General features: G+C 34.2%; 4 protein-coding genes and 2 non-coding genes across 7 annotated transcripts; 5 read left to right on the forward strand and 1 right to left on the reverse strand.

Annotated features, from left to right (window-relative positions):
• Positions 1–904: 904 nt before the first annotated feature.
• LOC128294772 (small nucleolar RNA R71) lies at positions 905–1,011 on the reverse strand. The gene has a single exon (XR_008285079.1). It is a non-coding gene; the product is annotated as a small nucleolar RNA R71 (small nucleolar RNA).
• A 20,651-nt stretch (positions 1,012–21,662) lies between these two features.
• LOC128294433 (small nucleolar RNA R71) lies at positions 21,663–21,769 on the forward strand. The gene has a single exon (XR_008284744.1). It is a non-coding gene; the product is annotated as a small nucleolar RNA R71 (small nucleolar RNA).
• Positions 21,770–32,419: 10,650 nt separating this feature from the next.
• On the forward strand, positions 32,420–36,291 carry LOC108484631 (uncharacterized). Its single transcript, XM_017788487.2, has 6 exons — positions 32,420–33,170; positions 33,262–33,385; positions 33,504–33,630; positions 34,729–34,765; positions 34,854–35,106; positions 35,995–36,291. Exons 1-6 carry the CDS (start codon positions 32,907–32,909, stop codon positions 36,066–36,068), a joined length of 879 nt encoding a protein of 292 aa, XP_017643976.1. The 5' UTR covers positions 32,420–32,906; the 3' UTR covers positions 36,069–36,291.
• A 1,601-nt stretch (positions 36,292–37,892) lies between these two features.
• Positions 37,893–38,982, forward strand: LOC128293710 (protein TRANSPARENT TESTA 1-like). The gene is made up of 2 exons (XM_053029219.1): positions 37,893–38,413; positions 38,506–38,982. Exons 1-2 carry the CDS (start codon positions 37,901–37,903, stop codon positions 38,929–38,931), a joined length of 939 nt encoding a protein of 312 aa, XP_052885179.1. The 5' UTR covers positions 37,893–37,900; the 3' UTR covers positions 38,932–38,982.
• A 920-nt stretch (positions 38,983–39,902) lies between these two features.
• On the forward strand, positions 39,903–40,927 carry LOC108485820 (protein TRANSPARENT TESTA 1-like). The gene is made up of 2 exons (XM_017789670.2): positions 39,903–40,259; positions 40,352–40,927. Exons 1-2 carry the CDS (start codon positions 39,960–39,962, stop codon positions 40,775–40,777), a joined length of 726 nt encoding a protein of 241 aa, XP_017645159.2. The 5' UTR covers positions 39,903–39,959; the 3' UTR covers positions 40,778–40,927.
• Positions 40,928–56,627: 15,700 nt separating this feature from the next.
• LOC108486624 (uncharacterized) lies at positions 56,628–59,891 on the forward strand. 2 transcript variants are annotated; one of them, XM_017790771.2, is made up of 2 exons: positions 56,628–57,956; positions 58,814–59,480. In XM_017790771.2, the coding sequence occupies exons 1-2, from the start codon at positions 56,788–56,790 to the stop codon at positions 58,923–58,925; spliced, it is 1,281 nt and encodes a 426-aa protein (XP_017646260.1). In that variant the 5' UTR covers positions 56,628–56,787; the 3' UTR covers positions 58,926–59,480. The 2 variants fall into 2 exon arrangements, with proteins under 2 accessions (XP_017646260.1, XP_017646261.1); XM_017790772.2 differs by lacking the exon at positions 58,814–59,480 and adding an exon at positions 59,571–59,891 and having other exon boundaries at positions 56,630–57,956.
• Positions 59,892–60,948: the final 1,057 nt, after the last annotated feature.

Raw genomic sequence — 60,948 nt, forward strand, 5'->3', positions numbered from 1 at the left:
ATATGCTTTTGATTTTGTATAAGTGTGTAAGAGATTAAGGTTGACCAAAGCTTGGAAAATAGCCTAGGTATATTCCACACAGGCAGAGACATGACCATGTGTCTTAGCCGTGTATGGAACACGACTTTGGGACGCGGGCGTGTGGAGCCTTAAAGCATGAAATTTCCAAGATTTTCGTAAGTTCTCGGTTTAGTCCCAAACCCTTTTTAAAGTATGTTTTGGGCTTCGTAGACTCAAATAAGGGACTATGTGTAAGTGAATGAACGTTTTGAAATATGAATGAAATTTTATGGCCCGTATTTTAGTTTAATGTTTGTATGTTTGTCCAGTAACGCCTCGTACCTTATCCCGACCTAGGGTACGGGTAAGGGGTGTTACATACAGCTTACAAAAACAGAAGAGAAATAAGGCGAAGTCTACAGTACATAGAGGAAGAGCAAGAGGACATTACAATTTTACTGAAGAGATGACCGATAATCAGAATAATCTGCTACCTCTTGTAGTTGCCGCAGGTCCTCTTAATCAGAATCCTGCTCCTCGTACTATGTATGATTATACTAAGCCTACTTTAGCAGGAACTGAATTGAGTATTGTTCGACCTGCTGTTGCTACAAATAATTTTGAACTAAAACCTAACACTATTCAAATGATACAACAGTTTGTTTAGTTTGATGGTTTGCATGACAAGGATCCAAACACTCATTTAGCCAATTTTCTGGAATTCTGCGACACCTTTAAGATCAATGGCATTTCTGATGATGCTATTCGCCTTCGGTTGTTTCCCTTTTCATTAAGGAATAAGGCTAAACAATAGTTAAACTCGTTACCACGAGGGTTTATCACTACTTGGGAACAAATGACCGAAAAATTTTTACTCAAATATTTTTCGCTGGCTAAAACGGCTAAATTGAGGAATGGTATCTCTTATTTTGTCTAGATGGATTTAGAAACACTATATGATGCATGAGAGAGATATAAGGATTTATTGAGAAGGTGCCCTCACCATGGGTTGCCTTTATGGCTACAGGTTCAAACTTTCCACAATGGTTTGAACCCTTCAACTAGACAGATGATCAATACAGAGGCCGGTGGAACCATAAATAACAAAACACCTGAGGAGGCTTATGAGTTCATTGAAGAGATGTCACTGAATAATTATCAGTGGCAAGTTATGAGAACAAAACCAACGAAATCAGCCGGTGTTTTCAGCCTAGATGCAGTCACCATGTTATCAAACTGGGTAGAACTCTTAAATAAAAAGATTGATGATCTATGTGGTTCGACGCAAGTACATCCGATGATGCAGTGTGACACGAGTGGAGGTGGAATGGGCAATTCAGAATATTTACCCTTCGGTCCCAGCATGGAGAACGAGCGAATAAATTACATGGGTAATAATCATTGACCTCAAAATAATCCTTATAGTAATACTTACAAAGCAGTATGGAAGAACCACCCAAACTTCTCATAGGGAGGCCAAGAAAATCAGAGACCACCACCCCCTCCAGGCTTCCAACAACAACCTTACCAGCAAGAGAAAAAGCCGAACCTTGAAGAGATGATGACGAAGTTTATTTCAGCGGCAGAAACCCATTTTTAAAACACTGAAACTGCACTTAAAAATCAACAAGCATCGATTCAAGGGCTCGATTCTGGACAGCTGGTTAAGATGATTTTAGAGAGACTACAAGGGAGCCTGCCTAGTAACACCGTGTAATATCCCGAATTAGGGCCTAATCGAAATAGTGGTTTCGTGACCACAAATTTGAGATAAAAATAATTATTTTATGATAATTTTGAGGTCTATGATATGATTTCATGATTGTGTGAAAATTTCGTGAAGAAATTCTATGCATAAAGTGCTTAATTTGAAGTTAGGGACTAAATTGAATAAGCTGCAAAACTTGCATTCTAGAAGTTTCTAGTATGAAATTGCTTTGAAATATTAATTAGGAGGTCTTAAATAGAAATTTGACCAATTTCAAAGTTTATGGACAAATATTGGACATGAATGGAAATTTTGGAAATTTTAGTAGTAAGGGCATTTTGGTCATTTAGGGGTAAAATGAATTAAAATACAAAATTAAAAGCCAATTTTGCTCATCTTCTTCACTATGGACGTGTATACCAAGGGAGACTCCATGGCTAGGGTTTCCAAGCTTCCAAGCTCGATTGTAAGTCCGTTCTAGCCTCGTTTTTAATGATTTTACGCTTTTAGAGTTCCTAGAACTTGATTTAGCTTATGCTAGCAATAATTCAACCTAGGGTTCATATTTGGAAAAATACCCATAGGTGAAATTTGTGTATTTTGGTGTTTTATGATAGAATATGAGGTTTTAAATTATGTTAGACAACTTGTGCTACTCGGTTTTAAGTGAAAACAGGCAAAAGGGCTTAATCGGTAAAAATACCTAATAGTCATAAGTACATGTTAGAGTGAGAATTTGATGTTTCCATAGAAGGGAAAAATGATCAGCATGTCATAAAACATAAGAAAATAGGATGAAGTTTAATTTCCGAACCTTGAAGCAAAAGTGCAAATATGCAAAAGTTTAGGGGTCAAAATAAAAATTTTAAAAAATATGATTTTTGGACCCGTATGAATAGTGTGAGTAATTATTAGGCTAAATACGATATTATAGATGAAGGAATTCGAGATTCGGGCTTAAATCGGGAAAATACAAGGTTATGGACTAAAATGGTAAATTGCTGTTTCTGGATTGAGGTAAGTTCGTATGATAATAAGAATGCAATGTTATGTTTGAATTATATTTCTTACTATTATATGATTTAATATATTGGAAAAGTTGATGGAATGGTGTTTATGATGTGGAAATATGACATGAAAGAATGTTACATGCAATGCAAGAAAATGATGATTCATGACAAGTGATATATGAAATATGTGATATATGTTATGTAAATTCTTAAAAGCTGATTTGATATTTGAGTTGTGCCTTCTTATACTATGAATGGACAATTGGTACTATGGATAGTGAGATTGACACTTTGAGTAAATTCATACATAAATAATTTATCGATTCTTTTTATGTTATTATATTTTGATATCATATGAAATGTGGCTGCCTATCAAATGATTATTTGATGTAAACTATGAATTTAAATTGATTACAGACAATTTAGTAAAATGTTGAAAACTGAGGAATTTCCCGATTGAACCTTCGAAATAAAAACGATACGAATGATCTATTGTGAGGTCGCATGTGTAGTACTAAGTGCAGGCTACTATGCGTACCCAAAAACTGTGATCACGTGTGTAGTACTAAGTGCAGGCTACTACGTGTATTAGATGGTGAGGTTACGTGTGTAGTACTAAGTACAGGCTACTACGTGTACCAGACTGTTGGTCGCATGTGTAGTACTAAGTGCAAGCTACTATGCGTACCAGATAGCTTCGGGTACAAGTGTAGAAATGGGAAAATGTGTAGGCAATTGTGTATCTGTTATTATTCTGATGAGTTGAACGAGAAATTGATTAAATGAAAATACATGTGAAAGTGATTATGTGATGAACAAGTGCAAGTATATGTTTATTTGAATTTATGAGCAATATGCTCAATATTTGAGCGAACCTCGGTAAAATGGAATGGATTAAGTGAAATTGTGTAAAAGTGAACTTTAGTAGTAAAACAAGATTAGACAAAGAAGAAGGCATGACTTTGAAAATTCACCAAAAATTGTGTAAGTTGAATTAAATTTAAAAAAATTATGGAAAGAAAGCTTCTATTTTCACATGAAAGAAACAAGGGAAGCAAAAGAATTCTATATTGTGTGATATTTGAATTCTTGTGAAACAGGGTCTGAATGAATTCGAGATCCCCTGTCCTGACTTTAGAAATTCACCATAAATTTTAAAAAAAGTATTTAGAGTCATACCTTACATGCATGGATTCCTTATTGAATCTAATTTTAAGGGAAACAAATGGAATGGTCGTTGGAATTCTGTACAGGGAGAAATTTGGTTCGTAGTGCATGTGGGTCGAGTAGTCATACCACGAAATAGGGAGAATTTAACTAATAAACTGTACTAAATGGCCTGACCAAAAATTCTAGAAAAAATTTAGTAAGTATACATATGAGTCTAGTTTCATAAAAATTTACGAATTTTATTTGAGTTTTTAACTTGAGATATGATTTTTTAACACCGTGACTCCGTAAAACAAATCATCCGAATATGTGTAATTGTACAATTATAGTGTTTTATCTTGAAAAGCATGGTAGTAATTGCTTATTATTTTCATATGAACTTACTAAGCGTAAAGCTTACCCATCCTCTCCATTTCTTTAGTGTTGGCAGGTGTTTCGTGGTTGGAGATCGCTGAGGCAAAATCACACTATCAAACTATCATTTTGGGAAAATTAATTCAAATATTAGAAATATCAAGTGAGTGGCATGTATAGGAAGTTGGTTTGTGATATGTATTTTATTATGATTTTGACCATACGTATCGACCGCATTGAGTTATCGTATAAAATCATGAGATGTGGTCCTTATCCATTATGGTTTATAAGTTTAATTAATCGTGCCATGTCCTATGTTTTGATGTAATGATATAGTTAACTTTGTTTGTTATGCATGTGTTCAAAAAGTTTTGAATTAAATGAAATTTTATGGCCCGGTTTTCGTCTATGTGTATTGTTAAGTCTGGTAATGCCTCGTAATCTGTTTCGGCCTTGGATACGGGTAAGGGGTGTTACACACCAAACCCAACCCAAAAGAGCATGTGAAAGCAGTTACCCTAAGGAGTGGGAAAGTGTAAACTTAATCTGAAAAGAAGCTGCCACAAGAAGCTGATAGGAAAGAAGGTGAGGAGGTAAAACCAAAAATCAGTGAAAAATCGATACTGAGGGAATGTAAACCACCAATCTCATATCCAGCAAAGTTGAAGAAAAACCGCATTGATGTAAAATTCGGTAAATTTCTTGAACTTTTTAAACAGTTACATATTAACTTACCTTTCGTTGAAGCTATCTTGCAGATGCCTACATATGTAAAATTTTTGAAGAAGTTTCTAACAAATAAAAGGAAGTTTGAAGAGTTGTCTACAGTAGAACTCAACGAGGAGTGTTTGGCCATACTCCAAAATAAATTGCCAACCAAACTGAAAGATCCAGGAAGTTTTACTATTCCCTACTTTATTGGTAATTTAAATGTTGAGAAGACACTAGCTGATTTAGGCGCTAACATTGATTTGATGCCTTACAAAATGTTCAAGCAACTTGGCCTTGGGGAACCAAAACCTACTAAGATGAGTATTCAACTAGCTGATAGATCTATTAAATATCCTAGGGGTATTAGTGAAGATGTACTAGTAAAAGTAGATAAATTTATATTTCCTGTTGATTTTGTTGTGCTTGGCATGGATGAGGATGTTGAGGTGCTTTTAATTTTAGGTCGCCCATTTTTAGCCACTGCTAGGGCTGTTATTGATGTAGGTGACGGTAAACTTGTACTTAGGGTAGGTGACGAAGAGATTATTTTCAAAATTTATGATGCCATGAGATTTTCTAGAGAACAAGATGACTCCTGCTATTTAATTGATTCTTTTGATCATGCTACTCAAGATTCGTTACAGAAAATCATTCATAAGGACACGTTGGAACTGTGTCTTGTACAAGGAGAAGAGGTAAATGATGATGATTCTGTGTTAGGTAAGACAAAAGCTGAATTAAATTCTAATGAGTCTTCACTGCGACAGAAGAATTATGAGGGTATTGAGGTAAACAATGAATTGAGATTAAAACCCTCTGTTGAAGAACCTCCTAAATTGGAATTCAAGCAACTACCAAATCACCTAGAATATGCGTTTCTTGGAAATAATTCAACATTACCAGTAATTATTGCTTTAGATTTACAGCCAGCCAAAAAGGACGAGTTACTTCAAGTATTGAAGGAGCATAAATGAGCTATAGCCTAGAAAAATTCTGACATAAGAGGGATCAGTCCTTCTTTTTGCACACATAAAATTTTAATGGAAGATGAATTTAAACCTTGTGTACAAGCTCAAAGACGACTGAATCCTAACATGAAAAAAGTCGTAAAAGCTAAGATAATTAAACTTCTAGATGCTGAAGTTATTTATCCTACTTTTGACAGTTCTTGGGTGGGTCCTGTGTAGGTTGTCCTTAAGAAAGGAGGCATGACTGTTGTGGCTAATGAGAAGAATGAATTGATCCCAACATGCATAGTCACGGGATGGAAAGTTTACATTGACTATAGGAAATTGAACGATGCCACGAGAAAAGAACACTTTCTCTTACCATTCATTGATCAGATGTTAGAAAGATTATCTGGGCATATGTATTATTGCTTCCTAGATGGACTCTCTGGTTACTTCCAAATCTCAATAGCTCTTGAGGACCTAGAGAAAACGACATTTACATGACCATATGGTACGTTTGCTTATCAAAAAATGCCTTTTGGATTATGTAATACTCTTGCTACTTTTCAGCGATGCATGTTGGCCAGTTTTGATGAACTCGTAGAAGAAATTATGGAGGTATTTATGGATGACTTCTCGGTATTTGGTAACTCTTTCCATCTTTGCCTCAAACATTTAAAACGATTTCTAATGAGATGTGAGAAAACAAACCTTGTACTGAATTGGGAAAAATGTCACTTCATGGTTCGTGAAGGAATTGTGTTAGGCCACAAAATTTCTAGTAAAGGAATCGAGGTTGACAAAGCGAAAATTGAAACAATTGAGAAATTACCTCCCCTAGTTCAATTAAGGCTATTCGAAGCTTTTTAGGACATGCTAGACTTTATAGAAGATTTATTAAGGATTTTTCTAAAATAGCTAAGCCTTTAACGAATTTCCTAAAAAAAGATGTGCCTTTCGATTTCAATCAGGAATGTTTAGAAGCATTTAATACTCTTAAGTATAAATTAATTAATGCTCCAAAAGTAGTTGCACCTGATTGGAATTCACCCTTTGAACTAATGTGTGATGCGAGTGATTTTGCAGTAGGTGTGGTTCTTGGACAGCAAAAAGACAAGCATTTTCAACTGATTTATTATTCTAGCAAGACATTGACAGCTGTACAAGAAAATTATACGACGACTAAGGAAGAATTGTTGCCTGTGGTTTTTGCATTCCTTAAATTTAGACCATATTTAATATTATCTAAAGTTGTCGTTTACACTGACCAGTCAGCTCTTCGATATCTCTTTTTTAAATCAGATGCAAAACCTTGACTAATAAGATGGATATTATTGTTGCAAGAATTCGATTTAAAAATTCAAGATAAAAAGGAAGCAGAAAATCTTGCAGCAGATCACCTGTCCAGATTAGAAAACCTACATCTTAAGAAGCTTGATGAACATGAGATAAATGACTCATTCCTTGAAGAACAACTCTTTGCTATATCTAACACTGAGGTACCTTGGTTTGCAGACATTGCAAATTATTTAGTTGTTAACGGTACACCAAAAAGGTTAACACATCAGCAAAAGAAGCGATTCTTTATTGATGTTAAAAACTACATTTAGGAAGATCTTTTTCTTTTCCGTATATGTACAGATCAAGTCATTAGAAGATGCGTTACAAAGTCAGAACCGACTGGAGGACATTACAATGGGACTAGGACCGTACATAAAGTACTTGAATCAGGTTTTTATTGGCCCACACTATTCAAAGACGCCAACATGTATGTTACTTCTTGTGATAAATGCCAACAAACAAGTAATATCTCCAAACATAACGAAATGCCTCAAACGTATATACTTTCGTGTGAAATATTTGATGTATGGGGTATTGATTTTATGGGTCCATTCCCTAGCTCATTTGGGAATAAATATATCTTAGTAGCCGTTGATTATATTTCCAAATGGGTGGAAGCCCAAGCTTTACCTACTAATGATGCTAGAGTGGTGGTGAGATTTCTTAAGAAACTCTTCTCTCGATTTGGAACACCTAGAGTAATTATCAGTGATAAAGGTACTCATTTTTGTAATGCTCAATTTGATAAAACCCTTAAGAAATAAAGTTTACCACAAAACAGTTACCCCTTACCATCCTCAAACTAGTGGACAAGCCGAAGTAGCAAACCGAGAGCTTAAACGTATCCTAGAAAAGACTGTAAAGTCAAATAGGAAGGATTGGGCAATGAAAGTAGATAATACTTTATGGGCTTATAGAACTGCTTTTAAGACCCCCATAGGAACATCTCCTTATAAACTTGTTTATGGGAAAAGTTGTCATCTACCATTAGAATTAGAGCATAAAGCATTTTGGGCTATAAAATTCCTAAACTTTGATCCCAAACTTGTAGGTGAGAAGAGATTGATGCAGCTGAACGACTAAGATGAATGGCGAGCTAATGCATATGAAAACTCACTATTATACAAGGAAGCAACGAAGCGCCCCCATGATGCTCGTTTAAAGCAACATAAGTAATTTGAAGCTGGAAATATTGTCCTGCTATACAACTGGAGGCTCAAATTGTTTCCTGGAAAGCTAAAATCACGATGGTCAAGTCCTTTCGTAGTCCAAACCATTTTTCTATATGGCACAGTAGAGGTGAGTCATCCAACCCAAGGCACTTTCAAGGTAAACAGACATCGTCTTAAACTTTATAACAGTGAGGATTTTAAAGATTATAGAGAGGAGCTACGGCTTCGCGAACCTGCCAAATATGCCTATAAGGTAAAGTCGAGCTTAGACTTTAAATAAGAGCTTCTCGAGAGGCAACCCAAGTAATAACCCTATTAAATAAGTTTATTTTTCTTTCATTTTTCATATTTTAAATGCAGGTATTTTTGAAAAACACACGGCCTGACACACGAGCGTGTCCTAGGCCGTGTATGCACCATGGGTTGGAGACATGGGCATGCCTGGAGCCGTGTAAACTCTTAAAGCCTTAGTATTGGCATTTGACAATGGCGAACACAGCTTGGACACACAGGCGTGTCCCTGGCCGTGCTAAAACAGGACACACATTTTCAACAAGTCAAAGTGATACACAGGCTGTGAAAACTAGCTACGGTTGCGAACCATACGGCTGAAAGACACGAGCTTGTCGTAGACCATGTTGAAACTGCACTCTAATTTTTCAAAAATCGACAGAGGCACGGATTGCGTTAAATCACCACGACCGTGCAATGCGACCGTGTAACCCACACAGTTATTAACCACAGGCATGCTTGAGGCCGTATGGAAACCTGAACACACATTGAAATTTTCAACAAGTTAGAATGGAACATGGACAGATCCCACGGCCGTGCCCAAAAACCATGGGCAACCTTGACTGAGACACACAGGCGTGGAGAGTATGACATAGGCGTAGGCGTAGTGAACCAGCCACCACATGGTCGTGCGATGTGGTCGTATGGCACACGAGCGTGTCCATAGGCCGTGGACGACACTAATTTAAATCATCAGACCACAGGCACAAATTAAGACACGGGCATGTTGGAACTCACATGGGCATGGGAGAAGTGAACGAAAGAGCACATAGCCGTGCGAAACAGCCGTACGAGCCACACAGCCTGGGTACACGGGAGTGTCTAAAAGGTCGTGTGTGATACTGACTTAAAATTTCATGAAAAACACAGGCTAGGAGCAAGACACACGAGCGTAAGCCACGGCCGTGTGGTCCAAAATAGGGCCTACACGACTGTGGCCCTCTTTTTGATTGAAACCCTTACCCTAAAATCTTTCTATTCCTATTTAAACCCCACTATTCACCCATCACACCCCCTTTTACTATTCATCTTCCTTACTCTGACCACCATTTCCCAATGAGCAGCCGGCGACCGACACCCCCACTCTCATTTTCTTCCTTCCTTTCTTTCATTTCCTTTCCCTTTCTCTCTCTTTGCTTACCCTTACAGCCCACAACCCCTCTCCTTTCTCTTCTCTCACACAAGTTTTGCTCCACGCCCCAACATCAGCCGACCGCCACCGTTTCCCATCTCTATCGGTTTCTTCACTGTCACATTTAGCTATTTGTTTACATATTTATTTCTTTGCTATTTTATTTTTATTGCTATTTCAGACCATAACCTCATATTTCGTAAAATAGGTTGTTTCCCATTGTTATTATTGGAATTTCAGACCAAGAATCATTCATTTACAACATACTATGATTATTGGACTTTCTCTCTGATAGTTAGTTTACCATTTGAACTTTACATTTTTAAACATTTAACCTTGTTTCGGTGTTATCTGACATACAACTCTTTATTTTATCATGGTTCATTATTCCACTTAGGATTAATTTATTTAGATTCTTTGATTTCTCTATTAGGTTTTTAGGCCAAGAATTACTTTCTATGCGCATATTTTCTTTCCTGCTAGTCTCATTATATGCATTATATTATGATTCATTCTTTGGAATTTTTTGTCTTAGTGGGTTCTTGATCCTCATATTTTTATTGAATATTCTTAAGGACACGATGACAAATACTCGTGGTAAAAAGTCTGCAGTCCTAGCTTCTAAAAACTGAAAGGGTCAGGTGCGACCTCTGAGGTGCGCCATCCTTTTCTCCAATTCCCACCAGGACCTCAGGAGGAGTTGTTTCAAATTCTAAGTGCACGACCCCTTGGTGTGGGCTGGTTCATCAATTGGGCTGCATTAGAGCAGGTTTACCTAGTTGACTCAGTTCGGGCCCTCCTTGCTACCGCTCATTGGGATCGTTTCTTTAACGTTATTGAGCCGACATACCTGGAGCTTACTTTGGAAGTTTGTTCAACAATTCAATTGCAGACGATTATGTCAGAGTTCGACAACCCAGACATAGTCTAATTCCGTCTTGGCGGTCTAGTGTGTCAATTGAGTGTCCCAAAATTCGAAGTTGCCTTGGGACTTTATACAAAAGAATTTATGGAGGCCGACAATTTTTTTCATCTCCACTGTCACATTCATTACGCACCTTCCTCATGTTGGGCAGCCCTCATTCCTGCTACGGGCATCTATAACCCCAACCACTTTAAGGCATCGGCTCTCTCTCCAGCTTTATGATATCTCTACGCCCTTTTAGCTCACACCTTAACAGGGCGACGAGAGAGCAATGGCGTCGTTAATACTTACGACGAAAATTTTTTATGGAGCGTGAGGCAAGGGCATGTTTTTGATCTCGCGTACTTTATCGGCCTCGCCTTTCGCCATCAGACCGAATGACACAGAAAGGGAGCCATCTATATCAGGCTTTACGTGACTCGTATAGCTCGACACTTTGGGCTCCTGAACACATTGGTGCAATCCTCATCACTTACACTCATCGGTCGGATGTCCCCACATGGCATCTCAAGTATGCTCCACATGAGGATGATAGAGTGTCGTCGTGGGTTCGATCCTCCTCAATACCGACTAGCACGAGCCACCGATCAAGATGACCCTAAAGATATTACTGACGATATCCTTCCTTTCACGAGAACCCACCTTCTCAGCCACCGCCAAGTCACAGACCAGTTCATGCGGCTGCTTCATTGACAGAAATTTCTGAACAACTGACTCGATTCGAGCAATACTGCATTCAGCAGTTCAACAGCATCGCTCAGCGATTCGACAGTACAGAGGCAACTTTGTAACAGATTTACCAGCATTTTCATATTTCGCCTCCAGCACCACCACCTCACGATCCAGCTGCCGACGAGGACTTTTGAGTCCTTTTATTTTCACTTTGTTTTTCTTTTCCTTTTGTTTTTATTGTTATTTTTATTTATCATGTTCTAAAAGGCTTTTATTAGTATATTTTGAACCCCTTATTTATATGGTTGTTCCTTTATGAGTAACCATGACAACACTATCAATTTAACTCCCTAAAATATTACTGGTGATATCGCAGTTTCAAAGAATTCAGTCAATTGGTGCTACTCAGGAATGTACAAACAATCCTCTGGAAAAAGATAATCCAAAACTGTTATGTCCTGCTCAATCACGACCATAGCCACCACGACACTGACCACCACGATAACCTCTTCGCTTGGCACTGTGATTGTGGAACCCAACCTCTACCACAACCGGAATATCCTGCCCCACCTTCGCCTTTGCCTAGTTAAGCATGCACTTCATAACCAATGTCTATAAATCCGCTTTCGCTATTCCAAGAATTATATCCAAATTCAGGGTAGTTTCACTTTTCCCGCTCTTTTATGATATTATGCTTATATTGTTATTATTTATCTTTGTACATTGAGGATATTGTACATCTTATGTGTGGGGTGGTTATATTTATATGATTATCGAAAATTTCTAATTATATCTTATTCTCAAATAATTTTCTCATATTACTATTAGAATGAATTTATGATTTTTATTGATATGTTTTGGATTAAAACATAAGTAATTGTGCATTGATTATTTAAAATTTAGGATAATAGAGAATCAAACAAGATAAGTTGAATTTTTTAGAATTAAAATTGTTAGGGTGTTTCCATGCAATGATGTATTATCTTGAAGTTCTAAATCTACAGGATTGACATAAAAAACCCATAATTTTTGTGAGATTTTGAGCTTTTAGAGCATATATCTTTCTTGTTCACTTTTATTGATGATTATGAGTGAGTCAATACTGATTTGTTATTCTAGAACTTGCATCGATTATACATGTCAAGACCACACCTTTGATTTGATATATTGAGATGATAAAGGCACTCAAGTTTTAACCCGCTCACTCCATAAAAAGCCTACCCACATAATTAACCCTTAGTGAACCCCTTTGAGCCTCAAACACCATTTTCTTGATATTTTCCTATTAAATGTTAACCCACAACTTAACCCTTTTTGATTCGTTAAGAATTTCTCCCTTTTTATTGACTCCCTTTTTATCGAGATTTGATTTGATCAGTTACCTAACTATTTTCGTCCATTTTAGTTGCTGAATTATTTCTTATTTTGTACTTTCTATTATTGTTTTTATTCTTAAAAAAACCATATATTTATATTCATATAATTACATATTGTTATAAAGAGATTGGATAAGTTAAAGTTATTATATTGAGGAAAAGCTCACCTCATTAGTTTTGGATAATTTTAATTCTGGCACTTGTTTGTAATTCAGTGATTAGCTTTATTTTTCTAATATTGGTAATTTATTAAATTAATCTTGATTCTAACCCTCTTTTTTAGCCTTTATCCACACCTTTAACTTAAGCCCCATTACAACCCTGTTAAAGACCTTTTGATTTGTGTATCATCTCATTATAGTGGTGGAGATTTGATTTTCATGCAAGCCTATGGTAATAACTTTCATATTTGACTATTGAGTGCTTAATTTTTGAACCTTAAACACTTGGAGTGATTTGAGTGAATCTTTAGTGAGGATGTCAACCTTTGCCGATTTGGAATTAAAGGTAATTACTTAAATAAAGGGGGATACTTATGATCTTATGATTAAAATGCTTAACTTGGATTGTTTGAAACTTTAATATTCTTTTAGTTGAATTCTCAATATTTGATTACTTGTAGGTTACTTCGAAACATTTTTTATGAGAATTATAAGTTGAGAAGAATTTATTTTAATTATGAGTTGAGGATTTTGCTTGAGGACAAACAAATGATTAAGTGTGGAGATATTTGATAAGCCATAAGATATACATATTTTTATCCCATGCTTGGCATATTTATGGATGATTTATCATTAGTTTTATTAAATTCGATGCTCCTAATCCTTTAATTTCATGTTTCATACTCAGGAGAGCATAGGAAAGTGAAAAGAGCAAGAAATGTGCAAAAAACGGACAAAATAAGCTGAATTTAGTGTTCCATACGGCCTAGGCACTTCTACATGCTCGTGTTAGACACACGGGCAAGCTACACGCCCGTGTTTCATGGCCATGTCGACATTAAACCATGTTAGAATTGTACATGGCCTGAGCACCTCCACACCGGCGTGGCACATGGCCGTATCCCTGTCGAGCCCAAGTCTAATTCTATTCGAAAAAGGCTAATTTTGGGCTATTTTGGGCATTCCAAAGTTTATTTAAACACATGAGGAGAGGATCAAGGGACAGACAGAGTAGAAGGCAGAAAATACTCGAAAACAGCCATCGAAATCAGCTCGGAAGTAGGATCTACTTCAAGACTGAAGATCTCCATTCAATTTCCTTAGAAGTTCCTTGGGTTTCTTTATGTTTTGTTGTTTTCCTAATTTTGAGATGTTTTCACCCATCGTTATGAACTAAACTCCCTAAATACCTAAGGAAGATGAAACCTAATATAGATCGTATTACTATTTGAATTATATGATAAATACTTGTTTTTATTCTTAATTATGTGTTCATAATTCTTGTTCTAATATTTTAGGATATTAATTCAAGTCTGATGTGCTTATTCAGTGGAGCAAAAGTCTCTGTTTAAGAGTAGATCTTCCATAATTAAGCGGAGTTGCATGCAATCCTAGAGAAATGACGACATAAATCTGCCGATTAGAGTCAAATCTAATAAGAGAATCCATAGATCGAGTTAATGCGATAATAGGGGTTTTAATTAGAAAGACATTTCAATTAATGAACCTAGAGTCAGTTGTTTTTAGTTTTGAGAGAGCTATTAACATAAAATAGGGATTTCTAGGGATTAAGTCAAGTGAATAAATCGTCTAGTTCAGAAGTAATAAGTGAAGTCTAGGTAGATTCTTCGTTGGGTGTTGTCTTCCCCATCGGTTTTCCAAAAGTATTTCCCAACTTTTATTTCTGTTGTGTTCTTAGTTAATTAGATAGTTAATCTTAGTTTAAAGCATCCCTTTAATTCTTAGGCTAGATAATAAAAAGATAGTCATTACTAGTACTTTTAGTCATTGTGGATAGATATTTCCAATCTCACCATAACTATACTACTGTTCGATAGGTGCACTTGCCTTAGTCAAAATTTTTAGTTAGTTTAGCGACCATCAAAACACTTCCTAAACAAAGTGATACTGAAAGTCTATGTGCTTTGTTTTTTCGTGATGCATCTGATCCTCAGTGAGATGTATGACACTTTGACTCTTGCAATATACAATAGTCTTTTCGTTTTTTTCAACTAGCTCCCCGAATAGACGTTTCAGCCAAATGGCCCATTCCACAACCTCTATGATAGCCATATATTCTACCTCTGTAGTTGATAATGCCATAGTAGCCTGTAGGGTCACTTTCCAGCTAACAGTGCAATTGCTGAAAGCAAACAGATAATCTGTGAGAGATCTTATTTTGTTTGGAAAGCAAACAGATAATTAGTGAGAGATCTTATTTTGTTTAAGTCTTTTAAATAATTCGAGTTTACATAGTCAACTAAACCTTCTGAGCATCTTCTAATTTCCAATTAAGTATTGGATGTCCCCCTTAAATATCTAAGAATCCACTTAACAACTTAACAATGTAATTTACCGGGTTTGGACATGTATCTTGATCGCATGATTCGTAACAAGTAATAAATATTTATAATGAAGATCAAACCTAGACTAACTATTGTCACGACGGAAAGGCAAGCGCACCTATCGAACAATAGTATAGTAATAGCAAGACCGGTATATCGTACCCAAGGGAACCAAAAGTACTAGTAATAACTATCTTTTTATTATCTAACTTAGAAATAGAGAGGGGTTGTTTATTAAACTAATTAACTAAACTAATAAACTAATCAAACTAAAGTAAAGAGAAAAGTTGGAAAAAGACTTAAAGAAAATTAATTTGATAAAGACGACACCCAATGAGGAATCCACCTAGATTTCACTTGTTATCTGACTCTGAACCAGACGATTTATTCACTTGACTTGATCCGTGAGACTTCCTAACCTATGTTATTATCCCTTTCGAGACTAATAATGTCTAACCCTCAGTTGAATTAATTGAAATTTCTTTCTTAATTAAAACCCCTAGGGAAGCAGTAAATCACTCTATGAACTCCCATATTAGGTTTCACCCTAATCCGGTAAAATCTCGTAACCCTATTTTTAGGCGTTCGATCAACTTCACTTAATTATGCCAAATCTACTCTTAGACAGGGACTTTTGCTCCTCTGCATAAGCACATCAAAGCATGAATTAATACCCAGAATATTAACTCAAGCATTAAGAACACATAATTAAGAACAAATCAAGTATTTATCATACAGTTCAGATAGTAATAACAAGATCCATCATAGGTTTTAACCCCCTTAGGTATCTAAGGGGTTTAGTTCATAAAAATATAAGAGTAAAGTATGAAAATAACAAAACATAAAGAAAACTCTAAAACCCCTGAAGGAATTCTGATAGAGATCTTCAGTCTTAGAGTAGCTCCAGCTTTTGGGATGGATCGTCTGGCTTCCTTCAAGTAATTCTTAGCGTGTGGTTCTGTATTCCAGAAAAGTTCTAGAAGAGTCCCCTTTACTAGGTCATACTTAGGGTGTTTATATAGGCTTTGGATTGGCTTTCTTCCTCCCTAAGTACCCTTTTCTGTGTAAAATACAACTCTTTAAAAAAGGGACACGCCGGTGTGCCACGGCCTTGTGAGTGTTTACCAGGCCGTGTTCGATTCGTTAAATTGCACACGGCCGTTTGGGTCAATGGCCAGGCCGTGTGAATCGTGAGAGCCTTGGTCGACACCCTCGAAGGACACGGGCGTGTGAGCAGCCCGTGTGGGAAGGCTTAGGCTGTGTGATCTTCTCAATTTGGTCTTTTTTATCCCTTTTTAGCTCATTTTTGGCTCCTTTTGACTTTTGATGCTCTCCTGAGTACAAAACATGAAATAACCGGATTAAGAGCACCAAAATCTACAAATCTAATAGTAAACATCCATAAATATGCTAAGTATTTGAGGTAAAACTATGTATAATTTGGCGTTTATCAAATACCCCCACACTTAAGCATTTGCTTGTCCTTAAGCAAAACTCTCATTCACTGCTAGAATTCATTCCTCTCAATCACATAATCATTACTGATAATGTTACAAACTATTCCACGAAAAATCATACAATGAAAATTCAACTATAGGGGCATTAAAAGCCTCAAAAAATCTAAATAGAATATTTTGATAATAAAATCATAGGTAATCTTCTTCCTCTAAGTAATTAACTTTAGTTCTAAATATACAAGAGATGTCATCCTCACTAAGGATTCACTCAAGTCACTCAAAGTGTTTAAGGTTCAAGATTAAGCACTCGATTGTCTAACATGAGAAGTTATTACTATAGGCTTGCAAGAAAATCAAATCTCTACCACTTGTAAATGATATGATACACTAATCGAAAGGTCTTTGCATGGTTGTAACGGAGTTTAGGTTACGGGTATGGATACAAGCTGAAGAGTCAAATGTTAAAATCGAGATAATTTCAATAAATTACCCCACTATCAAAAACTTAATCACTGAATCACAAACAAATATCTAAACTATATTACATGAGCTTATGACAACTTTAGCTTGCTGAGGATTACAATAATAATACTGAGTTTTTTTTTTTAAAAAAGAACAAATCAAGTCAATACAATATAGAAATCATACTTCATGATTCAGTAACAAAAAATGGTGAGCATAGTGAGGTAATAGTATTAAATTTAATCTCAATAAAAAAAAAGTAAATTAAGTAAGAGGATTTCAACAATAAAAGGTTAATGGGATAATGATGAAGGTTAATCAATAAAAAAAGTTAGTAGGCTCAAAGGGGGTTTACAGTTAGTAGGCTCAAAGGGGGTTCACTAAGGGTTTAATTATGTGGGAAGGCTTTTTATGGAGTAAATGGGTTAAATCCTAAGTGCCTTTATCATCTCAGTATATCAAATCATACGTGTGATCTCGACATGTATAATCGAAGCAAGTTCTAGAATAACAATTCAATGTTGACACACTCAGACCACAAAAAAAGTGAGCAAGAAAGAAAGCTATATGCTCAAAAGGCTCAAAAATCTCACCAAAAATTTGGGTTTTTGATTTCATTCCAGTATACTTAAGATTTCAAGATAAGAAAATAGTCTGAAAATTTTAGTTCTCAAAATATCAACTTATCATGCTCAATTCTCTAATGTCCTATAATCAAATAATCATGTATAATTCCTATGATCCAATTCATGACATATCAACAATAATTATAGATCAATCAGAATTCATTCGATCAAGATTATGAGAAAATCACTTCAGCACAAGACCAAATTCAGGGATTTGAGAATAATGCAAAAAGTTAGGTTTCATGTTCACCCCCCCCACACTTAAGATGTACATTGCCTTACAAAGATAGATTATTCAAAAGAAAGAAAATCATAAGAGAAAAGGAGGTGAAACTCCCTGTTATATGGAGGCGAAGCTTGATTTTGATGCTGGAGTGGTTGGGGAAAGTAGTGCTGCCATTGTTCTTAGCTAGATAAAGAAATTAGGTCGTTGAATATGGCATTCATTTTGTATTGTTCCTTATTTGTTTTCTCATTCCGTAAAAAATATTCCTAACAGCTTGGCTCGAAAGTCTGTAGAATCATAAAGAGCTTATTAAAAGTTGGTGTGGAAGAGAGCGTAGTGGGATTACTTGTTAGAAATACCAGGAAAATGAAAAAAGTAAAATTTACTAATATAAATATGTCTTCAAAAGAAAAATAAAAAAATAAAAGTAAAAATAAAAATAAAATAAAAAGATAAGAGGATTCAATGATCCTCGTCGCTGGAACCCTCGGTGGTAGCTACTGGAGTGGCGATGTGAAAGTCTTGCACAATTGCCGCATCATGGCCTGCATGTCGTCCATCTGTCTATCACATCGTTGATCTCGCTCGTAAATCATCTCGAACTGTGTAGTGCAATACTGCTCGAAGTGAGCGAGTCGGTCGGAAAGGTGTGCCAATGAAGCAGCCGCATGAACTGGTCGTTCCCTAGGTGGCGCGGTAGAAGGCTGCGGTAGGGTGGCACATGGGCGTGTTGGTGGCGAGCACGGGCGTGTGACTCGGGGATATCGCCGTATGGAGGAAAAAATAGAGGGTAAAGAAAGGGAAAAGTGGGGATTAATGCAAAAGAAGTGGATTTGAAGGTGGTTTGGGGGTTTGAAGAGTGAGAATCTGGGGAATAGTGGCCGGAATAGGGATTAGGGAGTGGGGAATGGTAGATGTTGGCTAGGGTTTTGAAAGGAAGAAGAAGATGAATAGTGGTTTGCTTATATAGGGGAGGGTCACACAGCCCAGGGCCACGCCCGTGTGCTTTGAGGGTGAGCCTGTATTTTTCAAATTTTTCGATTTAGGTCGTGCCCGGCTACTATCCAACGCCCATATGTCTTGGGCATGTGTGGCACACGGAAATGTCGCACGGCTGTGCCTAGCTTTGTTCACTTCTCACACTCCCGTGTGTGAGGGTACCACACCCGTGTATTATTGTCCACGGCTTAACGCCCGTGTCGAAGAAACAGATTCGAGCCTTGCCCCTGGCATGCCCGTGGTTGTTCATTCGTACGCCCTTGATCACCTATGAAGTTCACCCACGGCCATGTCGCACGACCGTGGGGCTTTATCGCACCCCGTGTTTTGGGGAAATCATATCCTGCTTCCACACAGCCTTATCACACGGTCGTGTCTTTTCCCTTGGTTTGCCACGGCTTTAGGCACGCCCGTGTGCCTGGCCGTGTGTTTTGAAAAACTTTGCAATTCAAAGATAAATTGAATTATTTAAAGTGTTAGAAATAAGAAATCGAAATATGTTAGTGCTCGGGTTGCCTCCCAAGAAGTGCTTATTTATAGTTTAAGCTCGACTTACCTCTCTGTTGAATGATTATGGTGGTTTGAGGAGTTCATACTCCTCATTTGGTTTGAGGAGTTCATACTCCTCATTCCTGCTGTCAATCTTAAAATAAGGTTTTAATCGGGTGTTGTTTACCTTAAAAGTGCTGAACTTAGGATGACTCACCTCCACCGTACCGAATGGAAAAATACTGAGTACCGTAAGAGAGATTTCCTCATTTGGTGTGGTAGTGACAATGTGGGGATCTGCGGCATCTAGTAAGACTTTATCGCCAACCTTGAGTTGATTAGGAGAGATATCGGGCTTATTTTGGCGTAGTTTCGGTTTATCATGTGTTCTCGGTTTGTGTGTTCGCCATTCATCTAGCTCCTTTATTCGAAGCCTTCGTTCCTCATAGGTGTCTTTGTTCTCCACATGATAATAGTGCACTGTGTCCGTTGTCTTGGTTCGAGGGGATTCCTGCAAGGACGATTGAATATTAGTTTATCATTGACAGGTTTTATAGCATTATCTTGAGTTTTAGAGGTTTTGACTGAGTCGCGTACTTGGAGTGTTACTGCATTGTCACCTGCACGAAGTACTAGCTCTCATGTGCTTACATTAATAATGGTTCTAGCAGTTGCTAAAAAGGGTCGTCCTAAAATTAAATGTACCTCGTTATCCTCATCCATATCTAGGACAACAAAGTCTACTGGGTAAATAAATTTATCAATTTTAACGAGAACATCTTCAATAATACCCTTAGGAAATCTAACTGTTTTGTCAACCAATTGTATCTCATCCTAGTCTGTTTGGGTTTACCGAAACCTAGTCATTTAAACATTTTATATGGCATAACATCTATACTTGCCCCTAGATCAGCTAAAGCATTATTCACAGACAAACTACCAATTAAGCAAGGAATTGTAATACTTCCTGGATCTTTACATTTGTTAGGTAGCTTATTCTTTAGAATAGCTGAGTAGACTGCATTGAGTTCCACATGCGATGTAGCGTCTAATTTTCTTTTATTGGTCAGAAGTTCTTTTAAGAATTTTGCTGAGTTGGGCATCTGTGAAAGAATTTCAATAAATGGTAAGTTAATATGTAATGTTTTTAAGAGTTTGATAAACTTACCGAATTGTTCTTCTGTTCTATCTTTCGTTATCGCTTTAGGATATGGCACACGAGGTTCATAATTTATACTTACCTGTTTAGGATCATCATCGTTTACCTCTTCTTGACCTTTGCTCATCGTGTTGTTCTATTGTAATTCTGGCTCAGGTGCAATGAATCTTTCCTTATCTTGAGTACTAATTGCATTGAGGTGTTCCCTCGGATTAGGTTCAGTATTACTGGGTAAGCTACCTTGTGGTCGTTCAGAGATTAGTTTGGATAGCTAGCCTATCTGAGTTTCGAGCCCTTAGATCGATGCTTGTTGATTCTTTAGTACTATCTCGGTAATTTGGAAACGGGTTTTTGACACCGAGATGAATTTAGAAAGCATCTCTTCAAGGTTTGGTTTCTTCTCTTGTTGATAAGGTGGCTGTTGAAAACCCTAAGGATTTTGTGCCTTTTGATTCCCTTGACCACCCCAGGAGAAATTTGGGTGGTTCCTCCAACCTGCATTATAAGTATTACTGTATGGGTTATTTTGAGATCGGAAGTTATTGTTACCCATATAGTTGACTTGTTCTTCTTCGGTTGTATGATTGAAGGATTGGTATTCTGTATGCACACCTCCGCCACTTGAGTCATACCTCATTACTAGATGTACCTGCGTAAAACCAAGTAAACCGTCAATCTTTTTATTGAGAAGTTCTACCTAATTAGAGAGCATGATGACTGAATCGATGTTATAAACGCCGGCTGTTTTCGTTGGCTTTGTCCTCATGACTTGCCACTGATAGTTATTCAGGGACATCTCTTCGATAAACTCGTAGGCCTCCTCAGGTATTATATTATTGATTGTTCCACCGGCTACTGCATTAATCATTTACCTGGTTGAGGGATTCAAACCGTTGTGAAAGGTTTGAACTTGTAGCCATAGAGGTAACCCATGGTGAGAACACCTTCTCAATAAGTCCTTGTATCTCTCCCATGCATCGTAAAGTGTTTCTAAATCCATCTACACAAAAGAAGAGATATCATTACGTAATTTAGCCATTTTAGCTGGCAAAAAATATTTTAGTAAAAATTTATCGGTCATTTGTTCCCAAGTAGTGATAGACTCTTGTGGTAACGAGTTCAACCATTGTTAAGCTTTGTTTCTCAGTGAAAAGGGAAACAACTGAAGACGTATGGCATCATCAGAAACACCATTGATTTTGAATGTATTGCAAAATTCCAGGAAATTTGCTAAGTGAGTCTTGGGATCTTCGTCCTGCAAACCATCAAACTGAATGAATTGTTGTATCATCTAAATAGTGTTAGGTTTTAGTTCAAAAGTATTTGCAGCTACAGCAGGTCTAACTATGCTAGATTCAGTTCCTGTTAAAGAATGTTTAGCATAATCATACATAGTACGTGGAGCAGGATTTTGATTAGCCGCAATTACAGGAGGTAGCTGATTGCCTTGGTTTTCAGCCATCTTGTCGGTTAGAGGTTGAGTATTGTCTTCTTGCTCGTTCTCCGTGTATCTTAAACTGTGCCCTATTTCTCTTTGATTTTTGTGAATTTTAGGATCGATTTCTTCGTCAAAAAGTAATGGTCCCGACGGGTTTCTTCTAGTCATAAACTATAAAAAACTGCCAACAAAGAAAAAAAAGTAAATGAATAAATAATAAAATAACATAAAATTGCAAGAAAAATAAATGGCTAAAGTAATAAAAATTTAGTGTTCCTAATATTTCAGCTCTCCGGCAACGGCGCCAAAAACTTGATCGCGTGATTCGTAACAAGTAATAAATATTTATAATGAAGATCAAACCTAGACTAACTATTATCATGATGGAAAGACAAGCGCACCTATCGAAAAATAGTATAGTAATGGCAAGATCGGGATATCGTACCCAAGGGAACCAAAAGTACTAGTAATAACTATCTTTTTATTATCTAACCTAGAAATAGAGAGGGATTGTTTATTAAACTAATTAACTAAACTAATTAACTAATTAAACTAAAGTAAAGAGAAAAGTTAGAAAAAGACTTGAAGAAAATTAATTTGATAAAGACGACACCCAAGGAGGAATCCACCTAGATTTCACTTGTTATCTGACTCTGAACCGGACGATTTATTCACTTGACTTGATCCGTGAGACTCCCTAACCCATGTTATTATCCCTTTCGAGACTAATAATGTCTAACCCTCAGTTGAATTAATCAAAATTTCTTTCTTAATTAAAACCCCTAGGGAAGCAGTAAATCACTCTATGGACTCCCATATTAGGTTTCACCCTAATCTGACAAAATCTCGTAACTCTATTTCTAGGCGTTCGATCAACTCCGCTTAATTATGCCAAATCTACTCTTCAACAGGCACTTTTGCTCCTCTGCATAAGCACATCAAAGCATAAATTAATACCCAAAATATTAACTCAAGCATTAAGAACACATAATTAAGAACAAATCAAGTATTTGTCATACAATTCAGATAATAATAACAAGATCTATCATAGGTTTCAACCCCCTTAGGTATCTAAGGGGTTTAGTTCATAAAAAGATAATAGTACATTTCAAAAGTATGAAAATAAAAGAGCATAAAGAAAACTCTAAAACCCCTGAAGGAATTCTAAGAGAGATCTTCAGTCTTGGAGTAGCTCCGGCTTTTGGGATGGATCATCTGGCTTCCTTCAAGTAATATTTGGCGTGTGGTTCTGTATTCCAGAAAAGTTCTGGAAGAGCCCCCTTTACTAGGTTATACTTAGGGTGTTTATATAGCCTTTGAATTGGCTTTATTCCTCCCTAAGTACCCTTTTCTGTGTAAAATACAACTCTTTGAAAAAGAGACAATCCCGTGTGCCACAGCCATGTGACGTGTTTGCCAGGCCGTATCTGATCCGTTAAATTGCACACAGCCGTGTGGGTCAATGGCCAGGCCGTGTGAATCGTGAGAGCCTTGGTCGACACCCTCGAAGGACACGGGCATGTGAGCAGCCGTGTGGCAAGGCTTAGGCCGTGTGATCTTCTCGATTTGGTCCGTTTTGTCCCTTTTTAGCTCATTTTTGGCTCCTTTTGACTCTTGATGCTCTCCTGAGTACAAAACATGAAATAACTGGATTAAGAGCACCAAAATCTACAAATCTAGTAGTAAACATCCATAAATATGCTAAGTATTTGGGGTAAAACTATGTATAATTTGGCGTTTATCATATCTACTTAATACACTAACAACATGTGAAATATCGGGACAAGTACAAACCATTACATACATTAAACTTTCTACTTCACTAGAATAAGGAACTGAAGACATGTACCTTTCTTCGTCTTAGGTTTATGGTGATTCTGAAGTCGAAAGTCTGAAGTGTGCAATTAAGGGAGTACTAACTAATTTAGAATATTGCATTCCAAACCACTCAAGAATTCTTTCAATGTATCTCTACCATGACAGAAGTAGCTTCCTAGAGTGTCTATCTCTCGAAATTTTTATCCCTAAAATTTTCTTAGTCGCACCAAGATCTTTCATCTCGACCTTAGACTTAAACATGGTTTTAAGTTGATTTATTTTTTTATGGATCCTTAGCCACAAGTAAAATATCATCAACATAAAGTAACAAATAAATAAATGATCTATCATTTAAACATTTGTAAATACACATAACCGTCATCCTTGCTCCGAACGAAACCAATACTTAACATGAAGGAACTAAACTTTTTATATCATTGTCGAGGAGACTGCTTCAGGCTGTATAATGACTTTTAAAGAAGACAAACCTGATATTGCTTACCTTTAACCTTGAAGCCTTCAGATTATTACATATAAATGGCCTCATCCAAATCCTCATGAAGGAATGCAATCTTTATATCTAGTTGTTCCAATTCAAAGTTGTATGATGCAACAAGGGCTAATAATGCTCGAATGGACGTATGCTTAGCAACTAGATAGAAAACATCATGGAAATCAACTCTCTTCATTTGGCTATAGCCCTTTACAACCAACTTTGCCTTATACCTAATGTCGTCTTGATGAGATTCTTTTTTTTCTTTTTGAACACCCACTTGCAACCTACTATTTTCTTTTCGGTGGGTAGTTTAATGAGTTTCCAAGTCTCGTTTTTTTGAAATGATTCCACTTCCTCTTCCATAGCAAGGAGCCACTTGCTAGAATCATAAGTCTAAACTGTCTTTGAATAATTCAAAAGGTCAGCTGGATCAATGCTCCCTGCAACATTTAGAGCATATGCCACTAGATTTCATTCATAGTATCTTTATGGTTGTTTGATCTCTCTCATTTTTCTGTCTTAGGCTAACTTATAATCATTAAGTTTAGAGGTAGACGTCTTTGATTTGGATAGAATGGCTTTAGAAACCTTCTGTTGCATCAACGAGACATCGGTTTCATGATTTATTCATGACATCACGACATGGCGATCCTCCTTGTTGGGATGCCGCCTTTGTTTGTCATGTCATTACGATGTCGAGCTTCGTTACATCACCATCTATTTTTGTTTCCAGCTTTACCTTTCTTGAAACACTTAGCTTTTCTGTGTTATTTTGTCTCGATAACCCCTTTTTTTTAAAGAATCATTGATATTTCATCAAACCTAACATCTCTACTAATGATGATCTTACTAGTTTCTGAGCATCATAACTTGTAGCGTTTTATCCCGGTAGTAAAACTCATAGAGATGCATTTTACAGTCTTTGGTTCAAGCTTTCCTTGGCTGTCTCGTGCATAACCAGAACAATTGAATACTCTAAAGTTAGAGTAATTAGAAGGATTATCTGACCAAATCTCTTCAGGAACCTTCATCCAATGCTTGATGTGAAGACCGGTTCACCAAAAAAATTGTCAAGTTAACTGTTTTGGCCCAAAACCCCTCTTCTAAGCTTGCATTGGAAACATACATCGGGCTTTCTCTAGCAACATTCTGTTCATTTTTCAACAACACCATTCTGCAGTAGCGTACTAACAACTGTGCGATGTTTTTCGATTCCTTCCCGTTTGCAGAAATAATTAAATTCAACTGAATAGAACTTGAAACCATTATCTATTCTTAACCGCTTTACAAACTTTCTAGTCTACTTTTCTAGTAAGGTTTTTCACTGCTTAAAGATCCCAAAGACTTCATTCTTGTGTTTCAGGTAATAAAACCAAACTTTTTTGGAGTGGTTATCAATAAAAGTTAGAATATATTTGTTACCTCTTTCGGAGATGACTGGAGTTGGATCCCATAAATCAAAATGAGTATAGTCAAGGGTTCCTTTTGTCCTGTGCACTGTCGAATCTAGGCTGACTCGAGTATGTTTCCCATAAATGCAATGCTCACAAAAATCTAATTTTCCAACTCCAATGCCTGTGAGAATACCTCTTTTACTCAAAATAATCATACATTTTTCACTCATATGATCGAGTCGCATGTGCCACAACTCAGTTGATTCAAAATTTGTAAAAAAAAAAAAAGAAGTTTGTCGCGTCGTCATGACATCATGGAAGTCCTCGTCGTGATGTGGCAACAATTTTGACTCTTCTTCTGAAATTACTATTGCACTAATCACCGTTGAATCTTGCAGAATGTATAGGCTACTAAACTTTTTTCCTCTCATCAAAACAAGAGCTTTACAATATACTTTTAAACTGTTTGACTCGATGACGATCTTGCAACCATTTGAATCTAGAGTACCTAAAGAGACGAGATTCTTTTTTAAATCAGACACATGCTTGACATTTGATAATGTTTTAATTATCCTGCCATGCATCCTAATTTGAATGGTACAAATGTTAGTTATTTTGTAGGGTGAGTTATTTCCCATAAGTATAATTCCACCTTCAACCGAACTATATGTGGAGATCCAGTCCCTGTTTGGACACATATGGTAAGAACATCCTAAACCAAATATCCACTCAGATGTGAACTTAGACCTTTCAGTTGTTGACACCAACAATAAATCATCACCTTTGTCCTCGGCTATATTAGCATCGGCTACATTAGCTTTCTGCTTCCCTTTCTTGTTGTTTTCGGCGACCCTCTTACTTTTATTCTGAAGTTTATAGTATTCTGCTTTGATGTGACCTATCTTTTTATAGTAGCCACATTGCTTGTTGTGATTTCTTGATTTCAATCTTGCCCTAGATCTTCTTTAACCCGAATCTAGGGGTGAGTGTTTGATCGAATCAAATCAAATGAACAAGTTTCAAGTTAATTAAGTTGACAAATCCTATTTTATCATCTTAACTTGATTTGAAATTTTCTCGAATCAACTCGAGTGAGATGGAATTTGAATCGAATATATTTGTTCGAGTTAAATTAAAAAATGACTGGTGTTTTTATTTTTATGTAATCTTTTTTGAAAATATTTTTCTTTAAAGTTTTTAAACCTGATCATAAAAGGAAAAATTGAAGTAAATAAGTGAACAAATAAAAGCAACCGATGAAGAAGAAATGGGGAAACAAATTAATTTTGGGGGATTTTGATTTTGGGGAGTAAAGGAGGAAGAAAAATAAATATTTTAGGGGGTAAATAGGGGGAATAAAATATTTGTGGGGATTTTGATTTTGGGGGTAAAAGGGGAGGAAAGTAAAAAAATTGAAGAGAAGAGGGGGTAAAGTGTTGGCGAGATAGACCGAGGGGTTACTATTTGGTTTATTTGAGTTATTCGAATTTGAAAACTCAGCTTGACTTGAACTTGAAAGTAAAAAAAAAATTGAGTTGACTCGATTAACTAGATTTAGATAATTCAAAATTCAAAATTTTTTGAATCGAATTGAATTTTTCCCATCAGACTTGTTCTTTGAACCTAAATCATTGTCAGGTTTATCCTAATCTTCATCATTGATGTTTTATTTGAAGGGCGCAAAGAACAAAGCAACAGCATAGCTTGATCTTTATCATCGATGTTGGCTTCAACATTACTTAGGTCATTGAGGAAAGTAACAAATTCACTGATGTGAGCCCTAATAAACTTATCTTCGACCATACGGAATGTGTATAATCACTGTTTCAATACCAAGTGATTTGCAAGAAATTTTGCCATATAAAGGGCTTCTAATTTCCTCCATAAGGTTCTTGTCGTTTTCTCTGTAAGTACCTCCTGCAACACATTATTTGTGAGGCACAATTGAATTTTTGATAAAGCCTTCTCATTAAACTCCTCTTATTCTATCTGATTTGCATCCACGGGTTTTTTTCTTGTAACAACCTTTTTCAGACCTTTCTGAACTAGAATTGTCATCATCCGAACTTGCCATAAACTGAAATTTGTGATCCCATTGAAATTTTCAATAACGTACCTCATTATCATCTATAAATGAATTGAATGTGAAAATCGAACTAAGCTCTGATACTAATTTGTGGGGATAAACCTGAATAATCGAAGAAGAGTACAAGATTGAGAAATAAAACAAACTCGAACCCAAAATACAAAGTTTTCCCGAAATTCTCACAAAACTCTCTCTAAATTGTGTTGTTCAATAAATCTCTTTAGGGTTGCTAAAAACCCTATTTATAAATTGAAATTCATGTGCAAATATTACTAAAACATCTCTAGAATAATTAGAGTTAGATTGGAAAAAGATAACAAAGTTTAATTAGGAGAAGAAACTCGATTTAGTAAGGAACACGTAGCTACATCATGACGTGCCATATTTTCTCTTCAGGATGTCTTACTTTGCATCATCAGGACATAGTGGTTCTTCTTGTTGGGACATGGTGATTCTTCTTATTGGAACGTCATTGTCGTGTCGTCCTGAAGTTGGCTTTTCCTTGTCCCGACGTCAAACCCTGTTTCTTCCAAAATGCGAGGCACACTAACAGTATTATCATAAAACTAAAAGAATTTTTCATTTTTAAATTCCTTTCCATGACCACTCTTTATTTTGAATATTTTCCTAATAAATTGTCATTTCTCATTCATCAGCTTCTTGCATAGTTTTTTAAAAGCATCAAAGGTGTTAATTTCTTTTACAAGAATTTTATTTTAGTGAAACTGGAATAATCATTACCTCCTAAGCTTTTAATCTCTATCAGTCCCTTCAAGTCTGTGTGTAATAGTTTAAGTGGTCCAGTTGTTTGGAGCAATTGTAATTGAGGGTGCAACTCACCCTATTATTTTCCCTTCGAAGATCTAACATACACTTTAGGAATTGCACTTTTGGTTTGGCAATCCTTTCATAGTATTGTATCTCATTGGCCTTTGCAATCGTCTGAAATGTACATAGCCTAGCCTCTATTTCCGTACACTAGGACTCTTGGCATGTATCCTTACTTAATCAAACATCTTCGCTAATTACAATCCCCTACATTGATTCTCAAAATCTTCTAAAATATGTAAGTGATTAACCAGGATTTTTCGATAAAAATATGCCAAAAAATATGGCAAGTAACACAACATTCAATTGCACAATGTTCAATTAGGGGTTTTCAAATGGTCGGTTAGTTATTAACTTAACCAAATTACAATTAACTAAATTACCCGAAATGTAAAAATCTTTAACTGTTAACCGAACCGAAATTTTTTCAAATACATTAACTGAACCGAAATATTTCGATTAATCTAGACGGTTAATCGAAGTTTATATGTTTTTGTCTTTTGGTTAAATAATTATAAAACATATAAAATAATACATTGCTATGGTTCATTTATTTTTTTTTAATAGTTCAAATATATAATATATATTATTTATTTAGATTAATATAAAAATAACAGTTCAAAAAATACATTGCTAATATAAAAAGTATAATATATAATATATAATATTTATTTCAAATAATTGAAATTTTAAAAAATCATTAACCGACCTTCGACTGAACTAAATTCGGTCATCGATCGATTAACTGAATTAGATCGATTCGGTCAATTAATTCAATTTAACCAAACTATAAACACCCCTATGTTCAATTGCAACTAACGATGTGACTGATAGTATTAACAATAAGTATTATTGATACAGGTGTACAAAAACAGTACAGATATGAGGAGAAAGTGATGGCGATAAGGAGGTCGGTTCACTTAGATAGGCGGAAAGCCAAAAAAAGAAGGGAGTAGGAAAGGGGTAAGGTAACTATGAAGGCAAAGGAGATTGAATGTTTTGTGTAAATGCTTAGGGTTGCTGAGAAGGTAAAGATAATTTCTTCATCATTCTCCAATGTATTTATAAAAAGAGACGTCTCCTGCCTAATAGTGCCACATCACTAACAGTACGACTGGTGGCCCTCCTATGTAGTCGGCTAGATGCCTAGTCGATTGTTCTTAAGTGTGGTATTGCTCTAAAATTCTCTTAGATGATAATACGAGGTTGTTGCGCCTCAATGGTTCCCTCTTGGTGGTAAGTGCATTCCCATTAAAAATCGGGTGGCTTAATGGCGAGTGGAGTGTGAGAGTGGTTGGTCACCCAATGATTGATTGAATGATACAAGGTGGAAGCCTTTTCCTCCTAACGGTAGTTGCCATAGTGGCTGCACTTACAATGGTTGTATGAGAAAAAATCCAATTATAATCAGCAAGCATTAGATATAAGAACACCTTCTAGAAAAATGGGCAAAATTTAAAACATAGATAAAAGCCTCCTCACATGGTATATGAGCTTGACCGCGTAAACCAGCAGATTGAATTGCCCCATCACCAGCAACAGTAACGGTATTCTAGGTGCTAGTGGGTCATGTCTTTGGAGTCGAGGGATAATTGGTAAAGAATAAGACAAGCCTATCAGAATATCCCACGACGATTGGGACATTTCACAAACCCTTTTCAAGCAAACAATGCTTTGGAGAGTGATAACAATGCTTTGGAGAGTGATGTCTTGGGGCATAACAAGTATGTCGACTTGGTTCAACATCTTGAATTCCTTCTCCACCCCTAAAAACCCATCCAATAAGGGTTTGTACTCGCACAACTCCGTGGAAGGTAAACTTCATTTGATCAGGAAGTCAAAATCGTCATCAAACTTCAACTCTAATAAAGTGTACTTAAAAAAGTCAAGGTTCAGATGGTTAACCTTCTTGTAGAGCATTTCCTCAACTTAGGCTTTTTGAAACATATAGTAAATTTGGTTGAGCCATATTTGATCCCTCAACTAGTCAATACATGTTTTGAAAACAAATATTATCTTACTGTTTATCTAACATTTAACTAATATTAAACGACATTACGTGGTCGGATCGTAATGCAAGAAGACAATTTAATATCAATAGATAACCTAAACACGTCCTTAGTTTAATCTAAACACGATGGTTCCTGACTGTTATTATTGGAAATAATGTAGAATTTGGCACCAAAAATTGCAGAAAAATGAAACTTTCTTGCCAAAAAAAAAAAACTTCAAAACAAAACTTGTGTAGACAAGCAATGAATATTTGGTAGTAAACGAACTAATAGAGACCAAAGAATAGCTAAATATGTAAAAAAAATATACAAAAATTCAAAGGACAACCTAGAAAAACCTTGAAAAAGTAAAATAGTGGAACAAAAGACGACCATGGCTATATATAGACACTTTTGAAAATGGTTCATTTTACTACATAGTTGTCTCAACACTAGAGCCAATGTCGTCTAGACATGTGTCCAAGGATTGTGATTTCAGCTTTGCATTTAATGCTAACATTCCAAAATCTTCAAAGTAACTTTTTACCTTTAGAAGCATCCTTAACGTGCATAATGAGCAATTTTCAATATTCTGAGTCACTCATTACTTCTCTTATGATAACTACCACCCTGTTTAGGCTACTTATAGATGGTTTCGAGGCAAGTTATTTTATAACCTTCCTTTCGACTAAGGGAATAATTGTTATACCCCTACACCTCTTAGACACGTGGCACCTCGCGAGGCTACTTGAGAAGCACCCGTGGATGGTTCTCTATCTCGCATCGCCTGTATCGTCTTCCACCTTACATCGCATGGTCGATCACTGGGTGACCAACCACTTGTGCCCTCTACTCGTTATCAGGCCACCCGCTTTTTAGCAAAAACACACTTACCACCAAGAGGGGACTACTGAGGTGTAACAATCTAATACTACCTTAGTTAAAGGAATGTCATAGTGGTACCACACTTGGGAACAATCGACTTGCCACCTGGTTGACCCCATGAAAGGAGCACCACCCATACTATCAGTGAATTGGCACTACCAGGCACGAGACCTCCCTTCTATAAATATCCTGGGGAATGATGAAGAAAAGATCTTCACCCTCTCAGCAACCCTAAGCACTTATACATAACACTCGGTCTCCTTTGCCTTCACAGTTACCTTATTCCTCTCCTACTCTCTTCCTTTATTAGCTCTCTGCCTGTCTAGATGAACCAGCCTTCTTATCATCACTAACTTTTCCTCCCATCTCCTCTCTTGTTATATATTTGTATCAACAAATATTTATTGCGAATATAATCAATTTGATTTTTGTAAAGTAATAATCAATTTGTTTTATTAAAACGAGTATCCACGCAATTTGCATAATGTAATAATTCTTTTACATTAGCTAAAACACTTGGGGGTTCTTTTTTCCCTTTTTTAAGTCCCCATTCAAAAATTTAATTTGTTCCATGTTTGGTTGAAGACACACCAATCACATTAAATAATTTCTTTCTATAAACCCAATTTAATTAACATCAAAATAAAATTATCTGCCAGTTGGTTTTGATTAACATGCAATATATACCCACACTAGCAAAACATTCATTTGAATATAAAAAAAAACTATAAAAAAAAAAAACCCAACTAATACTACCAGTCAAAGCATAAATAAACATTACAAAGCTTTTTAATTTGAGGCAAAACTCAAAAGACAACACACATAAGAAAACACAAGGACCTGGGACTTAGGAGACTATATTAATGCAAAGACAGGGAAGACAAGCTCAAGTGCGTTCACTCGCGGAGCTGTCATTCGATATTACAAAAACCCGACTCCCTCTCTTTGCTATTTGGCCCTTTCTCTCTCTCTCTCTCAATAGACAGCAAATTAGAGTTTGCAGCTGTCGGGTCTTTTTTTTTTCTGGCTTTTCTTTTATTAACCAACCGATCAAATAATTAACAACAGCCAACAAGCAACAACTTCTATGACATCATAAACAAGTCTGCATCTCACTCTCTGTCACTCTTTCAATGATTCCTTTGTGGTAATGTGTGAAGGGTGCCTTGGGAACGTATATTAGACACAATCATATATGGTAGAGCAATGAAAGCAATGGCCAAAAGGGTTGTGGATGTTATACAAGTTTCAAGTTTCATGCAAAAGGACAGATAAACCCCGGTTTTTTCTTCTTCTTTTTGTTTGTTTAGATGCCATGGCTTATCCACATTATCGATCACCATTCGGTGACACAACGTTTACAAAAGTGTTCGTTGGGGGATTACCTTGGGAGACACCAACAGAGGAAATGCGTCGATATTTTGAGCAATTTGGAGAGATTCTTGAAGCTGTTATCATCACTGATAAAGCCACAGGCAAATCTAAAGGATATGGCTTTGTAAGTTTTTTTTTTTTCCATCTTATTATGAATGTTTAAAGTTTTTAGTTCATGAAGGTGTTTGTAAAAATATCTCAAATGTTTTGTATAGGTTACTTTCCGTGATCCTGATTCAGCTAGGAGAGCTTGTGTTGATCCAAATCCTGTAATTGGTGGAAGAAGAGCAAATTGTAACATTGCTTCATTTGGAAGGCCTAGGCCTTTACAGCCACGAGGTCCCCCCCCCCCCCCAATACTCTTTGATACGAGCTACACTTTTCACCATTCAATTATTGAAATAAAAGAGAAGATGATGATAATAATGGATATTGGATATGGTGGATTTTAATGCAGGAGGTAATAACAGTCCTTATCAAGGAGTTGCACAGCAAGGTGCACCATATAGTGGAGTTGCAGCACCAGTGCATCCACATCCGCCTCCGCCACCACCACCTCCTGTCATGTATCCACCCCCTTATGGGTGAGTATCCTCTATTGTTTTCACTCCATTTCTCAATACAGTTGGTATATCAGATTATATATTGTAACTCAATAATGCATTTGACCATACAACATTGTCATTACCAAAATAATATTAAAGGAAACTAAAAAGAAACCTTTACAATACCTATGTAGTCAATGATCTAACGTGGCATACATTGCTGTAGCTAGGGGAAAAAAAATAATAAAAACAAATGAAAAAGGTTAACCAGAGGAGCAGATTCCTTACTGATCCTAATATACATTTGTGCTTGTAATCTCTTATAATGAATAATCATATTTTCAAGTTTAATTAATTCTTATGGTATGTGAAGATTAAGCCAGCTAATCAAATTGGAATCCAGTAAGATTAGGAGAAACTATGGCAATGCTTTGTAGTGCCCTTATATATATATATCTCAAAGTGGTCCCAGATATGATATTGATATATGACTTTTAAGCAAAGGGTTCCATTTTTAGGCAGCTAATTAGTATGTTCTGTATTATATTATTTCTATTCTCTTATAATCCCAGGCAACTCAGAGTAAAGAAAAAAAAGTAAATTAGAAATAAAAATAAGGTTATAGTAATTAAATTATTGATCAATGGCCTCATCTGCCAAGATAATTTCAAGGATCCAGCTCATTTACAGCTAACATTTATGTGATTGTATTTTTATTATCTGTAGAGCTTCAGCTACCTTTGCACTTACATATATTTAAGATCATGGTAATGCGTACCCATCTTTTCACCTATGTTTAACTATAGTTAGCTGCACCATTAGTAATACAGTTCGTTGATAGAGTGTCCGACTCTTAGTTTTAATGACCCCGAAATCAAACCTCGATAATTTGGAGTATTAAAACTTGATTATTAGATTTAGATGGATATCTTAAATTAATTTCCAGTACCTACCTAAGCGAATGTTGTCCTTGTTACTAACAAGTGTTATCAATGTAGGACCTTATGATCATGTTGAAATAAGTCCCCTACCTTAGCTATCATTGATTCCTTTTTCTATACAAGGATGCTGTTTCTTGCAATTACTTCCAAGGGAAAGTTCTTTTTTTCTTTAATGATGAATTGTCTACCTTTACAGGTACCCTACTTACAGTCCTGAATATGGGTTTCACCAAGTAAGTTTCATTTTGTTCAATGTTAAGCAAATAGTTCAAATTAAAGGCAGCAATATTTAGTGAGGAATGTTATTGAATTGGTATGCAGGCTGTCTATAATCCACAAATTCAGCAGCAACAATACTATCATCAACTATATGGATCATCATCTACCACAATGGGGTCTCCATATTATTATGGCTATTCTTTGCAGGCTCCTAGGGGAACATTTTCTGCACCCCAGGCTCAACGTATCCCCGGACCGTCCTTCCTTTACTACCCTACTCAAATGGAGGGGTCCTTCTCCATGTATCCTTCCCCACCTTTTCAATTCACTAGGCATCTCTTTCCTTCTTCCACAGGTAAATAACTTTTACTCTCTTTTTACCTTTCATTCTACATTTCCAATGCTATAAGTAAGATGATTTTTTCAAGACCACAGAAGGAATGTATCAGTCATTAAGCCAAATGTTATAGTGCTTTTGTTCCTCCTCTGATGTTCATATAAACTTTCTGACACAGATAATTTATAGTATTTGGGTTTAGTGTAGCATGCGCCAAAGGGGGGGGGGAGGGCACATGGGCTACCTCAAACATGTGAATGATTATTGCAATGTCCCAAATGATGGATCAATAGAAAATCATGACAGGGGTGCATAGTGTAAACTAATAGTGACTCCATGTGGTTTCAGTATCTAGGATGATGGTTGATTCTGATCATTGAGGCCCACTAACCATACTATCCACTGCCACTGTTTTATATTTCTACTTGGACTGGTTAAAAGTAATTACAGAATGACTTTGCAACCATGGCTAAGTAATTTGAGGAAAAACTAACACGTTAAGTTTTACTTTATCAACCAAAATTATCTTCTTTTTATATGCTGAGATACTGATAATTGAGAGCTTTATCATTGTTTGGTAAAAGAGTAACTATCACTGTAATTGTTGCATATCTATTGGATTTCAAAACTTACAATGCCCCAAGTCCAATGCTGATGTATAAGGACTTAACAAGAAGCTAGGCAGGCAGAGGGCCCCTGTTTTTCTCAGTGAAACATCACTTCCAGGGGTGTTGTTTCTGTAACTATGGAAATATATATTTTTTTATATACATACACACACTTTTTAACTTAAAACTCCTGCATGTATCTCATTAAATTGATTTTTTTTCTTTCACGTACATACATATATATATGTTTGTATATCTCTATGCTCATCAGAAATCTTTTTACTGATTTCCATCTCAGATTCACAGACTCCACAGCATACCTCCACAGAAACAGAAGCTGGGGCCATTATTTCTGAAAGTCCAAAAACCTAAAGGGAAGAACACATCCCCTGTCAAAAACTTCAAATTGTATAATCTTGATAAGATTATGTTCTTATCACCTTATTTCACTCTTATATTCTCTACAATTTAGCAATAGGTGGGTTACCTATGGCAGGAAAAAGGAGGGACTAATCAACCACCTTATGCTGATTTTCTTTTTTCCTCTTTAATTCTTAAGGAAAAAAAGAAACATTCTTCTTCTTTTTTCTCAAAAGTTTTCATTCAAGTGATTCATTCATTAAGAGTTTAACATCCATTACTGAATTGTATGAATTATGAACAAAAGGAGGGAAGCACATCCCCCCCCCCCCCTCCCCAATAAACAAAATTTTGATTAAAAATTCGTCTGTCAACATCATTTTGTTTCCTTTTTATCAAGGATTTCAAGAAACTGTAAATCTGGGAAATCCATACTAGCTCTTTCCATTTATGGTTTGTTTGCATGGTGTTAATGTCCAGAAAATATAAGGAGAAGATTTGGTTTATAACACTTCAAAGCGAGACCCTCCTTTGCATGGTGGCATTATTCAACGAATATATGCCCCTTGATAGGATCCAATATAAATAGGGGGAAAAGGAAATGAGTCCTTTTTTCAGAAATTATCTAGTTAGTGTTAGTTTGCAAGGCATTTCTTTTTCCACTTTTTCAATATTTCATTTGTTTAGGGAAATGAAATACCAGAGTTTCAACATAAAAGTCATATTCATACTATGGTTATGGAGAAAGCTATCTTCCTTGGAGGATGATGGCCTATACTTTCATCAAACTTGTTCAATTTACATAACAATGCTTTAATGGAGGTTAGTTATATAGTCCATTAATCAACTATATCTGTTATGACTTATGAGAGTTCATAGCACACTGGCTCAGTTTTATATATCCATCACTCTATTGTTAGGACTACACACATTTGATGAAATGTCTCCAAATACAGCATGCTTTTATATTTTAGTACAATGGAGCCCAAAGCCCTTACGATAAAAGAAAATATTACACATTCGAACCTTTGATTGGATGTCGCAGTTACAACCATGCTTATAGGCAAGAGCATTGATGCATTGCATAACAATATGTTGAATAGAATGACAATAATTAGATCATAGACATATCTAAGGAAGGGTTATCAATATTCGATATTATCCGGAGCTTCTGGTTTAAAATTTAGAATTTAAGGTTTAGAGTAAATACTTTCCTGACAATGGCAATATGACATTGCCTGTCAGGTAGCTCATAGCTATCTAGCTTGAATTCATGCTAAGTGGACTTGACTAGTCGTCATTTGTCTAAGTCCTTGTATATAAGCATACCAGGCACATCAGTGCACACAGGAAAACCTGTTTATAAAGTAAGGCTATACCTTAATTCACTGTCAAACCTACTTTTTTTCCTGTTTTTCTTATCTTACAAATGATAGATAAAAGATTTGTATATGTTTGGGATTCGATCTCAAAACTTGTTTTATACCATTTTTTAATTGGATTAAAACTCGAAATAAATGTTTGTAATTTTTATGTATACATAAAGAGAAAAATGAAAAAAAAAATGGAGTTTTCAGAAGTCATAGTCCCCGAGTAAAAATAGAAACAATTGATCCCTACAAGGAATTGTGAATCTAATAGCCAAAGGGTGTGTTGTGTGGTGTTGACTAGTGGTGAGAGAGCAAACCAGACTATATAATACATTGCCATAGAATTTGAACCTTCTGTAGTGCAATTCTTGCTAAAGTCAGAAGCCTTGGGCCACAGGATTTAAGGTATTTGCCTTTCCATCCCAAGAGTAGATAAACATAAAAAGCAGCAGATATTTATGAGCCCCTCAACAAATGTTGTTTTCATTCAACTGCATTATTCTCCAGCCACCCTACCTCTTTTCCCTCAATATTCTCTCAATTGGCCTTGGAAATCCAATTATAAATCCTTTCCAAAAGCTTAATAAAAATAAACCCACATTTTTCCTTGTGCTCTTTTTTCTCATGGAACCTTCAGATGTTTCATGTGATTCTGATATTGTTTCTAGTACCAATTACCATACTGATATGGAGCCACTTGATCTGTTTCCAGGTGCAATACATGAGTCACTTGACCCTATGCCATTGCTGAGTTATGAAAACCCTAAACCCTGCAGTGAAGAAGACAAAGAGGATGTCACTGTGGCCTTGCATATTGGTCTCCCTGACCCTTCCAATGACTCTAATACCAACAGCAGCAAGGAAAACATTGCAAATGGAGGTGGTAAACAGTATTGGATCCCAACTCCTGAACAAATCCTCATTGGTTTCACAAATTTCTCTTGCCATGTCTGCTTTAAAACATTCAACCGGTACAATAATCTTCAGGTGCAATGCAATCACTCTATATATCATGTTATTTTATGTATGTATGTGTGTGTGTATTTGACTGATATTATATTCAATGATTTCAATGGTAGATGCACATGTGGGGACATGGTTCTCAATATCGTAAAGGACCAGAGTCACTCAAAGGAACTCAACCTCGAGCCATGTTAGGCATTCCATGCTACTGCTGTGCTGAAGGGTGCAAGAACAACATAGAACACCCAAGGGCAAAGCCATTAAAAGATTTCAGAACATTGCAAACACATTATAAGAGGAAACATGGGCTGAAACCCTTCATGTGCCGCAAGTGTGGGAAGTTCTTGGCGGTGAAAGGTGACTGGAGAACCCATGAAAAGAACTGTGGCAAGCGTTGGCTTTGTGTTTGTGGTTCCGATTTCAAGCATAAGAGATCACTCAAAGACCATATCAAGGCATTTGGGTCTGGTCATGGTCCTTTTCCTCCATCATTTGATGGGGTTGAGGTACTTGAAGATACTGCTTCTTCCCTACATGTCTGAAAACTTCCCTCATTTTCAAACTTCTAATAAAATATATATATCATCCTACTACTTCTTTTCCCTAATCGTATTTCAAACATTAATAATGTGACTCGAACTTGAGCACTAAAAGTAACAAAAGCTCAGCCTCATTATTTTTCAAACACAAAATGATGATTTGCTTATTCATTTGCAATGAGTCCAAAATATAAACATCCAAGAAAGGGGGAAGAGAACAAGAACGTAAAGATGAAAACATATAGGGTAACATTATTAGGGTATCTAATGTTGAAGGAGAACTGAGACATAAACTACAGACAATGATATGTATAGGAAGGGTGCTATGTTTAGCTAACAAAACAAGAACAATAGGATATCATCTTGTAAGCGAAAAAAACATTGGATTCTTGACGTAACAAAAAGCATCATGAAGTGTAAGACATTCACTGCCCCTTCAAACACAAACTGGCAAAAACACTGTGGTCTTATGTGTGCGGCTGTTATTCCAGTTGTTGCAGAAGTGGGTCTAGGATTCTTATTGAAAATTATATACATACGCCCAATATAATCCTAGTTTTGTTGAAATTTTTTATTTGTACTTGATAAATTTAATATTTTGAAGAAGGAAAGTCCTATATTTCTAGCACATATATGCTGAAGGTAAGAAAAAAAATACTTTTAGGACTAAAATTAAATTATAAATATTGCATGCTTTTAACCATTATATTAATTTATAGTTTTAAAATTTGTAATGAGATGGATCCTTGATGAAGACAAAAGAAAAGCCAAAAGTACTATTAAAGGGAGGAAGGTTATGTATAAAAAGTTTTATCATAAAAAAATTGAGAAGCACCTAAAATATTTTATTTAATTTTTGTTATATCTTTATTTGACTGGGGACACGTGGAAAAATGAGAATTGATTGAAGAAATATCCATGAGTGATCTTTTGCCTTATACCACATTTTTCCTTGTGCTCTTTTTCTCATGGAACCTTCAGATGTTTCATGTGATTCTGATATTGTTTCTAGTACCAATTACCATACTGATATGGAGCCACTTGATCTGTTTCCAGGTGCAATACATGAGTCACTTGACCCTATGCCATTGCTGAGTTATGAAAACCCTAAACCCTGCAGTGAAGAAGACAAAGAGGATGTCACTGTGGCCTTGCATATTGGTCTCCCTGACCCTTCCAATGACTCTAATACCAACAGCAGCAAGGAAAACATTGCAAATGGAGGTGGTAAACAGTATTGGATCCCAACTCCTGAACAAATCCTCATTGGTTTCACAAATTTCTCTTGCCATGTCTGCTTTAAAACATTCAACCGGTACAATAATCTTCAGGTGCAATGCAATCACTCTATATATCATGTTATTTTATGTATGTATGTGTGTGTGTATTTGACTGATATTATATTCAATGATTTCAATGGTAGATGCACATGTGGGGACATGGTTCTCAATATCGTAAAGGACCAGAGTCACTCAAAGGAACTCAACCTCGAGCCATGTTAGGCATTCCATGCTACTGCTGTGCTGAAGGGTGCAAGAACAACATAGAACACCCAAGGGCAAAGCCATTAAAAGATTTCAGAACATTGCAAACACATTATAAGAGGAAACATGGGCTGAAACCCTTCATGTGCCGCAAGTGTGGGAAGTTCTTGGCGGTGAAAGGTGACTGGAGAACCCATGAAAAGAACTGTGGCAAGCGTTGGCTTTGTGTTTGTGGTTCCGATTTCAAGCATAAGAGATCACTCAAAGACCATATCAAGGCATTTGGGTCTGGTCATGGTCCTTTTCCTCCATCATTTGATGGGGTTGAGGTACTTGAAGATACTGCTTCTTCCCTACATGTCTGAAAACTTCCCTCATTTTCAAACTTCTAATAAAATATATATATCATCCTACTACTTCTTTTCCCTAATCGTATTTCAAACATTAATAATGTGACTCGAACTTGAGCACTAAAAGTAACAAAAGCTCAGCCTCATTATTTTTCAAACACAAAATGATGATTTGCTTATTCATTTGCAATGAGTCCAAAATATAAACATCCAAGAAAGGGGGAAGAGAACAAGAACGTAAAGATGAAAACATATAGGGTAACATTATTAGGGTATCTAATGTTGAAGGAGAACTGAGACATAAACTACAGACAATGATATGTATAGGAAGGGTGCTATGTTTAGCTAACAAAACAAGAACAATAGGATATCATCTTGTAAGCGAAAAAAACATTGGATTCTTGACGTAACAAAAAGCATCATGAAGTGTAAGACATTCACTGCCCCTTCAAACACAAACTGGCAAAAACACTGTGGTCTTATGTGTGCGGCTGTTATTCCAGTTGTTGCAGAAGTGGGTCTAGGATTCTTATTGAAAATTATATACATACGCCCAATATAATCCTAGTTTTGTTGAAATTTTTTATTTGTACTTGATAAATTTAATATTTTGAAGAAGGAAAGTCCTATATTTCTAGCACATATATGCTGAAGGTAAGAAAAAAAATACTTTTAGGACTAAAATTAAATTATAAATATTGCATGCTTTTAACCATTATATTAATTTATAGTTTTAAAATTTGTAATGAGATGGATCCTTGATGAAGACAAAAGAAAAGCCAAAAGTACTATTAAAGGGAGGAAGGTTATGTATAAAAAAGTTTTATCATAAAAAAAATTGAGAAGCACCTAAAAATATTTTATTTAATTTTTGTTATATCTTTATTTGACTGGGGACACGTGGAAAAATGAGAATTGATTGAAGAAATATCCATGAGTGATCTTTTGCCTTATATCATTTTTATAGTCACCCAGTGATTGACTACTTGCATGCCTCTGTTAGGGCACTTGCTATTAATAAGTATCTTCTTCTCAAGAAGAGACCACCCACGAACTATCACTTACTTTAAGGTATTAATATAGTTGATAAACCATAAAAGTAACACATTTTAATCTTATACTTAGCATATTTTTGGATGCTTTATCATATAATTTAGTGAATTAGATGCTCCTAATCTCTTAATTTCATGTTTTATACTTAGGAGAGCATAGGGGAACAAAAGGAGCATAAAATGGGCCAAAAATGGACAAAACAGGATGATCGAAGGATCCACACGGCTAAGACGAATTCCACACTGGTTGAGAACACGCTCGTGTGAGCCACACGGGCTGGCCACATGCCCATGTGGCAACCTGTGTCGATATCGCTACCTGTTTCCTAAATACGCGGAAAAAGCCAAATTTTAGGGTTTCTGAGCATTTTGAAGTTTATATAAACACACTAGAAGCATACCTAAGGAGGGACACAGAGTAGAAAGCAGAAATTACTCGAAGAAAGCCATTGGAATCATCTCAGAAGCAGATCCACTTCAAGATTGAAGATCTCCATTCAAATTTCTCTCAAAGTTTATTTGGGATTTTTATGTCTTGTTGTTTTTCTAAAATTGAGATGTCTTCCTTTTACATTATGAACTAAACTCCCTAAATACCTAGGGAGGATGAAACCTACGATGGATCTTATTATTTAATTATCTGAATTATACGATAAATACTTGTTCTTGTTCTTGATTATGTGTTCTTAATCCTTGTTTTAATATTTCCAGGATATTATTCCAAGTGTGATGTGCTTATTTGTTTAAGAGTAGATCTAGCATAATTAAGTGGAGTTGCATGCAATCCTAGAAATAGGACGACATAAATCTGCCGGATTAGAGTCAAATCTAATAGAGGAATCCATAGATTGAGTTAATGCGACGATAGGGGTTTTAATTAGAAAGAGATTTCTATTAATTTACCTAGAGTCAGTTGTTCTTAGTCTCGAAAAAGATATTAACATAATTTAGGGATTTCTACGGATCAAGACAAGTGAATAAATCGTTTGACTCAGAGTCAGAATACTAAGTGAAGTCTAGGTGGATTCTTTCCTGGGCATTGTCCTCCTTATAAGTTTTCTTCAAGTATTTTTCTCAATTCGCTCTCTGTCGCGATCAGTAATTAATTAGTTAGTTAATTTTAGATTAAAACAAATCATTTATATTTTAGGCTAAATAATAGAAAGATGGTTAGTACTAGTACTTTTAGTCCTTGTGGATATGATATTTTAGACTCACCATAGCTATACTACCATTTGATAGGTGCGCTTACCTTTGTTGTGATTGTAGTCTAGTTTAGTGAATCATAAAACGATCATCAATAGTAAAGGTCTTCATACCACTCTTCTCGTCTCTTAAAACCCTAATATGATAAGCTCTCTTTCACCTCAGCCTGAGTCTTCTGCTTTTTTGGCTCTCATCCCTAACAAGAGTGAATCGGCTTTCCTTGGCATCATCTCGTTTCTCTACTTTTTCCACTCTTATTGATACCGTGTATCAACAATTCTATGTAAAAGCATATTAGGAAATGTTTCAAAGTTGCGTGGATTACATCAGATTTTGGAGCCAAGTTTAGCATGATCGGACAATAAATAGCATAGTTTGAAAATATTTGAATTTATATATATTATATATTGTATTAATTGTCACAACTCAATCTAATTCGCAAGGCATGAACCTTGTTGTGTGAATATAATTTAAAATTGTTATTTTCTTGGGCTCCACATATCCCTTAAGGTTTTGCCATGCTCATATTTGTCTCTAGAGATTCTAATTCACAATACAACACACAAATTCATGCAGTTTGTACAACTAGATAAATTGACATTTGTTCTTCACAATACACTCATTTGTGTGTTGTGAGGTGGGTTTGAATTTCTGGAGGTGCACTCGAGAGTGATAATATCTTAAGAGATTGATAGATGTTTAAAGAAATTAACTTTGATTTTTACGCTCAAGTGCATCTCTAGAGATTTATGGATGCTTAAAGAGGACAACTTTGACTTATACTCTCAAGTAGGGGTGGAGCTGGACGGGTAGGTAGGGCTAAAAAGAAAATTTGCCCCTTTAATCCCTTAAAATTAGTAAGGTCTTATGTTAATTCAATGATGAATTATATTTTGGCCCTCCTAAATTTAAAATTTAATTATAATTTCTACAAAAATAAAAGTTTTGTATTTTAATTCTTTAAAAATTGTATATTTTAGACTAATACAACTACACAATTTCGCTTTTAACTTTCTTGAAAATTTGTTATTTAAATTCGAACTAAAAAATTAATTCACCCCAAGGCAAGACCCATGCCCAACAAGTTGGGTCGAGTCATCACATTAATATTGCAAAACCTACTTAAACTTAATTTGTTTTTCATTTATGAACAAGGGTTAGTATTTGGTACACCGTAATATATTTATTTTATTTTACAAATAGTCTTAAAAATTGATATATGCGTTTTAAATATTATACCTCTATAAAACTTTTATCAATCTCCTGAATTTGTGTATTTTAGACTTCACGATGTTAAGGGGTTGACAAGTATACTATAGGGATATAGTAAAATATTAAAAAAATAGATATTTAAATATTTGTGAAATTAAAAAAATACATTATCAATGTACCAAATATCTACCCTTAAATTAAAGGAAAAATATTTGGTACATTGCATGTGGATCTTTTAAACTCCACAAACGGGCCAGGGAGTTGATACATGTCCTATAGGATATAGTATAATATTAAAAAATAAATATTTGAAAAAAAAAAGAGTCACATGACAATATTTTAAGATTGATTGTGAAATAAAAATACATTACCAATGTACTAAATGCTAATCCTAAATTAAAATTGATATCAAATTAAAAAGAAAAAGATTTTATGAGAGATAGGAGGAAGAGTGTTTTTTTTCAAAATTTAAGTAAAGATATAATGTATATTAGATTATGTCACTAAACAAATTTATGTAAAAATTAAATATATTTACAAACTAAATTGAACTTTGGTTGAAGTTGCTTTGAGGATGTTGATACGTATAAGTGGATTTTTTTAATTATTTTATAATTGAGTTAGTGTTTAGTTTACTCGTGACACTAATTTAGATAAGAATTTAAATATAATATAGAGAAATAAACAAGGTTAAATTTAGTGAAAATTTTAAGAGTCAAAACAATTTATAATCTATAATATATATAATCATGAGTTTGAATTTTTTAAATATATGAACATATTTTTATTTTTATTATATTACTAAATTGACATTAAAAAATACTAGAAATCTGTCACACACTTAAGCATGTAAAAATCATAAATTTAGAATACAAATGTCTATTTAAAAAGAACATATAATAAATAATGAAATATATGGTTTAAAACTAATTAATAATAACACATAAAATATATACGTTATTAAAATGAAAACATTGTATTAATTGTTTACCATGGTGTTGTATATATTAATAACACGATATAGTTGATAAAATCTGAATAAAACATGCATATTTTTATTTATTTTTTTAAGTGAAAAGACTAAAATAATCTCAAATAATATTACTTATTTTAATTACGAAAAGCATTTTTGTAACTTCCTAATCGAGTTAGTGATTAGGTTAAGAGTGACACTAATTCAATTAGAAACTTAAATAATAGTATAAAATTATACCATATACCAATTAAAATTAAGTAATACAAATAATCTTTACTACTGTAAATGGAAAAGTTAAAAAATTATTGATAAGTTAGAATTGAGAAGGTTATTTTTTGAAAATGATTTCCATGAAAACTCCAATTTGCATTGTATAATGTGAAAACTTCTATTTATAATGATATGTTAGGTTATTTTAATTAATATTATAATTATAGTTTATAATAAATTCTTATTATTTATTATTTATTTTATAATTTTATAATTGTTTAGGGTTACATATAAAACTAATGAAAATTATAGTCTCCGTCACTTAAGACTTGTGTACTAAAAAGAAAAAGTCAAGAGAAATTAATCATCGTATTGTTTCTCTTTATCAAATCCGATCGATGATTCTAATTCAACATCAAATAATTTTCTATAATTTCTAGTTAGCAAAATATAAAGATCTTGAATTTTTACTTTTGATTCAATTTAAATTAAAATTTTATTTAATAAAATTTACAAAGTTGCGTGGATTACATCAGATTTTGGAGCCAAGTTTAGCATGATCGGACAATAAATAGCATAGTTTGAAAATATTTGAATTTATATATATTATATATTGTATTAATTGTCACAACTCAATCTAATTCGCAAGGCATGAACCTTGTTGTGTGAATATAATTTAAAATTGTTATTTTCTTGGGCTCCACATATCCCTTAAGGTTTTGCCATGCTCATATTTGTCTCTAGAGATTCTAATTCACAATACAACACACAAATTCATGCAGTTTGTACAACTAGATAAATTGACATTTGTTCTTCACAATACACTCATTTGTGTGTTGTGAGGTGGGTTTAATTTCTGGAGGTGCACTCGAGAGTGATAATATCTTAAGAGATTGATAGATGTTTAAAGAAATTAACTTTGATTTTACGCTCAAGTGCATCTCTAGAGATTTATGGATGCTTAAAGAGGACAACTTTGACTTATACTCTCAAGTAGGGGTGGAGCTGGACGGGTAGGTAGGGCTAAAAGAAAATTTGCCCTTTAATCCCTTAAAATTAGTAAGGTCTTATGTTAATTCAATGATGAATTATATTTTGGCCCTCCTAAATTTAAAATTTAATTATAATTTCTACAAAAATAAAAGTTTTGTATTTTAATTCTTTAAAAATTGTATATTTTAGACTAATACAACTACACAATTTCGCTTTTAACTTTCTTGAAAATTTGTTATTTAAATTAACTAAAAATTAATTCACCCCAAGGAAGACCCATGCCCAACAAGTTGGGTCGAGTCATCACATTAATATTGCAAAACCTACTTAAACTTAATTTGTTTTTCATTTATGAACAAGGGTTAGTATTTGGTACACACGTAATATATTTATTTTATTTTACAAATAGTCTTAAAAAATTGATATATGCGTTTTAAATATTATACCTCTATAAAACTTTTATCAATCTCCTGAATTTGTGTATTTTAGACTTCACGATGTTAAGGGGTTGACAAGTATACTATAGGATATAGTAAAATATTAAAAAATAGATATTTAAATATTTGTGAAATTAAAAATACATTATCAATGTACCAAATATCTACCCTAAATTAAAGGAAAAATATTTGGTACATTGCATGTGGATCTTTTAAACTCCACAAACGGGCCAGGGAGTTGATACATGTCCTATAGGATATAGTATAATATTAAAAATAAATATTTGAAAAAAAAGAGTCACATGACAATATTTTAAGATTGATTGTGAAATAAAAATACATTACCAATGTACTAAATGCTAATCCTAAATTAAAATTGATATCAAATTAAAAAGAAAAGATTTTATGAGAGATAGGAGGAAGAGTGTTTTTTTTCAAAATTTAAGTAAAGATATAATGTATATTAGATTATGTCACTAAACAAATTTATGTAAAAATTAAATATATTTACAAACTAAATTGAACTTTGGTTGAAGTTGCTTTGAGGATGTTGATACGTATAAGTGGATTTTTTAATTATTTTATAATTGAGTTAGTGTTTAGTTTACTCGTGACACTAATTTAGATAAGAATTTAAATATAATATAGAGAAATAAACAAGGTTAAATTTAGTGAAAATTTTAAGAGTCAAAACAATTTATAATCTATAATATATATAATCATGAGTTTGAATTTTTTAAATATATGAACATATTTTTATTTTTATTATATTACTAAATTGACATTAAAAAATACTAGAAATCCACACACTTAAGCATGTAAAAATCATAAATTTAGAATACAAATGTCTATTTAAAAGAACATATAATAAATAATGAAATATATGGTTTAAAACTAATTAATAATAACACATAAAATATGTACGTTATTAAAATGAAAACATTGTATTAATTGTTTACCATGGTGTTGTATATATTAATAACATCGATATAGTTGATAAAATGCTAATAAAACATGCATATTTTTATTTATTTTTTAAGTGAAAAGACTAAAATAATCTCAAATAATATTACTTATTTTAATTACAGAAAAGCATTTTTGTAACTTCCTAATCGAGTTAGTGATTCGGTTAAGAGTGACACTAATTCAATTAGAAACTTAAATAATAGTATAAAATTATACCATATACCAATTAAAATTAAGATAATACAAATAATCTTTACTACTGTAAATGGAAAAGTTAAAAAATTATTGATAAGTTAGAATTGAGAAGGTTATTTTTTGAAAATGATTTCCATGAAAACTCCAATTTGCATTGTATAATGTAAAACTTCTATTTATAATGATATGTTAGGTTATTTTAATTAATATTATAATTATAGTTTATAATAAATTCTTATTATTTATTATTTATTTTATAATTTTATAATTGTTTAGGGTTACATATAAAACTAATGAAAATTATAGTCTCCGTCACTTAAGACTTGTGTACTAAAAAGAAAAAGTCAAGAGAAATTAATCATCGTATTGTTTCTCTTTATCAAATCCGATCGATGATTCTAATTCAACATCAAATAATTTTCTATAATTTCTAGTTAGCAAAATATAAAGATCTTGAATTTTTACTTTTGATTCAATTTAAATTAAAATTTTATTTAATAAAATTTACATATAATTTTAAATTAGAAAATATATTTTAATATTAAGACTAAAAGTTTAATGTTTTCAATTTAAATATTAATATTTAATTTGATATTTTTAATATATTAAAATCATAATTAATTTTATCTATTATTGATGAAGAATTACAAATTAAATCAGCTTTTCAATACTTAAAATACTCTTTATTTTTAAGATATTTATAAGAATTATAAAGATAGGGTTACTCTTGTAACTTTATTCAAAGTCAAAGCGTTAGATAAGATACATTTCATATATTAGTATTTTATTGTCATATTAAAATAATTAAATAAAAAACTTAAGAGTTTGAAATTTAATAAATATTAAAATACACTTTGTATTTCAATCACATTTTCGTTCTCATTTAAATTATCTAATTACATACAGTATAAAATGTTTAAAATTTTAAAAATAAAATTAATAAATATAAAACTCATGTTCAATGCACGAGACATTGAAGTTATATCAAAATTGAAATGAAAATGTAAAATATAAAATAAGCTTAATAAGAATGAAAGAATTTAGGGTCAGGCGCTAGCCTTCTTAGATTCCCCTCTTGTATTATATGTTTGATGGTTTCATTGGAATCTTAGTCTTATGCAAATAGACAAAATGTAACACCCAAAATATATAAGGTCGAATGAAATAAATAACCAAGAAATCATTTAGTCTTTATGGTTACCTAGTTAGTGCATTCCTTAGAGATCTTAAGTTTTATTCACCCTCTCATTTCTTTTCTTTTTATTTTCACCAAAATAGGATGACAGCCACTTCAAAAATAAATATTATATTGATGTAAAAACATAATAAGAAATGGGTAGTAGCCCAATGGTTAACATGTCACTCTCTCCCCTAACATAACCAAGTTCAAGCCATGCCTTTTAATTTCAACAGGAAAGGGAAATTACCTTGTAGCCCCCTAACATCAATTTCATCTCTAACCTTGCCAAGAATTGGTAAGTTCATTATTAATTCTTGTTGAAATTCCCTGTAATCTTGATCAATCTTAAAAATCATTATTAATTATTGCGTAAATGTCATTTGAATGATTCAATTTAGATACCCCGGACCAAATCTAAGTGCGAGAAACATCATTCGAGATCCCGGAGATAGGTTTATATTTTTTTACAAGTGAATTGGGACAACTCGTGTCTCAAGATAGTGCCACATAGTCAGCTATACAGGTGTGCGGACCACACGACCCTCTCACATGATCATGTTCCCCTTCAAACCTTAGGAAATTTGATTCTTAAACGGCTTAGGACCCTCCACATGGCCACGGCCTGCCACATGGTCATGCCCCCATGTAGGTTGATTTGACGAATATCACATGGCCACAATTTGTCACATGGTCTAACCACACTGTCCAGGGCTATCCAAACGATCCAGCCACACGGTCGTGTGTCCCCTGTTTCTTAGATTTTATAATTTTGGTCCAAAATTTTATGTTTTGTTTAGTTTAGTCCCTGAATAGTTCCCAAACTGTTTTTAGTGTTTTATTTTAATCAATTGAGCCATTGATGATATGAATAATGTTAGAACCCATACTCTTATTGATTGAAGTATTATGCATGAACTGTGAATAATGTAAATATATATATGCCTATTGTATACAGATTGGTGATTACGCATACAACATGCCTTAATCTAATCATTAATTGAATCCATGATAAGCATGTTTTGATGTTGTAGTGATTAAATAAGAGCATATTTTTGCTACCACATTGATCTGTTGAAATCATATTGTTTATTCCCATTTTATTTGTTATAAGCATGTTATATTGTATTACATGGGGAAGGCGCTTTGAAAAGGAGGAAAGTCCAGAGAATATAAATTTGCAATCTTGGTGGTTTATCCATATACATTTGATGACTTCCATCGCATTTATGTTATGTAATCACAACCATCTGGCAATATATTAACTCTGAAACACGTGGTTCGCCCATCCATTATCTGGCAGCTCTTATCTCAAACTTGTTATCTTCCTAATCGAGTTAGTGATTCGGTTAAGAGTGACACTAATTCAATTAGAAACTTAAATAATAGTATAAAATTATACCATATACCAATTAAAATTAAGTAATACAAATAATCTTTACTACTGTAAATGGAAAAAGTTAAAAAAATTATTGATAAGTTAGAATTGAGAAGGTTATTTTTTGAAAATGATTTCCATGAAAACTCCAATTTGCATTGTATAATGTGAAAACTTCTATTTATAATGATATGTTAGGTTATTTTAATTAATATTATAATTATAGTTTATAATAAATTCTTATTATTTATTATTTATTTTTATAATTTTATAATTGTTTAGGGTTACATATAAAACTAATGAAAAATTATAGTCTCCGTCACTTAAGACTTGTGTACTAAAAAGAAAAAGTCAAGAGAAATTAATCATCGTATTGTTTCTCTTTATCAAATCCGATCGATGATTCTAATTCAACATCAAATAATTTTCTATAATTTCTAGTTAGCAAAATATAAAGATCTTGAATTTTTACTTTTGATTCAATTTAAATTAAAATTTTATTTAATAAAATTTACATATAATTTTAAATTAGAAAATATATTTTTAATATTAAGACTAAAAGTTTAATGTTTTCAATTTAAATATTAATATTTAATTTGATATTTTTAATATATTAAAATCATAATTAATTTTATCTATTATTGATGAAGAATTACAAATTAAATCAGCTTTTCAATACTTAAAATACTCTTTATTTTTAAGATATTTATAAGAATATATAAAGATAGGGTTACTCTTGTAACTTTATTCAAAGTCAAAGCGTTAGATAAGATACATTTCATATATTAGTATTTTATTGTCATATTAAAATAATTAAATAAAAAACTTAAGAGTTTGAAATTTAATAAATATTAAAATACACTTTGTATTTCAATCACATTTTCGTTCTCATTTAAATTATCTAATTACATACAGTATAAAATGTTTAAAATTTTAAAAATAAAATTAATAAATATAAAACTCATGTTCAATGCACGAGACATTGAAGTTATATCAAAATTGAAATGAAAATGTAAAATATAAAAATAAGCTTAATAAGAATGAAAGAATTTAGGGGTCGAGGCCGCTAGCCTTCTTAGATTCCCCCTCTGTGTATTATATGTTTGATGGTTTCATTGGAATCTTAGTCTTATGCAAATAGACAAAATGTAACACCCAAAATATATAAGGTCGAATGAAATAAATAACCAAGAAATCATTTAGTCTTTATGGTTACCTAGTTAGTGCATTCCTTAGAGATCTTAAGTTTTATTCACCCCTCTCATTTCTTTTCTTTTTATTTTCACCAAAATAGGATGACAGCCACTTCAAAAATAAATATTATATTGATGTAAAAACATAATAAGAAATGGGTAGTAGCCCAATGGTTAACATGTCACTCTCTCCCCTAACATAACCAAGTTCAAGCCATGCCTTTTAATTTCAACAGGAAAGGGAAATTACCTTGTAGCCCCCTAACATCAATTTCATCTCTAACCTTGCCAAGAATTGGTAAGTTCATTATTAATTCTTGTTGAAATTCCATAATCTTGATCAATCTTAAAATCATTATTAATTATTGCGTAAATGTCATTTGAATGATTCAATTTAGATACCGGACCAAATCTAAGTGCGAGAAACATCATTCGAGATCCCGGAGATAGGTTTATATTTTTTACAAGTGAATTGGGACAACTCGTGTCTCAAGATAGTGCCACATAATCATTCTCTGAGGTGTCACGGACCACGACCCTCTCACATGATCATGTTCCCTTCAAACCTTAGGAAATTTGATTCTTAAACGGCTTAGGACCCTCCACATGGCCACGGCCTGCCACATGGTCATGCCCCCATGTAGGTTGATTTGTGAATATCACATGGCCACAATTTGTCACATGGTCTAACCACCTTTGTCGGGGCTATCCAAGCGATCCAGCCACAGTCGTGTGTCCCTGTTTCTTAGATTTTATAATTTTGGTCCAAAATTTTATGTTTTGTTTAGTTTAGTCCCTGAATAGTTCCCAAACTGTTTTTAGTGTTTTATTTTAATCAATTGAGCCATTGATGATATGAATAATGTTAGAACCCATACTCTTATTGATTGAAGTATTATGCATGAACTGTGAATAATGTAAATATATATATGCCTATTGTATCTGTATTGGTGATTACGCATACAACATGCCTTAATCTAATCATTAATTCGAATCCATGATAAGCATGTTTTGATGTTGTAGTGATTAAATAAGAGCATATTTTTTGCTACCACATTGATCTGTTGAAATCATATTGTTTATTCCCATTTTATTTGTTATAAGCATGTTATATTGTATTACATGGGGAAGGACGCTTTGAAAAGGAGGAAAGTCCAGCAGAATATAAATTTGCAATGCTGGTGGTTTATCCATATACATTTGACAGCTTCCATCTGCATTTATGTTATGTAATCACAACCATCTGGCAGTATATTAACCTGAAACACTGGTGGTTCGCCCATCCATTATCTGGCAGCTCTTATCTGCAAACTTGTTATCTATTCATAACATCTAGCAATGTATTATCCTGCAACTTTATGGTTTATCCACAACCTGGTGTGTAGGGATAGACGAGTTCTACAAAACTCTTATTATGGAGTGTAGTGGTGGGTAAGATCTTTTTTGTAAATTTTGAAGTTGTATTGCATTCACAAAGTATGTGTAAATGATTTTGAAGATTTTTGAGATGGTATATATGTGTATAATGTTGATCTGTTAATCCGATATTTCGAATATGCTATTGTAAATTATTATATGTAATGTGATTTTGTATGCTAATCGGTTGCTTTGATTATCTTGTGACGGAACTCACACTGAACTTTATAGTTTACTCTTTTTTGTTTTCTATCTTTTTAGATAACTTACTAGGTTAGGATGTGAACACGTAATCCAAAGGGTCTCGAATCGGCTTGTTTTCTATAATATTTATACTTAATATTTGATATTTTATCATTCAGAGGTTGTATTTTATTTTTTTGAATTATGGCATGGGTCTTAGGATTTGGGTTTGTTTTTATTTTGCATGACATTTAATTTAAATTTTAGGATATCAAGTTATGATTATTAATTAACTATCTGTGAACCCCGGCTTTTATTAAAAAAATAGTTATCACTTTTTAATGCTATATTGTAATTAAGATTTCAAGTAATAAATAAATTGGTAATTAACTAAGTTTTCTTCCAAAGATAAACAAATGTTTTAAAATGATTGTTTTCAAAACACCGATAGCTTACTTGATCACTTTAGTGGCTAATGTAATCTTTCAAATCCGGGTTTAACCTTTAGGACGGGTTAGGGAGGTTACATTTGATGGTATCAAAGCTTAGGTTTTTTAAACTTGGACCGTAAAAATTTGAATAAACTTGCATGCATGAATTAAAAGGGTATTTTACGAAAAAACCATGCCACAAGTTTATGAAAAAAAATGACTTTCTGTAGGAAATTAAATCTGAGACTCCGATGTCAGTCTTACTTTAGTTATTGTTACTTTTGAAACTTTGGATAAACTATAACCTTTAGATTTTGAACATTTAGGAGGATCACTAATGCCTGAACTTTTGTATGAAAATTATAGATATACTTTAGACTCTAAAATTTTTGCAAGATTAGCTATGAACACCTAAGGTATACATAGTAAGGGTAGGCCACGTAGGGCCTAGCTGCACCTGTAGAGCTGCCCACTATCCAGGGAGAAAACATGATCCCTAAGGAGGACTATGTTGAGAATTCTACCACCAATGGTGGTGAAAGCTATGAGAATGACGATGATGTCGTGATGTCGGCAATGCTGAGATTGTTGCAAATGGTTGCTAGAGCCTAAACTGGATCAAGAAGTTATGGGTCTATTGCGGAAAGACTCCGATCAAATGGGGTATAAACGTTCAAGGGTATTGCTGGAACGACTCCCACTATGGTTGAATACTAGATGGAGTCGACTGAAAAGATTTTAGAGGACTTAGAATGTACTTCGGAGCAAAAATTGAAGGGCACTATGTCTTTCTCAAAGAGAAGGTCTATTGTTGGTGGCAGACTGTTGTAAGCGGTACACAGGCTAATCGGATGAACTTGGAGTACTTTCAAAAGGCCTTTCAAAAGAAGTACCTGGGCACTAGATATGTGGAGACCCGCAGGCTCGAGTTTATTGAGCTAAAACAATGAGACAAGTCTATGGCAGAATATGAGGTTGAATGCTAAGGCTCATTTCTTGATGATTTTATTAATTCTAACCCTATGTATTTTGGGGTGTTACAAGTAATTGGACACATCTTTACTTCAGTGCTTAGCATGTATCTTTTTGTTAGCCCTGCTGTCTGATCTTTTTCAGAGTCATGTTGAGGCTTTGGTTGTAAGATTAATTGATTATTTTGGGCTTGAGGCGTTACTTTTAACCGATATAACAATTTATCTCCCTTCAGATTGAAGCAAGTTATAAAGTGACCTAATGGCAGGTTATAACAATATGTCCCTTTTCTCTATTCTTTTCATTTCTTGCCTCTTATTTCCTTTTCATCCTCACTTAAATCTTAGCCCTTTTCCTTTCTCTTTTATTTCTTTCCTTTATTTTTTTATCTCATCCATTTATTTTCTTTTTCTTTAGAAAATTAAGTTTTTTTTTCCAACATAAGTAGCTCAAAGGATGTTTATGGTCACTCAACACCATCGACCTTTACTTGGTAGGGTCCATTTTTCTTTTCTCTCTCTTGTGAGAGTACAACTGTCTAGAGTCTTCTATGACTCTTTGTCTTTACGTTCTAGTGGTACCCAACAAATTTCTTAGGATTTGATGAGTAAACAATGTATGTATGTGAGCTTGAAGTTTATTTTTGGCAAGTTTTTTGCATATTGAACTTTCAATATAGTGCAGCTTTAGTATTCTGGTCATAAGTTGAGTTACAGACCTCCGTTTGAAGCCTATAATATATCAATTCGAAGAGAATTGAAGTATCTAACTAAATTTATTTATGAATTAAACCCAAAAATGGTCAAGAAGTTCGGCATGAAAATGATTAAAAAGCCTAGAAAAATTTTACTTTATGTAATTAATAGCACTTTTGTATTTTCTCCATTATATTTTTTTTCACTATAAATAGATACTATGAAGTTAAGACTTGGCGGTGGACGGAGATATAGCCACTTTTAGTTTTATTTTTTAAAGGGTTTTTAAAAAGTTTTGATTCTAAAAAGTTTGTGAGATTAAATTGTTCTTAATCTTTCACTACTGTTAGTATTTGAATGTTTCCAGATTTGTTAAATATTCAACCAATATTTGATAACTTAGAACAATTGCTTTGTCAATTAAAGATTTAGTCAACTGATTGATTTCTAATATTTGTGACAAGCTACATCCTTGTTTGTGTAGTACAGGCATGCGATCTAACTTAAATGAACTCTAATTGTGTGTTTGTTGGTTAGAATGGAGTCTTTTTCGCCCTTAATGCTATTGATAAATTAAATTGTAAGTGATCGTTATAGGATTAATTTGTCAACAAGGGAAGTAATTAATGGTGATTGCCTTGGTTATCGAGAAGATAAGAAGAGATTAGGTTGCTAGGCAATCATCGATAACTATAATCAATTTGTTAAAGAACATTAAAATTTATCTTTGTACCAATGATTAAACAAATGAATCAAACAGAGATTTTACTTTAACAGGAAGCTTCATCATATTGATTTTTCTCTCAACTTTTAATCATCGTTTTCTTTAAAAAAATTTAATTTAGTTCTCTTCAAAATCTTGGTTTTAATTTTTAGTTTAACGAAATCCCCTTTTTATTTAGTTTTTTTTTTTTGTTTTATTTGAAGGAATAAAATTACTATCATCCTTCGTGGGTTCTTCCATACTCATCATTAACAGCAAAATTTCGTAGATTTTATTTTTGTTGGTCTCAACAGTCAACAGCCTCTCCTTCCTATTAACTAGGCTTGAAATCTTCCAAATTAGCACTCATAATCATGGATGATTTTACCTACGAAGCCCAATTAAATATCCAACACTTGATTTTTGGGCTCAGAAAATAATAAATGGTTCCATTGTCAAAACCCAACACTCCACCTAAAAGAGCCCAATATGTCTACATTATCCACGCGCCTCTGCTCTAGAAAACTCGCCATCGCAACGCAAGCAATACATTTTCATTTCGAAACAAAGATTTGTGTACCCCCAAAGGCGTAATTATCTGACGATCATCGCACAGTTTTCTCCGCCGCAATGGAACCACCGCCACCGCAATCCCCTCGAGACGAACACCCTCACACTCACTCTCATTCATCCACCTCCATCCCCACCACTGGTACTTGCTGCAAGTGCGGTGGTGCCACGACCCACGCCCCACCGTCCCAATCCCCAACTTCCTGGCCTGACCTTTCCTCTCCCCCTGCATACCGACCGATTCGAGCCCCCGCTTTAAACCTCCCTCCAAACAACACCCAAGCCATAATCCTAACTCCTGTCCCTCAATCCCAAGAAGTCCCCACCATTACTCCTCCTTTCCATTTTCAAATCCCATCCAAAAAAATCACTTCCCCTGATGATATCCGCAAATTCCACGACTCCCCTACTTCTAAAAACTTCCTGGGTTTCATCGTCGCCTTGTCGGAATCTATCCGCGGCCGTAAAATCTCCGATCCCTGCCATGAATCTGCCACCGTGTCCAATATCGTCTCTATCATCGAAAACCTGAGTCTCTGGGTCGATCAGATCCCACCCGTTCAACAATCCTCTCGTTACGGTAACATCTCTTATCGAACCTGGCACGAACGCTTAACCGAAAACGCGGAATCCTTCATGCTACAGTTCCTCCCCGAGGATCTCAAATCCTCCACTATTGAAATCGTCCCTTACTTCACTGACAGCTTTGGGAACTCAAGCCGAATCGATTATGGAACGGGACACGAAACCAATTTCGCAGCCTGGTTATATTGCTTGGCCAGAATGGGAATAATCAAGGAAGAAGATTACCAAGCAGTGGTGGCTAGGGTTTTTGTCAAATATTTAGACTTAATGAGGAAGCTTCAGCTTGTTTATTGCTTGGAGCCGGCGGGGTCTCACGGGGTATGGGGTTTAGATGATTATCATTTCTTGCCATTTATATTTGGGAGTTCGCAGTTGATTGATCATAAGTATATGAAGCCGAAATCGATTCACAATGAGGATATTTTGGATAACTTTTCGAGTGAGTATATGTATCTTTCGTGTATTGGGTTTATAAAGAAGGTGAAAAAGGGTCCGTTTGCAGAGCATTCGCCACTGTTGGATGATATCAGTGCAGTGCCTAATTGGAAGAAGGTGAATAGTGGGATGCTTAAAATGTATAAAGCTGAGGTGCTCGAAAAGGTTCCTATTATGCAGCACTTCCTCTTTGGCTGGCTCATTAAGTGGTAAGTTTTTTGGGGGTTTAATTGTTTTATTTATAGAATAGTAATTTGCGACATGTTCCTTTTATGCAAGATTCATACCAGTGCCAGCTTTGACATTGTTTATAGTATCATAGTTAAAGATTCTCTGTTTTTTAGTACTGGCCTGATGTTAAGTAAAAAATACCCCTTCATTTACAAATGCTATGTAATGATTGATGACTGCTATCATGTTCATGAGTATGGTGCCAATGGTGCCATTACTCGGAAATGGCACCTCAGAACACCCTCTGTGTGTCTAATATGCCTTTGTTGATACCTAAGTTACATTAAAGAGGTCATGCGATCTTTGGTGACTTTGAAAGATGGCATTACTGTTAGCTGCATGTTTTGCAAAAACCATGCCTTGGTATGGGTCTGTGCAATGTGAATATTTTGGCCACATGGCTAAGCTATTTTGAACCACCTCAGAGAACCGTTCACAAGTTGATACCGTTGCTAACTGATAACATACTATTTGCTCAATGATCAGTCTTTCCTCTTTAGTTTCTGTGGGGTATGATGGAACAAAAACAAAGTAACTAGCATGGTTCATTTTGATAATTGATTACAAATTACTTTGTGCTTGGATTATTCTGATAATCTTTGATTGTTGTAGTAATAATATTTTACTGTATGTTTAACACTTCTAGTAAAAGAAATTTCTGTCCTCATCCAGGAATATGCACTTGTTTATTCATACCGTTCTTTTTTTCTGTATATACATCATGTATTAAGCCATATGGTTGAATGTTAAATGTCATGCATCTCGTGATGCACTTATGCTGTATAGAGATCATCTACTCTTGGGTTCTGAAAGCCAATAAATTCCCTGTATTCAGGAAAATGATAAACAGTTACCTGCAGTATGGATCGCTGTCTGAGCACTCTAACATGCCTAGTAGAACTATTTTGAGAGGCCAGAAAAGAATCTGCCATCTATTGGGATCGTGATACAACTAAACCTTACTCTCACCCATATAAATAGCATATCAGCTTAAAATTTCCTCACTATAATATAGCATATTTTTACCATATGATATTGGTGATGAAGACTCGATTCTGCACAATCTTTTTGTTCAATTGAGGTGCTTTGGAAAGCTCATTTAAGATTTTCTCAGAGTGATACATGAAACAATCTTTTCAGACTGATGCAAGAGATGATGAATATTGGTTCAGACCTATCTTCCTATTTATTTATTTATTTTCATTTGGGATGCCTTCATCTAAAGCTATTCAAGATGGAATTCTTGTTTCCTTTATACTTTCTGGTTGCCCTTCATATTGCAGTGAAGCTGATATGCATGAACCTCTATAAAATGATAAGTATTCATGATAAAGCTTATCTGTTGAACTCTGTTAAACTGATTTATCAAAGCTTTGGGCCGCCTTCAAGTAAACCTTCCATTCATTTTGGGTCCACCACTACTATGAAATAATTCTGTCATGTTGTTTATGCTTTGCTTGTATTTAAGATAGGTGCTATTGGTATTAGATTTGTTTTCGTGACACGGTATTGCGCTGCTATAACATTATGGTTAGAATTAACAGGTTAACCATGTTAAAAATGTAACTAATTTCTTTTATGAATTTTCCCAGGGAATGATCTTGGTATCATCTTTATGGACAGAGGCTGTGGAACCAAGAGAATACTATTTTCCACCTGATTTTATCAACAGTTGTAGAATTAGAAAATTATCCTATTATCATCTATAGTACCTGGAATTTATTAAGGTGTTTCTGCCCATTCTAATTAGCTATACAGGTGTTGTCACTGACCCCCCACCTTCTTTCCTTTTTTTTTTTTTTTTTTTTTGATGAAAGGCCACAGGTTTTATTAAAATACTTAATGCATGGAACTTATGTTTTGCAATATATATTTATGGGAAGTAGTAGTGCCTAAATTTTTTATTGTGGAAAGTTAAAGATATTTAGATACCATACTATACCATTAAAATCAGAACCTAACCGGAAAATGGATAATTTAAGATATGTTATCATAGAACATAGTGAGATCTCCGGCGTCAAACATGGCATATCTATTGACTATCTGCCTCTTTGCATTGAGTTAGGTTTTGCTCTATACTTTTGAGCTTTCTGCATTATCTTACATACTGCGAATAACCTATTTGTGATTCATTAGCATGATAAATATGGAAATGGATAGATTGAGTACCTGACATCTCAAAACTTTTACATGTTGGTTTTCGACTGTTCCTTTTTAATTTCATAAGAAAATGAAAAGACTCATTTTTGGTTAAATTATGAAAGTTACCGGTTGAGTGATAAAAGATGTTTTTTCAATTTTTGTTGATAGTTGAACTTTTATTTTGTCGAATATTTTAGTGCTTTTTTGTAACATCAACACTGAATTGTTATTTTCTAAATCAACAAATTAATAAGAATGATTTAGTAGTGTTATCAATTGGTTAAAAGGAAATTAAGATAAAATTATGAATTATATTTAATATCATAAGCATCATATAAATCTTATAGAGATACTAAAATTATGTTAATAAGAAAATTAATATAAATAAATATTAAATTTAAAAGATGTAAAAAGTCAACAAATCCCTTAGAGCCACGTTAGTAAAAAATTAAACAACTCACATTAAATGATTGTAGGAACTATTGAACCATGTTTTTGTTACATTATCATCTTTGTTTCAATTTCAAGTTTGTGGTTTGCAGTTTCTATTAAAATGCTTCATGCATGGAATTTAATGAAAAATATACAATGTAAGTCCTTGTTTCAAATACAATTTTCAGCCACAATTGTTTTCTTAAAATATACCATATAACTCATTTTATAAATTTAGTATTTTTAATTTTTTTTTAAAATTTGATTCATCTATTTTTCATATTTCAATATTTAAGTCCAAATGTTTATATTTTTAAAATTATTTTATTAATTTAAGTTCATTGCAGCGTCATTTTTTAGTTATATGGTTCAAAACCATGACCATTGTACAAAAAG

Source organism: Gossypium arboreum, chromosome 6 (assembly GCF_025698485.1).
Source record: "Gossypium arboreum isolate Shixiya-1 chromosome 6, ASM2569848v2, whole genome shotgun sequence".
Classification (NCBI taxonomy): Eukaryota; Viridiplantae; Streptophyta; class Magnoliopsida; order Malvales; family Malvaceae; genus Gossypium; species Gossypium arboreum.

Bases quoted from the DNA above. Each gene is read 5' to 3' on its own strand.
- LOC108486624 (XM_017790771.2), top strand. From the start codon at position 56,788: ATGGAACCACCGCCACCGCAATCCCCTCGAGACGAACACCCTCACACT. The intron at 57,957-58,813 runs GTAAGTTTTTTG...CCCTGTATTCAG, and splicing joins TTTGGCTGGCTCATTAAGTG to GAAAATGATAAACAGTTACC.
- LOC108484631 (XM_017788487.2), top strand. From the start codon at position 32,907: ATGTTATACAAGTTTCAAGTTTCATGCAAAAGGACAGATAAACCCCGG. The intron at 33,386-33,503 runs GTCCCCCCCCCC...ATTTTAATGCAG, and splicing joins TAGGCCTTTACAGCCACGAG to GAGGTAATAACAGTCCTTAT. The intron at 34,766-34,853 runs GTAAGTTTCATT...ATTGGTATGCAG, and splicing joins CTGAATATGGGTTTCACCAA to GCTGTCTATAATCCACAAAT.
- LOC108485820 (XM_017789670.2), top strand. From the start codon at position 39,960: ATGGAGCCACTTGATCTGTTTCCAGGTGCAATACATGAGTCACTTGAC. The intron at 40,260-40,351 runs GTGCAATGCAAT...TTTCAATGGTAG, and splicing joins ACCGGTACAATAATCTTCAG to ATGCACATGTGGGGACATGG.
- LOC128293710 (XM_053029219.1), top strand. From the start codon at position 37,901: ATGTTGTTTTCATTCAACTGCATTATTCTCCAGCCACCCTACCTCTTT. The intron at 38,414-38,505 runs GTGCAATGCAAT...TTTCAATGGTAG, and splicing joins ACCGGTACAATAATCTTCAG to ATGCACATGTGGGGACATGG.